The sequence below is a fragment of the Anas acuta genome, chromosome 3 (genome assembly GCF_963932015.1).
Source record: "Anas acuta chromosome 3, bAnaAcu1.1, whole genome shotgun sequence".
Classification (NCBI taxonomy): domain Eukaryota; kingdom Metazoa; phylum Chordata; class Aves; order Anseriformes; family Anatidae; genus Anas; species Anas acuta.
The window spans coordinates 24265268-24337356 of NC_088981.1; the positions used below are offsets into that span (position 1 = coordinate 24265268).

Genomic DNA, 72089 nt, shown 5'->3' on the forward strand with positions numbered 1-72089 from the left:
CTGCCTGCACAGTGGGGCACTGAGACTCATCAGATGGGCATGGGCTGCTGGGACCTGCCCTGGGGGGCTCTGCTGGGAGCTTCCATTGTCCCACTTTCATCTCATACCCAGCAGAGGCAACACACAGGCAGATTTCAGGGCAGAAGACCAGGTTTTGAGTGTGTTTTGCACCTGGCTCTCGGATTTGCAGCCCTGTTCCTGCTTGTCACTTCAGCTCAATTATTTTTATGTATTACTGCTCCTGATGAGGTTTCCCTGCTCGTATAAAAGAGATTGTTTCACATATTTTCTTAAAATAACTGCAGCTGAAGGTTTTAACAGGCCTTGCAGGCATCGAGAGGGGACAGATGGCTGTCAGTACATGCGAGCAGAACCTGTTTCCTTTGAAACCCAGTCTGCTAAAACAAAGATTGCCGACTACTTTCCTATCTCACAGTTCAGTCAGAAGGTTGGAATCTGAGAAAAGTAATATAAGTGAGGATAAAGGAAAACTTCCCCAAATCAGATTTTCAGCTGTCTTTGGCTATATCTGTTTAGTGGGTATAATGCAGGAAGGTAGGTTAAAAGGAGGAGGTCTTTGATAAGAAACAGTGTACTAGTGGTTAGAAAATTGAGCTCAGGAGAAATTTTTAAAAATGCCATGCAGAGTAATGTGAGTGCATTACAGCAATTTCAGGTGCTGTGAAACAGCACAGCTTTGCTCCAGTGTTTCTACTTCTCTGTTGCAATCTCAGCAGCCAGTTGAGCTGTTGGCTCTGTCCTTCCTTGCAGCTTGCTCTCAGTAACTGCACTGTACTGGGTCTGGGCTCTCAGTGTGCTCAGTGGGCTGCGTTGCCCTGGCCTGTGATAAGCAGGAGGAGTTATCTCTTACCTCTGTGCCCTAAAGCCCTGGTGGCATGCTGCTGAGCAGCAGAGAAGACGGTAATTCTGTTGTTTAGAAATGCTATCATCTCCTCTACAAATACTGTTAGGATCCTCTGTGAATAGAGGGAGATGCACAGAAATGGTAGATGTTGGGGAAATGGGGACGAATAGCAGCATATTCTTTCCTTTTATTTGCAATTAAAAGGAAAAAAAAAAAAAAAAAAAAAGTGGAGAGTTTCTGATAAGACTTCAGTGCTGGGGTGAGATAACTAGCTGCAGCAAAGTTCATGGCTTGATGGAGCACTTGCTGGGGAGTTGCAGAGTTGTCTGTCTCTGTCCCTGATAAGAGAGAGAGAAAATACGGGGTTGGGGGGGAAATCCAGACAGAACACTTCTCAAGAACAGACTAAAAGAAAGCACTATTATTGGAAAATACAGAATTACATAGTTAACCAGAGAGCAGCAGGACAAGCAAAATGATTGCTAAAAGGGAGATTACTCTGCTTGCCCTGGCATTGCTTGTAGACCACTGTGTTTAAAAACACCTACGGCCAGACTAGTGTCCTCCAGAAACCTGCCAGTCTCTTGTCTGAGCCTAGCTGTGCTTTTGGTCTTCAAAATGCCCTGGGACAGAGAACTTTAATCATAATTTATATGAACATACATCCCCTTCCATTCATTTTCAACCTAAAGTCTGGTAACATCATTTTTTTTCTTATTTTTGTGTTGTGATTATAGCAAAGCAGTCTTTCCTTCTTCCCTTTCCATCGCTGTTAAAGAAGTTGAGGCAGCTCCATAGCCCACCTCCACCTCTCATTTTCCAAAATGAAGTGCTTTATACAAGCCAAAACAACGCTGCAGAGGCTAGAACGTACAGTGTGTGTAACAACAAAAACACATCTCTTTCTGGTTTTTGCCAAGCTACGTGGCTATGGAGACAGCAGCTGAAAGGTGAAAGAGCCTCCTCCTGCTGCCAGTGCTGGGCTGGATGGTGGGGCCGCTCTGTGGCAGGAGACGGGGAGGGGCTGGCCATGCTGCACAGGGCTGTCCTGTCCCCTCTGGTGTCTGATGCAGAGGAACAGGGACCTGGAGAGATGCAGACTGGAAGCATACCAGGAGCAAGCAGCCCTGGGCTATGATGTGCCCTCAGTGGGAACCTTGGGAGTGCTGCTGGCAGCCAGTATGAGAAGATATGGAAGGATCGGCTGTCTCTGCAGATATGACTCACAAAAAAATATATGAAGGAGGAATAGGCATTACCCAAAGACCAACCGAAGTGCTGAAATCTGAGAAATGCTGCTAGCTTGTCAGATAAACGAAAGCAAAGCGAGGGTGCTTTTTATTAAGTTTGTTTATAACAAGAACCTTTGTTCAGATGAAATCAGTACTCCTACTTGCTGCCTTGTGATAGTATTTACGGCCACTTTGAAAGCATATATTTTCTGTCAGATGCTTGCAATCTAAATAGTGGCAGAACATTTTCACAACAGAGAATCATTAGATCTTAATGGAATTAATTTGTTTAAGGACCACGAGGGCTGGCAACTGTCGTTGCGATTGACAGCTGATTGTCATCTCTTTAGGAAAAATGCAGTTTATTCATCTTGGAGGAAGGGAGAAAATTACAGAATTGGATTTTCTTTGGGGGTAAATAAACAAAAAGCTCAACTGAAACTCTATGGCTGGCAGGAACATCAGAGGGGCCTGTCATGCCTTGGGTCACCTCTCCCCACCTCTGTGGCTCTTGGTGTGACAGGAAGCATCTCACTGAATTGATCATGAAGTTTGGACTCGTTACTGTGATTCAGGCCAGCCAGCTGGAACACATGTTGTGTTTAATGTATTGATGGGTTTATTTTTGCTAAAATAGTGATTATGCAGTTGTAACACCTTCTGCCACCCAAAGCTGATCAAAATGAGGTCAGAAGGCAAAAATATTCTTCCCTGCTGTAAGGAGATCAAGAAGCACCAAAAATGTCACTGTCTTTCATGGCACATAACTGAGGCCTACATAAGAAGCACCTGTAGGTGTTTTCTTCATCCAAGAAAGCAAATACAAGCCATTTCATATTATATCAATGTGATGAAGTAGAAGAGCACTAAAGGACACCCCTTTATTTTCAGGAAGGTGATTTTAAGAGGCTCAACGAGGCAGAGGTGAGGGCTGTTACGAGAAGTACCTCAGTCAGGTGAGAGGAGGCGGGACAAGGTCCTTCCCTCCGCTCAGCCCCCAGACACAGCAGTCAGCTGGGCTCACAGGTTTATACCATATCACACCACATCTGCAGGAGCCTGGCATTTTACAGAGAAGGAAAATGCAGTCTCACAAGGTGTCACCCACCTTGTGCTAAAGACAGCACATGGCTTTCAAAACTGCTGCTGTGTGGCTTGCCCAGGCTGATAAAGGTGAGCTCTCAAGGGCCCGGGCTTTATCAGCAGCTGAAGCTTATTGAATGCAGCAGGAATTACCAAATACAAGTATTAGCTGTGGGTTAAGTTTGAGGTCCCTGAAAAGGGCTCATGCTCTTCTCCTGGGCTTCCCACTAAGAGCACCCCAGTGTCATGCTGCCCAACTAACCTTCAGCTGCTGTAAAAGTAATTAGCTGTTGTTTTACTGTTACTCAATATAAATATGAATACTTTGAAGTAGGTTGTTGATTATCTTTGGGGGCACAATTTTTCTTTCTCATCAGTGTGAAATAATCTAGCAATGGCAGGGTCCAACTGAGGGGAAGGTGCTGCAAAGTAGTAATTAATTAGCCTAATTGAAACAAGCTTTGGCTTAATGGCCCATAGCTCTGGTGGTGGTGGGTAGGGTTGTGTTGGGTGGTTGCCACAGCTGATGGTAACTTGCTCAGCAGGTTCAGGGTATGTTGTGGTACGTTGCATTTGGCTTGAGAGCTAAGGTGTGTTTGCCAGGTTTGCGGTGATTGTGTCAGGCAGCCTGCTAGTCCTTAGGTCCCTGGATATTTGGAGTCTCTGTTTTTCTGTGCTTTGCTGAAGCCAGTGGGATTTCCTGAGCCACGAGAGTTTGTCTCCTGTTTATCTCAGTGGAAGTTATGGGGGCAGCTGGATAACTCCTCCACTGCTCTCCTAATGAGTTTTTTTGTGGCTTCTTTTCTGCATCTTTTTTTAAGGTACTCAAAGCTCAAATTCTGTCCTCTGGGTACAAAAACCCATAGGGGTGTGTTTATGTTTGTGTATACACACAAGCATGTATTTAATGTATATGTGTACCTGAAGCTACGTGTTCATATGTGTAAACACACCACATCCACAGCCTTTGTAATCACTCAAAGTTCTGAAAGGTTTACTGCCACAGCAATGCAATGAATGTCAAATATGGTATTTGCCTGTGAAGCATCAAACAACGGCCTGTTTTTTCTGAGCTGGACATCTCATCAAATGATAAGGTAAATTACTTTTCCCTTTTTCTAAGAATAAACTATTTTCTATGATAGAAAAAAATACTACTTACTGGTTTGGTGTTTTGTCTAATTAGAAATGCTACAAACTCAAATATTAAGATGATGAATTTCCTAGAGAGAGAACGGCAGGATGGGATGGAGGAAAAAAAGTGAAAGAAGCACTAGAAGTTGTTGGCTCTCTTATGAGCAGAGGTAGATAGTGTGCTTTAGCCAAAATGATTGGGCTTGGATCTCAGTGGGCTTTGGGCTGGTGCCTTGATCTGCACATGTTCCGTGCTGAACCACTCTGGTGGTTCAGCTGGTTGCTGCAGGCACGTAATTGTAGAGTCTGTGCATGAACACAATAGAAGAATACATCTTAAAGCTCATGTTTCTGTTCACTTTTCATAGTTCAGGTCTTCATGCAGGTGACAGACATACAAGTCTTGACAAAAGCCTTTAAATCGTATGTGCTTTCTGCGAGGTGGGACTGGCAGTCACTCAGCCCTTTTTGGGTCATGTCAATGTGTTTGTACGCTGCACAGCAGAACAAATCTCAGCCTGATTGCTTAGGTGTTATTGCAGTGCAAATATTGAATTATAATTACACTAACAAGCATAAAAATGCAGTAGATGCTCTTTCACTGGAAATTGGAGCTCAACAGAGCCTCAGCATGCACATCACGCAACTGCAATAGCAGCACCAATCTTCCTGCAGAGAGAGGAGGGAAAATGAATATTCAAAAATTGTTTTAGTTAAGCTGGTGCTGCTGTAGACTGTTCTTTCTCTTTAGTTTCTTCTTTGAAGTGTAAATTTTTTTTTAAAAAAAAAAAAAAAGGCAAAGAAATAGGGAGATGACAATCAATGTGTTTCTCCAGGGCAGGAGGAGCTTTATTTATTTATTTATTAATCTGTGTTCTCTTTAAGGATTTTTTTTGTGGGAAGATTAGTATTCTTTTGGGGGGAAGGGTGTACAGAAATGTGCATGTATCTGGAAGCATTGGAACTAAGATCAGAATAAGGCTTGCTAGCTATCAGGAAACATCTGGTCCTTCTCCTATCACCTCAGTGACTATTCAAAGTTATTTTTCTTCTGAGAAATGCCAGCCAGATGCCCAAACACTTCACCTTGTTGAGAGCCTTATTAAGTGTACTTACAGTCTTGAGTTTTAGCCCTTCCACTACACTATTTTCTCCTCCCATGTAGCTGACCCAAGCCAGGGGACAAACCTCTAATAAAAATGGTGGTTTCTTCTCAAAGCCATCATTCCCCTTGGGCCTCACCAGCAGCAGAGGGGAAGCCCAAAGCTGGGTTGGGAAGCACAAGGCTGGGCTCACTGTGGGCAGCAGCACATCAGAAATACGTATTTCACTCTTTCTGAACAAGATTCAGGCATTCCTTCTCTTCTGTTTCTGGCTGTGCTGTGTTTGTGTGATTCACCTGTCCTGCCACTTTGTTATCCAAAGATGAATAACCTTGCTCAGGCAGAGATACTGGCTATAAGCAGCCTCTCTCAGCTTGTGGGTTTCAAAATGACTTGTGGTCACTTCTAGGAAGGCATTTAAGAAAAAAAATCTTGTATGGTGGTTTTTGCTTCTTTCAAATACAAATGGGAATGCAAATGTTTGTTGTACTTAACATGGGAAGTGATTGATGTCTGAAATGCAAAGGGATGTTTGCTGAACTCTTTTACTTGTCTTTCATAATCCTGGGGTGCTTAACTAAGAAGAAATTCATTAGAAAATGTGTTCCTTTCTCTCTTCCTGTCTGATTAGTTTACCCTTATCAGTGAATGCTGTTTAAAACAGCATGACATCTGTTCTTACCTATAACCTTGTACTAAAGAGGATGAAGTCTATTCTGTCGTGATCCCAGAGATGCCAGGAGACATTCGTGATGTTATATAAAATATAACAGTTGTATTTATTTGTACTGAGCTAATCAATGTTAGAACTAATCCATCAACTTTCAGTAATGTATTAACCAAAGAGGCCCTGGTTTGTCGCGGTCTGTTTCCTCTTTTCAAAAGACAGAAAATGTCAATTTTCTTTTACAACACAAAGAAAATAAGGTTAAAATAGTGGTTAAAAAGCTCTGCTTTGTCATCATCTGGGCTATTATGGCTTGGAGTATTGAGATAGACCATGAAGATTCGTTAATCACTAATTATCTCTTGAGACTCTGTCTTGGAAAGAGATTATCTGTTTATGGGGGAAAATGGCCATTCTGAATGGGGCGGTGGGCTAGGGGTGGTGTTTATAAGAGTTGCAATTGGTTCTAAGCATTAAGAAACAAGCTACCTTCCTATCTAAGGTCTACCTGCTGTGAAATGCCTTAAAAACAATTATTTCAGAGTAGTTTCTAATCATGATAACATTGTTAATGGAAGACAAATACATAGGCTGTTGTGTGGTTCTCTGTAGAGGGGAGAGATGTGCAGCTTCAGGTGCTGTGGCCAGCACTACAGTGGTGGTCTTCAAAGTGCTGGAGATTTGAGGGAATATAATGAACTGTCTTAGCAACTCAGAGAAAAGGCTTCTTCAGATGAGACAGCCAAACATCATGGCAGGAGAATACAAACCCTACTGGGTTTAAATCTTTTCCCCAAATGTGAGTTTTTCAGGGAGGAGAAAGATGGGGAAATAGCTATTTTCTGGTGTGCATATAGATCATGAGTCTTGTTTGTCTAATGTGAACTGAACCATATTGAGTTGCTAGAATAGTCTTAAAGAGTCTTAGAAGTTGCTAAAGAGTCTTAAAACTAGGGCTTTGTGAAAGCTTTGTGACCTTGGCCAGGTTATGTGCTTCTGTTTCTCTAAAGCATGGCTCTGTAAAAAGGAGAGGATTAAGAAAGGCAAATAGACATTCTGATCACTATTTCCAAATGTCCCTTTCTTACAGCATCCTGAAGAAACAAAATGATAGCTGGAGTATTCATCTATCCACTGAGCATGCAGATGCAGCGAGCAGGGGCAAGGTGCTGAGGTGACTTGGCTTGGCTCTGCTGGCCTTGGCTGCAGTCATCCATCTGCTCAGCCACCAGGAGGCTTTGCCCCTGGCTATTCTTTTTTCCATCCTGCCACTCCTACCAGAGTTTCCTGAAACACAGCAAAAGCATTGTGAGTTTCTTCCTCCTCCCATTCCGATTTCACTTCTTCACCTTTTCTCCCTAGATGACAAGGCCCATTTAGACATGACCATGGCCTGTGCGTTGCAGATCAGAAATCAAAGAAAGAGCTATCTCCAATAGTTGTGGGCAAAAGCTAACACAGAGCAACTGATAAAATCAGAATTGTTGTTCCCTCATTAAAACTGTGATTAAGGATTTCAGTCCAAATCTCTTTGGGCAATTACACAGAAATTTGCTTCATTCAGCCTATTGCCCAGGACCTCCAGGCACACACCGGCAGCCAATTTGTAGTCTGTGCCAATTAGCACGTTGAAGTTTATCCCGTTAGAGATGCAGCCTGCCACCAAAGGAACACAATGCCTCTCCAACTCTATTTAACGGTGATACAAGAGGAACCCAGGGTAATGGTTGCCTGCCTCAGTGCTCATCTGCCATCCATCACTTGTCTTAAACTCATTTGAGGGATTGCTGTACCTTTTATCACTCACTCTCTGAGGCCAACAGTGATCTAAGCTTCTTAAATGTACTTTTTAGAAACAGGGCAGACAGCAGGAAATATTGTTGGGAAATGTGTGCAAAGACAATTACCTGCATCAAAGCAAAGAGGTGCAGGACTGAAATTTAAGCTAGGAGTGTGGGGGTTTGGTCGTTTTTCTGTGGGTTACAGGTTTCACAGCTACAGCCACTGTTTTCCTGCTCTCCTGCCTGTGGCTGCAAGGCTGCATGTGTTACACCTGGGGTTAAATCTGGGAGCAGTAGGGAGTATACTCATCTTGGCTACTGATGATTTGAGATCGGGTCTTATTTTGCTGCTCTGGGAAACTTGGTGCCTTTGTGCTACTGACGGTATCTTTCTGTTAGTGTTCGGTGCTCTGGGGCTCCCTGGCATAAGGAGGGATTGTTCTTCACGTGTAACAACCTAGAAGAAAAGAGCTGTAAATGCTGTTGTAGCACTGCAGAGCGCACTGACTATACCAAAATAGCTGGTAAAAAGCTGAGCTTAATGCCCAGTTATGGAAGGTATAACTGAGTGTTTCAAGCTATTATAAAGTTCCTGAAGGATTTCTAAACTCTCCAAAATATACAACTGTATTTAAAAACTTAACTAATATTCTGGGATTTGTGGCTTTTTTGTTCGTTTTAAACCAGCTATAGAATGGCTGCAGCTACTTTAGCAGGAGTTAGTCTCCTGTGAATTTCTACTGTCAGAAAAGAAAAGGAACCCCAAGTTTCTTGCCAGGACTTCACAATGCTTTTAGATTCACTTTCAGACTTCAGGAGCTATTTAAAAGCCTATGGGTTTTCTAGCAGCAGTTGCACAATGATGATAAATGAAGGTTCTTGTGACTGAGCTTTCTGCGAGCAATGACGAGAAGGATATAATTGTACCTTGGTTGGTAAGCCTGCAATCCTGTCCCAAAGTGACTTTCTTGGTACTTACCCATCTGCCTAGCATAAGACAGAAGGCAGAGGAGCTTCTCCAAGTCTGTGCCAGCTCAGCTGTGCGGAGAGTGATGACTTGCTGGGGGTTGAATCCTACTTCAGCCCAGTGCTCGCCCATACTTGCAAGGTCTGTCTGGTGCTTTAGCCACGAAACTAGGACTCAAGAAAAAACTCCATGAAGAAGTTTGTAATGTAAACTTGTTGAATGTCCCTAGATTTTTGGAGTATGTTGTGATTTCTAAAATTTCATACCAAAAAAATAAATTGCTAAAGGAGTCTCTTCAATAACATTGGAGAAAGTGTAACCTGTTTTTGTGAAAGTTTCCAAGATATTTCATTTTCCAGTCTGTCTGTGGAATGAAACCAAACTTTGAAGTCCCAGGCTTTCCTCAGGGAAAAGGAAGCTAATTTTTCAGTCAGCTCAATGGAGTATGATCCTCTTGGTGCCTTGGAACCAACTCCCACTTGTCACAGATGCAGGCATAAAAGCAGAACTGGGAGAGAGAAATTCATCATTTCATGGTCCTTTAATTCCTAAAGGTAATCTTTCCCCTCCAGCCATTTTCCAAAACTTACTAAAATTAAAGCTCTTTGTAAGTAGATCCTTAGATATTCAGTCTTCAGTCTGCTGATGTTTTCTCTCCATGCCCTGGCTGAAGCATAGGGCGGGAGGAGGTGACAGAGTGCAATGTACCAAACCAATTTTGGGTGCAGCTCTGGAGTCTGCTACTGTTTTGCTTGCTGGAAAGTTCTCACCAATTTGGTCATGAGCCAACAGCACAAACCTATTTGACCAATGTGCAAAGGGTCTTGAAAGCAGTGCTCTTAAATATATATATATTAAAAAAGATTCATTGTACTTCTAGTACCTATCGGATCAAGTAGTGTGCCATCATGACTTTCCTTTCTTAGCTTCTATTAAAGAGAATCCTCTGGCTAATACTTCAGCAGTAATGAGCAGAATGATGGTAGCCATAGAAACAGCTGCTTAAATATCTGTGTTTTGCACAAACTTCAGGGTATGGCTAATTAGACAAGTGATGGAAATCTGTTTCAACCCTATAAAAAAAAAAAAAAGACCCATACAGTTGAACCACTACCATTTTCTTAGCTGTGAGCAAGTTTTCTGTTCAAAAGTGGTGTAACTACATCTGCTGTTCAGATGGGCCTGTGGTACTGAAATTAGGAACTCTTATGGACAGTGCTTATCCTTGTTGGTAGAAGTCCTCTTGAACAAATCTGATTTGAGGAGAAGAAAGCAATTGAGGTGACCATAAGAATAGGTTCCTAGCACACATACCCCTTGTATCGTAGATAGGCTCTGTTAAGCGGGTCCTGAATTCAAGGCATCATGTTCAAGACTGCCTTTTCCAGTGAGGGTTCAGAGCTGTTGCTCTGCCAGCCGTAGAGTTGCTGGGTTTATATGTAAGCATTATAGCTTTAAGGCTTGGAGAACTGGCTGATCCTCACTGCACCCGTAAGTATGTGAGTGTCAGAAGCTGTTGCTTGGTGCGGATGGACGCAGTGACTGGCACATTTCGAGTGCTTTGCCTACAAGGTCTCTGGAATTTTGGGGCTCTTGCAAAGTTTGCCCAGCTGAAATTCTCTTGCATAGCACGGTACAGCTGTCAGGCTAACTACAAAGCAGTTTAAATCCAATTTCTCTATTCCAGCAAAAGGGAGAGATCAACAAACTGGAAAGAGCCCAGCAGAGGGTGGCTGAAGTGGCCAGGGGCCGCAGCATGTACAGTATAGGGAGATGCTGAGAGAAAGGGATGAGTTCAATCTGGAGAAGAGAATTAAAAGAAAGGGGCTAATTGCCACCTTCCATTGCACAAAGAGGAGATGCAGCAAGGCTTTTCTTGAGGGTGCAGAGAAAAAGGACAAAAAGCAGTTGTCACAGGTTGTGGTAGGGAGAATGTTGTTTGGCCATATAACCAGCAGAGTTTAAAGGAGTGGTGTATTTAAGGCCTGTCTTTCTACATGGCCTTTGTTATGGAGCTGTGCATGTGTTGAATAGAAATAAGTATTATTCAAATGACAATATTTTCTGGCTTGATCTGTACACTAGTTACCTCTAACGATGCCACAGAAGTTCTACTAACAGATAAGAAAACTTTTTTTCCTGTGTTTCATGAGGTGGCTGGTGTTATCCCAACTGTTGTTGCTGAATTTAAGTCTGAGTGAGATCTACCTCTCAGCGTAAATTGTACTAAAGTATTGGGTGTGTTGTGGTGTCTTTTTTTCCTGTATGAAAGTATTTCGTGAAATACAGCCCCATGAATCTGGGCTAGTAATTCTGGTTATTTCTTAAATTTATGAAGACATCTGGTAATAAAGCTGCATCATCTCTATCTCCTACCTGCATTGTCTTATTAATAGTTTCTATTATCAGGTTCTTGCAGATGTTTTCTCATAAACTGATTTGTTGAATTCCCACTTCACCTATAATACAAAAAGTGTGTGTTTGCCACATTTCTGGCTGGCATAATAATTCTTAACCAACCATGTGTGCTCTGCTGATCAGCCTCGGGAAATATGAGATGTTTGCTTTCTCCACCTTGGCAGAGACTTTGTACCATAAAAATAAGAAGTTCTAAAAATTCAACTAAAAAGAAATGGAGGTAATTTGCTTATCAGTTGCAGCTGTGTGATCAGACTACAGTCCTTGCAGCATTTACTTGGTTTTAGTGAAGGTCCCAGTCCTGGAAACAGAGCACAAGGGAGTGATAGCTTGCACAGCTGTGAATATCTCAGCAAAGGGAGTGGTGGCAAGTCTGGCTCTCAGCTCTTCTTCACGCCCTGGGACTGGGCAGAGCTCCACAGCTCTCAGCCTTCCTGCACCCCTCCAGCTCTAGAGATGCCACCTCAGGCCAGAAAGCTTGCTTTGCTACAGCATTGTGAGCTTCCCGCAGTATTTAGGGATGTGAGCCTACTTGTTTTTTAATGACTTTGTTTAGGCTCTCTGAAGGGATCTGTTGGATATTGTGCCCCATCCTTCTGCAAGCACTTTCGCACTTGCTTATTTCTCTAGTTGAGTGTTTCATTTCTCTGAAGGTCTTTGAACGATTCCTGCTTGCAAGAATGCTAGATTCCTCCCAAGGGCCACTATCCCAGCAGCTGGAAGGCGCTCTGAAATGCCTTCTTGCATTTCACCCTGAAAGGTGCCCTTTACCCTTATGTTCTGTACAGAGCGTAAGCTTCGGGGCTGAGGCGTTGGGTATCGAGCTTGGATAACATCACCAAGTACTGCAGGCTTAAGTTATTAAAGATCACTTTTTTCATTATTTTGCCTTGTCTGAATCTGTTTAGGATAAAGTCTTTCCTTCTATAGATATGAACACTACAAAGTGACCTTGAGATTACTGACCTCACGGCTCTACTGTTGGGTAAATACTAGAAAAATGGAAAGCATAACCTATGAACTTCAAAAAGCTAAAAATGGCTTTGTGGTGTCTTAAACTAAACTTTCCCTTGGAGTCAAGATGGAGGATGAGATTTGTGTATAATTGGTTTTATTTAAGGTTGATTTTTTTTTTAAATCCCCCAAGGGTGATTTTGGAAAAAATCATTTTCGTCTTTTATTTTGAATTTTTCCATATTTTCTTGAAGTGAGTGTGTTCTCAGTTATCCTGGTTTACTGGGAAGGGCTGAACTGTAGCCATGGCATCTATAAAATCTTAATATTGAATGGTTTTAATGACAAGCATAATTACTTTGACACTTAGACAATTCTGAATTGGGAGGAATAGATTTAAGCTTCCTCTTTCATGGGGAATAAGCACTCATTACAGAGCAAACTCCTTCAGGATCAACTCAGTCAAACCTAGACACGTCATGTGGGGACAGCTGTACTAAGAAATAACTTGGTCATTGATCCTGTCAGCTGCTGAGCAGTTCTGTGTAGCTACAGAGAAGGCAGGGACCGAGAGGGGAAGCCTTGATCCGCCTTCTCTGCTGCAGGTGCAGGGTCTTGCAGCTTGGTATGGATTCTACCTCTTCTGCAGGGCTGTGGATTGAAAAGAGCTGATACAATTTGGCCTGGAGATGTCTGCAAAATGAAAGTGCTTTGTTGGGGAGAGTACTTCACAGTCCATCTCTGCTGGTGAAAATGCTCAGGTGATCCCTCTCTTGTCACATCATTCTGAGGTAGCTAGCAGGCCTGAGCTGAGCCTGTGGAGAGGAGCCCTTCTCCTGAGCCCCCCACAGCCAAGCCTTGCTCCAAACACTGCCCACTGTGCATGTCTCAGGGTTACCATCCTCTTTGATTGCCTGGGATGGCTGATAATGTGGACTTCCAACTGGCAAAATCAGCTGGGTTACACTAAACTTAGGCTGAGATGCTTAATTGCCTCGGATGTTCCACTGCCTCATTAGGCATCTGATATCCATCACACAGCCACCCAGCTGCCACCTTCTTCTGTTGGGCACTGACAAAGCCACCTACCCTGTGGTTATTGGCAGGTTTAGCACAAGCACAGTCTCTGAAGTTCTCAGCTGGGGTTTTAAAATCATTTCCCCCAATTATCTTGTGATCACACTGGTGTTCTTGGAGGATATGAAAACTGAAGATGCAAAAGATGGTCAGCCTCTCTAGAGAGGCTTAGAGGAAGGCTTATTTCCAAACTTCCACGTGCAAGCAGCCACCCCATCTGGACGCACAATCTGAGACCCATATCCACTGAGAGCCAAAACTTAGTAGTGGTCTAGCTCTGTTGATGATGGACAAGAGAGAAATTCAGGTACCAAGCTTAAGTCTTTGAATCCTCATCCTTTCTTGTTTAAATCTGTTGAAAACAATGATATGGATATTTAAAGGAACATAACACAAATTTCTTGAGGTCTTAATACTCTGGTAACTTGTCTATTGATGCACAACTAACCAGAAAGGTAGCTTTTGAACTGCATTTCATCAGTCATACTGTAAAAACAAACAAACAAAAAAACTACCTATAGTTACTGTCATTCTTGAAAAATCAAAAAGGAAAAAAAAAGTTATTTATATTCCTTTTCTAACAGCTCAGAAGTGAGGACAGACTTTTGCAGCAAGGAATCTGAAGTGCACAAAGTTTGAGGGGGTTTGAAGATCTTAGTATTCCCTTTGCAGCTTGGCATGATTGCAAGATTTACACAGGACTGTAGGTCTTTGCTATACTTAATGAGTTTTGGAAAAGCAGACTGTAAGAACAGCTTGGAAAGGTTAGGCAGCTGACATTTCGGGAGGCAGCAAATAACACAAGTTGATAATGTCAAGGAGCTGGCACAAACAGTCTTTTGAGGGATACAGGTGGGTCCCAGACAAATGCTGCAGTAACTGGGAACTTCCATTTGAAAAATATGTTGTGGGTAGAAGTTTTATTTCCTGTTTGCCTGTAAAACTCTCCAGAAACATCAGACAGGAATGGTGATATCTTACATACGATGTTTTTCTCTTAGCCCTTCTCAGAGTTTGCAAAGCTCTTCATTGAGGACAGCCTTCTTCCCTTTCCTACTTCATTCTGCAGTTGTACCGTAGGATTCTGTGTCAGTATATAAATTTGGTCTGAAAAGGGATAGCTGAGAACTTGCATCTTTTGATGCAACTAGACATAAATATTTGGGGATAATTGTCAGTAAGTAGCGAATTCCTGTCTGCCCACTCATTGCATCTAAATGTATTTCCTAGAAGCTGCTGAGGCAGGGAGCAGGGCAGAGACTTAGTCAAACAAAATAAGCAGTGGGTGGATGGAAGGTGCGCATTTGTAAGAAGTGATCTTACCACGCAGGCTCAGTTATGTCCCTTCAGAAACAGGTATGAATGCTTTCTGAATGCCTACAGCAAGGTTGTGGCTGCACCTTCATGGAGCTGTAGGGACATTTGGACCTGCTGAGGGGTGCCTTTGGTTACAGAGCTCCAAAAATCTGCAGCTGCTGGCTTGTGATGGCAAACGTCCTGTGAGTTTCCATTGAAAAAGAACCCCCCCCTTATTTTCAGATGCCAGCAGTGATGACTTTCTCAGAGCTGCAGCTTTCCTAGCCTTTCTGACTAACACTCTTCTTTTGTCCTATGGTAGAATTTTTCCATCAAGTTTGATGGCTGTGACTCAGTAATTGGAGCCACCACTTTCGTAATTGACTTCCAGTGCAGCAGAGAATAAAGAACTTGTTTTTTAAGACGCATCTGTAGTTGTAATTGCAGAACTTAAATGGCTACTGTATTCAAATCAGTACAGCCAAATACACCTCTGTGCCAAAGACAACTTTCTGTGCTTGCACTTGTAAAATACTTTGTCAGTTAAGCTCGGTGTCGCACGTGGATTGTGTGCGTATGTGAATGTTAGAAATGTGGGCATGGCTCCTTTTTTTATTAAAAACATCTATGTATGAATTTATTTTTACTGTGCTTATAAGGACCATTCTTTCTGATAGGCACATACCTATGTAACTAGCACATAAATACCATTGTGTTGCTGTGATGTCAAAAGAATTAAGGAATTGCACCATTTCCTGGCCCTCTGTGAGGCACCATTCTGGATCTGCAGGAAGGAAAAAAAAATATCCTTCTTTTTGGTATGAGTTTCTAAAAAGTAGATGTAAATTCCTGCTGGTGACACAGCATTGCCCGAAGGTTAGTGTTGATATGATTGCTGCAATTATTTTGTTTGTCAGGCATTACAGACAAATGTGACCTTTAAAATATCAATTAAAAATGCAATAGGAAAACATAAAGCTCTCAAGCCCTGTTTTAACCAGATTTTATTACTTACCTTCTGAAGAGACTCTCATAAAGAACAGAAATCACTTGTATCTCATTTGGCTCCCATGGTGTGGCTCTACCTGGGGCAGGGGAAGAAAAATGAGCAGCAGAGCCCCAGAGGTACAGGACCAGGCATCAGGTAGGATGCAGCCGCATCTGGTGATCAGACAATTGCACATCACAAGAAGCAAGGAAGGATGCAAGTTATGTCCCTGACACTTACAGATCTGTGTATTTGTGTAGGATATTTGTGTTCCACAAACGTTTGTGAGGTCCATTGGGAAGCACTGCCTGATTCTTGGTGGAGTGATGTGTGAAACCCTAGCAAGATAACCTCTGCATCAAGAAGGCATGGACTAAGCAGGAAGATTCCAGATCTGAAGGAGTTTTTTGGTTTGTGCTAACGGACCTGTAAGTCATTAAAGAACATGCTGAAAGGGCCCTTTTCCATCCTCAGGTTTTGCCCTTTCTTGGTATTTCATCAGTTCATTCCCTCTAGGCATAAACTCACACCTTCAGTCAGTGCTTTGTGTAAAGCCTTATAGCACTGACTCTGTTAATGAACCTGTGGCACAAATCGGCCACAGCTAAACCGATATTGGTCTGTTAACACACTTGTTGGGCTAAATCCTTGTTTCAACCAGTGTGTGCAAGTGTCTGGGAGTATGTGAAATAAAACAGCCAAAGGACATGTGAAGTGGCTTTTTGGTAGGTGGTGTGTGTTGCACAGGCTGTGCTCCAGGCTCCGCTGGCTCCCATTGATGGCTGTTCTGCGATTTACCGTGTGTTCTGGGAGATGTCCTCACCCCAGATACTCTGCCCTGAGTCCAGCAACTGAGGAACTGAGTTTTCTGGAGTGCCCTCTGGTTCTGTGGCCTTGACTTTGCTGAGGGTCTAGGTTATGGGGTTTTTAATTGCAGAGGAGCTTTGTTAGATGATTTTAATCACAGGTGCTGGTCTAATTTAGATTTACTGGTGACCTGCAAAACTCCTTTTGTACTGGTATTGTGAAGTTTTAGGTATATAGTCAAAGTAAACCAAGGTATGTAGTTTAGGTGTGTATTAGTTAGTTCTCATTTGTCGCAGTTCACGCACGTTTTCCCCAGAGTGCAAAGAGTCTGCCAATGAATTGCTACTGCTTTTGGAGGGGAGGAAAGAAAAAACATCTTTCTCCTGCACATACGGCTAGATACTTTGCTGCTCTTGAAAACAATCTTTTTGTAATTTCCTAATTACAGGCACTGATAGCAAGCCATGGTGCTGAATCAGCTAGTACATCAATTGGAACGTGGAACAGTAATAAGTAAACAGATCGTCAAACAAAATGATCTAATTCGTGTGACAGGGCAGAGCGTTTTTTGTTGTTGTTTGCTTGTTTGTTTTTGCTCTTCTGAGTGCCGGGGGTATTCAGAAAGCATGTCTGCATCATCTTTATCTGCTCTGGGGTTTAAGACTGGTTGTTGTCTAGGCATGATGCTCTGCAATTTGTCAAAGCCCACTGCAGTAGCTTCTTTTAAAGGCCAGCTTGCTCGTGCAGTCTTTGTGTATCCAACTTCCCTCTATCTTTGTGCTGTGTCACTTTTTGCAGATTTACATGCTCTGATAGCTGAGTTGAGCAGCAGCTTGTTACAGAAGTTTTCTCCAGAGAGGTGGTGAGCAGGGTGGTAGCAACATAGAGTCTGGATGTCTGTGTGTCTATTATGGACTGATATGGTTAGAGCTGTTCAGTTTGTCATTCCTGAACAGTTCTGAACCAGCGTGGAGAAACTGCTCCTGTTACTCTTGATATCTGGATCTTATCAAGTGGTTACTGGAGTCTGTGGCATCCTGGCACAGTCTTTAACTCTCCTGGAAGCACAGGGCTGTGCTGGGGAAGACAGATGTGGCTGCACCTTCAAGGTCCTTAACATGCCCCTTTTCAAGGAGAACTGCTGTGTGGTGGTAGATTTGTGCTGGAAAACTACGGTGTTTATTGCAGATGTTTCTGAAACAATGCTGAGATCCCCTGTGGCCTGGGACCTGTCAGCTGCACAAAGGACATCAGTGGTGTGGGAGCTGACTGCCCTGGGACACGGTGGGGCAGGGATGCAGAGCCGACTGGGCTGCCCTGCTTGGCACAGGGAAGGTTTGGCAGGATGAACACAAGGGTCAGAGACCACTTTGGTTCCACAGAATCAGCAGTTCACAGAAGAAAACTAGTTCTTTCTAGTCAGCTTCAGTAAATACTACTTCTGCTCCATCAAGTAATGTTTTGAATCAGGACGAGGGAATGCTAGATGTGCTTGAGCACTTCTTTGTACTTGCTATTTGATGGTGGAGTATCTTTTTTAATATGGGGAAATGAACTAATAGCTATTTCTTTCAGTTTCCATGTATATGATCGTGATTTTTTTTCCATATGTGACTTTTGGAGTCCCCTGTGACAAAATTTTTGCAAGATATTTGTAAATTTAATACTTGCAAATAAAAAGATCTTAAGTAAACAAGGAATCAAAATTTTAAAAGGTCTATTGCTGGATTCAGCACGTGGAACTTGGGACACTTGGTATCCACCTTCTCAGAGCAACTCCTGCTAGTTTCCCTTGGAGATGACCGACAACTCCAATCCACCCTTGCTTGCCTTGCAGAAGAGGCATATAACGCAAATGTGAAACAAAATGTTTTGGTTCAATTAATTGCTTTGTCTCTTTCAGCATCAAGCTGAAAAAAACAACCTATTAATTCCACAGTCCTGGGATTTGGTAGCCTGCCAAACCCACACAATACAATTTAAGGCACCTCTCTGCATTTTAATCACTGAGGAGAGTCCTGAGAAGAGACGTAACCTCAGCTGAGAAGTGACACTGCACTTTTTCACGCTCGGAGAAGTCACGTCAGCCTCCAGAGTCAAGAGCAGTGCTGAAATGCTCCCGGCAGTGGCTCAGTGTCAGCAGCTGATGCAGGGCTGTATCGGGAGCTCCTCAGAGAACAGTGTCACAAGATGCTTGTTAAGCAGTGATTTCTGGCCGCTGACAGATGCCTCTGAATTCTGACCTTCAGCTCACGAATATCTGTCTCTCTTGGCTTAAATCGTTTGTGTCTTTTAAAGTATTGTGTCTACTGCCTTGGGATGGCAGTAGAATGGGACGAAAGGTCAGCGTTCATCTCTCTGTAGCATGGTTGATTGCAGCACAAAATTGGGTTCTCTGTCGATGTGGGTTCACAGGCAGAGTAAATAATGGTGGGTTTACTAATGCAAGGTGCTTGGAGAGGTCAGTGAGGGGCACAGCCGCTTCTCTTACCTTCCACTGATTGTACATTGAGAAAAATAGTATGCTTGTAGGGGGATGGACTGAAAGAGTCTGCTCTCCGCCTGTAATGCCCTCACTGTATGGATCCAGCGTATGCAGAGGGGGTTGTTCCATCCTGCTGACCTACCTTGTTCTTATTTAGTTCAGCAGCTCCTTCCTTCCTTCCCATTCAGCTTTGTCTCTTTCAGAAACCCCTCTTAACTGGATCCTTTCAGAACCTTCTCCAAGTCACTGTGGAGAATGTTGGATGTGAGGTAGAACATGCACAGAAGAGAAACGGCTGGCACGTGCCTCTCGTGACTTTTCCTAACCTTGGGAAGAGGTTTCTCTCTGGGAATATGCAGACTTGTCCAGCTCTGTCTTTGAGCAAGAGCAGAACAATGCCTGAGGTGCCCCTTCAAGGGTAAGAAGCCAAGATAGCAGGGACTGATTTATCCTTTATTCATTCCTGAAGATCAGCAATTACTGGTTCTGTGGCCTTTGAGAAATATGTGGCACCCCCATTGAATAAATAGCTGGGATTTAACTATCCAATGACTTTGTAACTTGTTCATCAGGTTAAATAATTTTGAATATTTGAACATAGGTCTATAAATATCACAATTAATAGAGGAATTAGAATGTGAAGAAGCTAAAATAATTAACCATTAAGCCTGGATAGAGTGTGTCGTGGATTTCGGTGCACAGCAACATTCTTCCTGGTGACTTGCAGTATGTCTCTGTAGTGGTTGTCACTCCAGGTTGCTAAGGAACTTGGGTTGTCTACAATTCTGCCCTTAACATGTGCTTTTATCCTCGCACTTCACACGGAGCGTTTTCCTTCTGTATTGATGCTGACCTTTTTCTTCCCCCTCATTAGCAGAGGCAACAACTATGCCGCGTTTAGCTGTCGTAAGTCTGATGCTTCAATGCTTGGAAAGTAAAATATAGCAAACCTTTAGCACTGCTGACACTCCATAATGTGGTCATTATGTGCTGTAATACAATGGAGGAAAGCTGTTTCAAAGGGAAGGGTGTTCTGCTTTTGTTATTAGCTGTTGCATGCTCTTAAAAGAAATAACATTCCAAGAACAGATAAAATGAGGTAATCAAAATGACTGAAATCACAGAAATCAGTGTCCAAGAGGTCTGTCAAAGGTCTGCTGCCCTGCTTTGAGATGCCATTAGCTTTACCTGCATCATCCCTGAAAGATGTCTGTTAAATTTACAGCAATAGTGATTTTTTAAAAAAAATAAATTACACTAAATGCCTTCCTTTCCACGGTGAACTTGGAGTATAATTTATTGATTGCTGTCTCTTGAAAAAATTCCTTTTTATGTTTGGAGACTCTTGTTCTGTTCCCCTCTTGCTTTTCCTCTGTACATTAAACAAATCCAGCTCTTTCATCCTGTCCTTGCAAATCATATTTCTAAACCTTTGATCATTTCTGTTGCTCCACTCCGAACTCTTCAGTTTCTCCCCACATTTCACCAAATGTGCTTTCCCCAGGACTGCTCTGTGAGCCCATCCAGTGCTGAATAGAGGGATACTCAGTTCCCTTATCTTATGATTTATTTTTTTTGACTCATGTACTTAAAATGAATCTGCCTTTTTCTTCTAACAACATGGATTTTGTTGATTCTTTCTCAGTTTGATCTGATATATTCCCCCATACCCATTCCTGCTATTATCGCAGCCTGGAGGAGCCTTCCATTTATGCACCATTCAACAGCTTTCCTTCCCTCTCTGGTGTGGTATTCTGCACTCTTTGAAATCTGTTCCAGTTTTTGACTTGAGATTGAGCTTGATAAATAGAAGCACTCTGAATTTCAATCCTGCCCTTAAGCAGGATTAAGCTTTGGGCTGCACTCTTCAGAAACGTATTTGCTAGTCCATCACTCAAGTCAGTAGCACACACTCTTTTTAATAGATCTGCTCTTGGCCTTTTTCCCGTTACAGTGACAAATGCAAAATCTTACAGCACCTTTTTGTGCATTTATTTGCTGTGACTTGATGGGAAGAGCAAGCACCATAACCACTGCCATGGGACCTTTCCTGTCCTCCAGAGTTCTTCGAACCTGTTCACAGAGTGTGTTAGCTGCCTTCAGAGTAACTCCTAGGTGAATGCCATCCAGCATCTCAGATAAACAGAGGAGGGAACAAAAGGCTAGCTGGAGAAAGGAGATACCAAACAGTGTGTAGGCATATGGGTGTATGATGCTATTTTGCTTTCCTCTGAAGACTGAAGCAACGAGGGTATGAAATAACCCATCCTTTTCTGCACGTAATTCCTCCCTTTCTCAGTCATGAAATGTTCTCAATTTTCTTGCAACTATCTTTTGCTCTCTAATAGTGTCAGCTCCTGTTGTCATTTATTCTTAGTGATTTGTTTCCATGTACCTATGTGAATATTTTACATCTGCTATTAGTTTTGTCCAATATTTTATATTTTGTTTAATTCTGCTTATTTTTTCTTTTAAAGAGTTCTTTGTGTAACCAGATGGGGCATGTGGTAAGACTTTCTTTCCTCTTTATTGGTAAAGTTGTATGCGCTTTCCTGAGGGTCAGTAAGCAAGAGCAGAACAACCGTCCTTGCTCTAGTTTCTGTGAAGTTTAGTAGTTTGACACTAACTTGCACTCAAGCAGCTTTTCCAGTCCAGCTCACCACAGATCTTTCCTATTAGTCACAGTCCAATCCAGCTGCCATTCAAGGAACCCGCAGGCATTCACAGCTTCTGATTTTTGGAAAGTACTTGGCACTATCTGGACTCTCAAACAACTTTCTTTAATTCATCCTTATTAGCCTTGGCAATAGCCCTTCACAGAAAACCTCTCCATAAGAAAAGATGCCAAAATTTCTTCTTTTCACTTCAGTAAATACAGCGATATTGCACTCCCTAACTTTTCTGAGTTAGTATAAACAAAACAGACAATGATAAAAACTGGAAGAAAGAGCATTTGGGACTGAAGTTGCTCAAAGAAAAGAACTTTTTCTGAGTTACCCCAAGGAAAAAACATCCATCCCTTGGACAACTGCAGCTAACTACCCTTTGGAATGTGCAGAGCAGACAGCAAAAGAAAATGCCAGGTTCTTTGAGAAGTAAGGTGTATTTCTTCTCCCTCAGCCATCATACAGGGATACTTCAAAGCCTTCAGAAACATACATGGGATCAAGGACTTCAGACCTTCCAAGCTTCACAAGGTAGAGCCGGCCATAGGGCATACAGAGGTCCTGCAGCACAGCTGAGAGCTGAATCTGCTGCTGCTCTTTAACTTTTTTGGTCTCACTTCTAGAAGCCTAGAAGCTTTGGCAGAGATTTTGTTCTGAATTGTTCCTGAATCTAATGTTTCCATGCCAGGAGCTGGACACCTTAAATGCTTGCTGGCAAGGCTGTCCCAGCTCTGAAGCACTGGACCCTACAGGATCCATAGCCTTTGAGGAGTGTTGGCACACCAGCTGCATGAGCAGAGGTCAGAGACACTTTTTTTAAGCTTTTGCTTTGCCATGAAAAATAGATCAAGCCACTTGAGCTGTCAAAATATATTTTGGAAATGTGTTCTCAGTGCTAATCCACCTCCTCCTGGAATTAGTTCCTGTTGCAGGAAGCACGGCCGAAAGCATGACAGATACCAGTAGAGTCAGATCATGCTTCATTTTATTGCCCGAATAGCCTAACTTTTATAGTGAACTTAATAGGGGTGGATAGTATTACACACAAGATTATTGGTCAAAGCACTCAGGAAAACAACCCCACCTGCAAGAAAACACCCCCCTTGTGATTAGTAGTCATGTAGACCTTGTCCTTGATACCAGCTGCTGGTAACAATATTTTTCTACATTCCTCAGTTGGGCGATGTGGGAACACTGTCATGGGAGCTTCTCACAGGCATCCTGGTATCTTGGTTTGCTCAGCTGCAGCAAGCCGTGGGATCTATGCTGTTTCAAGATTCCCTCAACAAGTTCCTCTACTCGCTGTAGAGCAGTTTGAGAAGACATGCTCCTAAGGTTTACAGTGTTTGATACTGCTTAAAAGGCTCATGGGAAACCTCTTTCCTCTCACACAGTGAGGGAAACCTGAACAAATATATCAAAGTAGGACAGTAACATCTATTTCAAGGAATGTGGCTGGAACAGATCTCAAATGTATAGCATCATAATCCTTTTAAATTTCTGTGTTTCTTGCTCAGCAGAAATCCTGACACATTGTGTGTCTTCAAGCTCAAGCCATGCTTTCTAAACTGTATGGGCAAGAGAGGGATTTACAAATAGAAATCCAAATCATGTTGAAGTCTGGTAATTTTCTTTAACTTTAAAAAGGGTTAGGATCTGTTATGCTGCTGACACTAGAGGTTCTCCTGAACATCAGCGAGTGCTGTGCTCTGAACGTGCCTGTGTCCACCTGAGATGTACAGCACCAGTGAGACACCCACTGAGAATTTCTGGAGTAGAAGGCAACCTCTGAGGTTGGAGGGGGGGCTCTTTTTCTCCGTGAGAGCAGAGGGGAAGAACTGTGGTTCTGCTGGGTGCTCAGTCTACTCCTGGGTATGGCATGGGTCCTTCTGTAGCACTGGGCTTCAGGGAGAGAAAGAGCCTGTCCAGTATCAACTGGCTATCAGCCATGGGATGGCCTTTTTTTTATTTATTTATATATAGATATATATCTGATATATTTTGAAGATATCTTTCAAGTTGTAATCATGGTAGGTTATAGCATTAAACTTACAGTCCTTCAGTGACTTAGGAACTTTTTTCCTGAACAATGCATGTAGTTGTTATGGATTTTAACTCTACGGAGTGCTTTTCTTTGTCTCCTTGTACTTTAAGCTTGCTTTTCCAAATGTCTTTGCAGCTTTCTCCAAATGTACCTTCAATAAATAAATAAACATCCAGTCTTGCTTTCTTGCCTCAAAAAGTAAAAGTTTGGATAAACCAATGAGAAACTGAAATCACAGCAGGATGGAAACAGATTTACTTTAAGCTGCTCTATCTGATGGAAGCTGAATGCTAAGTGAATCATCGTGACTCAGTAAATAGGATAATGGTCTCCCCCTCTGGGATTTCTGTTCCTGCCAGAGCAAATAGGAGCCCTACTAAGCCACAGTGAAGTGAAACCCAGCCTGCTCTTGCTTTGCAGCAGGGCTGCACCTGCACCTCTACACCTGCCGCAGGTAAAATACCATACAAGTTTGTTCTGGAGGGGTCAAACGCATACTATACATCTACCCCATGTGTAGAATTCATTCTGTTGTGTAGGGAAGGAGTCTGAAGTCCCTGCTCCCATAGCATCAGGAACATTGCATTTTATCTGTGTGTTGATCAGGATCCTACATTCTTCTTGCACAAACAAGTTTTAGTTAATCCTAGTGAAAGCTGCAGCCTGTTTTGTTACCACTTTTAGGTGTATTAAAGCATGTAGAATCACAGACTCAGAAGAGGGGTGACAGAGGAGTTGGTGAGATGCAGTTAACAGTTCAAGAGACGTGGAGAGGCAGTGAGCCCTCGTGCAGTGGGGAGAAACCAAAAAGCTATTTCAGACAGCCAGAACTGCAGAAAGCTCATACCACTCACCACTACAGAGAAAAGAGCAGGACGTTGTTCCCTAGGAGCAGAGGTGACAAGTCTGCGTGGTCTGATAGTACTGCTAGAGCTCCCTTCATTTGCCTTAGAAGGACAAGGCCACTACAGAAGCAGTCTGTTTTGTTTTGTGTTGTGTCAAGCACTCTCTTGCTCTGTTTGTTGTAGGAAGATGCATCTCCATTTACCCAGGGAAAGGAGAGCTATGGCAGTCCTTATGTCTGACAAGTGTCCCCTGGGGAGTTAAATACATTGGATAAAGCTCCACTTGTCAGGGACTAACAAGAGAAGCCTACCATCAAGTATACTCGAAACCCACCCCGGTTGTTTTTCTGATGGCTGTTTGGCAAAGCCCTGCTTGCTGGTCTCTGCCCTCTGGATGTCACTGTTGCGCTCATTTAGATTCCTCTTCTAAGGCCTGCTCTTCTGGCCCTATGTATGCTCGTACAAAAGCTTGCAAGAAGTTAGTTTCCCTTCTTCATTAGCCTCGTGGGCCCTCTTGGCTGGAAAATGGGAGAAAGTTTCTGTACAGACCATATTGTGCAAGATATTTTAAAGGGCAATTGCCCTCTGAGGATCTTCTAAAACATACCAACGCCAAGCACAGAACCATCTGCTCGAGTCAGAGCATCCTTGGGTTGTCGGAGCAAGTGAATGCTGCCCCAAGGCTTCCTGCTCTGGGTCTTCACTGTGCAGCTCCTCCCAGCAAAGAGGTGATACAGTGAGATAGAGCGATGGTTATGATGTCTCTGAGTGCTTTTAATACTTTTTTTTTTCTTCCTTTTATGGAAGTGTGTAAGTTGCACAGGGGTAGGATTGTGTTTTCAGCACTGCATCTGTGGGTAGGATAAATCCCACCTTGGTGCAAGTCTCTAAAGACTGAGTAGGGAAAGACACCACAATCTTGCTCCTTAGAGAGAGTTAAGCTCACTGCAGCAGAGCCCTTCATGTTTTGCTTTCGTGCTAAAGAAACCAGGCCTAAATGACAGGTATGACAGAGCAGATGGGGAGCCCAATTAAAGATCAGACAAAGCAGAAGAGGGTGCTGGTTGGCACTTGTACTGGGGCAGTGGTGAAAAAACACGGGGAGATTTGGCGTCTAGGAAACTGTGAGCAGTAGGGGAGCATAAGATACATTTCAAATATGTGATTCAAAGGCAAGGTCTGTCAGGGAAGGTAACTCATTTCATTCCTTTTGTCTTTCTCTCTTCACAATACACTTAAACAAGAGAAGAACTTTCCTTGACCACATTTTCTGCACTGAAGGAGGCGGCTGTACTTGGTTTATTTTTTTCTACTTTAGATTTTCTATTTTATACACACTTTCTTTTTTAATGGATCTGAGTTGGAAGACTCCTCTTTTGTGCCCCTTCCTGAATGTTACGGGGCTTGTGCTCACAGCAAGAGGCATCCAGCCCTGTGTGTGGCCTTTGAATGTACAAAGGGGCCAGCCATTTTGTGGTGGGGCAGGAAAGCAGGATAGTGAAAAGTCTGGGGAAAGTAGAAAGTTATCCCAGGACATGTATTATTCACCACTTCTTTTCTGCTGTTACTTTCAAGCGTATGGAGTACCATAATGCAAAAGAAACCGAGGAGCAGGTGCCCTAAAGTTCATTTTATAGGAAAGGTGGCTCTTCTGGGCAGCTGCTTTGGGTAGCAGCCCACAGGAGACATCATCCTGCATCTTACAACTGAGAGGAGAGATGTAGAAGACCTGTACTAAGCTCCTTAGGCTCCTGCCAGGGCAGACGTGCGTGGTCTGATGGCTTGACAGGAGTTGGAAAGGGCAGTTTTCATGATGCTATCAGCAGGAGGAATCAGTAACTGTTCTGTGCAGGGCTCCCCCCCCAGCCTTGTCCTGGCAGCTCATGGCAACTGCATGTGGATTGTTTCGCAGGGGGAAGAACTGAGCAGGCTCAGCCAAGCTCAGACACACAGGTTGATCCCATAGCTGCAAAGGTTCGCTACCAGGTTGTGCACAACGTGAAGTCTTTCTTTAAAGAACTTTTGAGAACCTGGTGGAAGTACTCTGTGAAACGTGCTTCTCAGCTGACCAGCTCAGAGCTGCTGCCTGCCCATGGGAACGGTCTCGGCAGAAGCAGTGTGGGTGTAATGTTGTCTGTCTGGGGAGATTCTGCTGGTCCCTCCCAGTGTGCTCTTTCCACTTGGCTCTCAAAATACATTACTGGAATTCAAGGCACCGTATGAATATGAAAAAATATATAGTTGAGAAAATCTGACACATAATAAACCAAGGTTACATTAGGACCATTGTAATTTAGAATAGACACCTATAAATAAAGCCATTGTGTTCTTGTGTTGAACCGTGTGCAGAGACGATTACCTTTGTAAACAGTCTGTGTGAGCTGTGTTTGTTCTGTACTGATTGTATAACACCTGTGATTATCTCAGGATTATGGTATTTTTGATTTTTGCATGAAGTGACTTTTCCTGTGATCTCTAGTGTTGCCTGGAGATTCTTTTTGCTTCATAGGGCTTCAGACTCATGTGTTCTTCAGAGCTCTTACCTCCAGTTTCTCCTGCTCTGCCTCATTTTTCTAAATGTATTTTAAACGTTTTCCATCTTCCTAATCTCTGCTGTTATACTCAAAGGAAGAATCAGCCAAATAGTTCTTCCCACCAGCTGATGATGCAATCAACAGATGTGTAAGAACATTTTTAAGCCATGTTTTCTCCTGCAAGGTCCTTTTACATTGGTGCCAACAGGTCTTTTTTCCAGTTGTTGTTGGCATCCTGCTGTTCCCCTGACTTTGCTCTCTCACTTGACTCAATGTCAGTGTGACACGTACTTACTCTTGCCCATTCAGGGGGATGTGCAAACAGATTATTTAAAGGCTTAAAGTAAGACAGGTGACAGTACAAGAGCGTGCTATAAAAGCATAGTTCTGGAAGGCCATGACCCAGCCTACTCATTGTTTTATGCAACTTGAACTTAATAGAAAGTATTTTTTTTAGCAGCAGGGGCACTGTTTGGGTGTTTGCAGGATCCTCAAGCCAAGTGTTATGTGGTGGACCAAGGCAGCAGAGAGGTTAGCCCTTACCCGTATGAACTTGTAGTGTCCTGTGTCGCCCCCAGGCTGGAAGTCCTTACCAGTGTGGGCAGAGATATAGCTAACCAAGTGAGCGTAAACCGAGGTAGGCCTGGGAGGTTTGGTGGTCGTATGGATGGGGCTGAACGCCACCACAACGTAGGTATAAACGTGAGTAGAAGCAGGGAGTGGGATCTTCCATTTCATTTGGCTGCAGCTTCACAGAGCAGTAACAGTAGATTATACACATAATGGTTCTGCAATGATTTTGCAGAATCCAAATGGGTTCTCATTAGTTTTTTTAGGCCCGGATCTTGACTTTTCTTTGTCTGGCTTCTAACATAGGTACTTTCTAAATGAATTAGAAATGCTTTAAAGGTCAAGGAAACTCTTTTTTCCAAGTGGCTAGCTGTTGTGCTGATACAACTATTAATTAAATTCTGTAATATTCTGGTCATTAGTTGCAATGATCAATGATTTCCTTAGAGACAGTTGTTCTATTAAAAATACATCAGTAATAAATGACCTTCTCTGAGAATGTACCTAGTAGCTCTGAGGAGTACCGTTTTAATAACAGATGTGGATTGTTACAGTTCAAGCTAGAATAAGGATTTTATTATCATGGAAACACCACGACTGGTGATGGGCTGCTGCTGTCTTTAAGTCAACCAGTGTTTGAGAGTGTCTCTCGAGCTCTGTGCTCTACTTGAGGACCACTGAGCAAATCCTCCCATGACAAGGACTGATTGCCATTTTCCAACCCTATTAATGCCCTGCCTGGAGTCTGAGTGTAATCCAAGCAAGAAATGCAGGTCTCAGAGTCAAGTAGCCAATGTGCAAGCTGGGTGAGTGAAACAATCTGTCCTATCCCCAGAAAGCAGTACTCCTCATTGGATGTGGTATGATACTGGGGTTTTGACTAGCATGAAATGACACCATCTGCAGCAGCATTCAACACCTTATTTCCCTCCTCTCTGGGTAGTAACTTATCCTTGAGAGACTGCCCACCAAGAAAAAAAGGGAGTTATGTAGCTTGATGATACATATGTTTTGGAAGTGTTGACAGCTTTACCCTTCATCAGTTTTGCTCTGGTAGGAGACCAGCTGTGCAAAATTCTCCAAACTCTTACTAGCTGCAATGAAGGTATGTAAATTTTGTGAGTACTGTACCCTGTGTACAGTACGTGACTAGCCAACACAGTGATCTCTTTGGAAGACAGGTCAGCACCTTGTTTGTAGAGCCCTGGGGATTTTTTAACTAGAAAATTTTCCAAATATTTGGTGGTTGCTTAAAAATGCCCCAGCAGAGAGGGAAGTGAAAAAGTAGGAATAAATGAACCTCCAGTCAGTGCAGTTATTTTCAAAATAACTCTCTCTCCTAGCAGCATAGGGTTATCTTCATTATTTCACTCCTATGACTTCAAGACAATAAAACATGGACTTTCTTCAAGTATTTCCTGCATGTGAGAAATATCAAACAAAAGATATAAATATATTGATTTTCTGGTACATATATGGAGATGAGGACAGTGAAGAGGGTAATTGTGCTTTGAGATATGTAACGTTTTTTAAAACCCAAATTTAGCAGGAGATAAGCAGGAGATCATATTTGCTATGGTTAATCAGCTCTTGAAGCTAAAACTTAATGAATAGCACACAGAAAGCTAGTGGTCAAGGACAGTGTTTTGGAAAGCACAGCTTCATACCTGTAGCAAAGCAGGAAGCAACACTCCACAGTTGTCCTATGACAGCTAGAAAATGGCTATGTGACAAGGTTACAGGCTTAAGAGTGCAGAGGAGGTCTTGTACATAACATACACAATATTACAATCATTACATTTCATTGGTTTCCCTGGGCACACTAAATATTTTACACCATTTCGTTCATACCTATAGGAAATGCCTTGAAACTATTTTTTTCCCAAGAAATCTGTAGTGAGACTGCCACATACTTCAGGATGGTGACTTTTCTAGAGTCAGAACAGGCAGAAAGATACCATCTTGAACCGTTTGTGCCTTTGCCCATTCAATTCATGATCTAGTTATTTGGAAAAGTGAATCATGTTCTATAAGATTCCAATCTAATTTTCTAACTAATAGTTGATTGGTCCTAGCTGGGTGAATATGGAAAAGAAATGCAGATTTATTTATTTATTTAGGCAGAGCACTTACCTTTGTTGCATTACAATGCCCACAAATGGTAGGAAAAGAGAATTGACCATTAAAACCCTGAGTTATCTTATTTGCTGTGAAAAAAAAAAAAAAAAAGAAAAAAAAAAAAGGGAAGAGTTTTAAATAAAATAAATTCAGGGAGCAAGGGACAAGAGCTCTTACATAAATGCTAGGCTATTTTGTATTATCACCACTAAAATGCAATCAGTAATAAAAAGCTGAACTAGAAAGTGATCTCCAGTACAGCTGTTGCAATGTAAAATCTTGTTAATTTACCCCAACAGTTATCGGAGGAGCAAATGGTTGGTTAAACCTGAATAAAGCAAATCTTCACAGATGAGAGTTTGTTTATTTATTGCCAACTCCTTCATAATTAATGGAGTTTCATTTATTTGGGCCAGTGACTCAGCCACCCAGGAGAGTGAGAGCTGTCATTCCTGCTGTGTTCTCTGTCTCTGGAAAGCACAAAGTGGAAAGGAGACAACTCACGCTGGCTAATGCTGAGGCTGGTCCAGCTCTGCAGATGTGAAGGTTAAGCTGAATATCTGTGAGCAGAGAAGCCTCTGTGAGAAGGAAGGAAAATCTATTTAAAAGCTGAAATGGAAAAACCCAGCAGCAATCAATCAGAATAGGTAAGCAGAAACAGACTTTTTGACTGGGTCTAAATGAGGAAAAAGGAGGGGTACTTCCCTTACCCAATTAAACCTCAGGACATACTTGTTCAGAAAATAAGCACCGTTGCACGGGGCTTTGTAAAGTCACACCTCTCATAATGAGATAATGATTCATCTGTCATGGGGAGAGGAGAAGGATGTTACATGAAATCCATTGCCTGGCAATTAATGCAAAACAGCTGATACTTTTGTAAAGGCTTATCTGGACATTCATTCTAAATGTTCCAAGCTACACATATTAATCACGGAATAATTTAGCCTGAAAGGGACATCTGGAGGTCATCTGGTCCAACTGGCTGCTCAAAGCAGGGCTTTGCCATGAGAGCAAGTTGCTCAGGGTTTTGTCCAGTCCAATTCTGATAAGCTATGAGAATGGAGATTCCCACCACCCCTAAAATAAGGCATCTTAGTGAAGGCAAGGCTCAGGAAAAACAAACAAACAACAGGGAAAAGAGAAATTCATGCGCTAAGATAAGGTCAGGACCAACTTATGATTGATGTGCTAAAGAGCAAGAGGGAATGGAAAGCTCTTTCTCCATCCCAAAGCAGCATGGTAGTCTTGGACCAGTAGGAGGTACATGACATGCATAGAAATAGGTGTCAGGCAACACATAGAAGGTAGCTAGCAAGAAAAGAGGAACATTCTTTTCTGTGGGTTCGCTCTGGATGTAACAGATGAGCACGGGAGGAGCACGTTGAACATCAGGGAGAAGTTTTCTAATGGTACAGATAGTGAAACTGGAGTTCTGCCTCAGAGTGGGCTCTCCATCACTGGAAACTTCGAGTAAAATGCTAATCTGGCAGGAGCGTCTTATGCACGGGTAATCCGACTGTGCAGTAAGGTGATCATCAAAGTGATTTCCCCTTTCAACTCCATTTTCCCTGGTTCTGTGATGGAAGAACAAGAACATTGATTCTCTTATGGTCTGCTTGAGAGCCATGACTACAGGCTTAGGGGAGACCTGACCAAGCAGCAAGCTTTTCCAGCACTGTAGTTGTGAATGGATAAACTGAGGACCTGTAAAGCAAGTCCTACAGGCTTCATCTCCATGTCAATTTGGCTATTTCAAGAGTGGAAAAAGCTCCGTTTATATATTTAGCAATGGTTGACGTACCAAAAAAAGTATGTTTTGAAATGAATTTCCCAAGAAGGAAGATCTAATCAATGACAAAAAATAATTTTGGAGGGATAGAAATTTCTGACCATTACCGCAGCCTTGCTTTGAAGACCCTTCTGTCTTTCGTTTTATTTACAGGACTAATATTCTTTGGTGAACAATGAAAAATCCTGGTTCTGGGTAGTAATGACTAAGCAAAAGGACTGAGTAAAAGGACAGGTAAAGCAACATGGATTCATTTTTTATTCATTATTATTTAATGTTTGTTTCTTTTTATTTAAATCCTACCTTTCATGGCTAGTTGTAGTCTTTTTTTTTTTTTTTTTTTTTTTTTTTTTGTCTCTGTGAATATAAGCAAAGATGCTATCTGCACTTGTAGTGAGCAAGCACCCACATCTCAAAATAACCCTGGCAGTAATTATTGCCTTTGGTAGTCTCAAGAGAGAGTCCAAGGGCTGAATGGGCACGTAGATTGAATTACCTGCTGCAGTTTCCATACGGATGCATCTGATGGATGAAGCCGCAGTGTCTTGTTACCAGAGGATCGCCCATATAGAATTCAGCAGATACAGGATTAAGAGAGCTCAGAACTGTGCACTGGGTTCATTTGAGATCTACCATGTGCTCATGTACTTAGCAATTCTTTTCCTTAAACTTACATTGCAAATAAAACAAACCTACTGCAGTTGTAGCGTTATGGAAGTGTCAGCAATGACTCCAGAGAAAAGGAGAAGTGCACATTGTAGTCCAAAGTCTTAATCCTGTAATTAACGAAGCAGGTTCTTGAAAACTGTGACATTCACCACAGGTACAAAAGCTCATGTGAGTATATTTATTGTCTGAATCAGGATTAAAGAGCACTTTGATAAATGTGAAATTGAGTATGTATGAAAAGCAAATTTGTACCCTGTGCTCAAGAAAAAGATGGCATATTTAGTAGAGACAAATCTATACCAACACTTGCATATTGTTCAGCAATTTTCTGTCCTACATCCTCATTTATAAACAAAATGATTAACACAGGTCAGAGAATTCACATAACATCAGAGCTCAGGCTTTTATAAATTACTGTGTTTCTAGGAAATAATAAGTGACTTAAGGAGAGCACTATTCTGAGCTGAAGTTGCAAGAAAATGAACAATAAACCAAGCATTTACTTTGTAATTAGAAAGCAACGTAAGTTGTGTGTTCTGTTTCACTGGAGTTCAAATGTGTTTCAGTGATATTTGTAAGGATTAGCGGGGTTTAATGTGTACATCAAGGAATGAAAATATTAATCTTGAAGTAAAAATTATGTCGCTAGAGGCAGGGTTGTCTTCATGATTTTTTATATTGGATGGATTTGCACTAAAATTCAATGTAGTGATGTACGTAACAGGAAGAAGGTACAGCGAGGGTGTGTCGGAACTGCACAAACTGCTTGCTGAAGAGTTGTGGGTTGATTTTTTATTTGTTCAGTTTTGTGTGTGTTTTGTTGTTGTTGGTTGGTTGGTTTTGATTGATGTGCTTACAATGACAAGGTACCAGAGTATACCAGGCTGGATTCTGCAGGATAACGCTTCTGTCTCTGCCATACCTTTCATCCAGGAACATCATCTGTGGGAAGTGTTATAAAGATACAGTACATGCTGTATTTCTAGTGTTTGAAAAATAAGAGGCGGGGAACAGCTAGCTGTAAGAACATTTATTATATTTACAACTAGTGACAAGAGAGGGTGTTTTATTATGGAAGTGGAATGTACGGTGGCAAGAAAGAACACATCAAATGTGTTATGTTGGTTTTTCTCATCTTTGCCATTTCTCTTTGCCCCTCAAGTTACAAACTTTCTCAGGATTAGAGGGCTTCTTGTTTTGTTAGGTTTGACAAATCTCACTCATTTATGGAACGAGGAGATTTTATTGGGAAAGTTGAGTAGATGTGTTTCTTTGGGGAGAAATCTTGAATAAAGCCATTCTTTATAATGAAATGCACATTCAAACCAAAATCCTAGGCTCATGTTGTTGCCCCAGCAGCAAATAAGCACAAAGGGGTTTTGTGCTCCAGTTACAGTCCTACTGAGTCTCCGATCTTAAATACAAAGGATGGCTAGAACAAAATTTTTGTGCTCTTCTCTTTCTGCCTGATTTTGGCTCCTAGAAATGCTTTACTGTTGTTGTTGTGCTGGGGCATGGTGGCAGCTCAGCCTGTTTGTACTCCATCTATAAGCAGAAAGACAGAAAAGGTGACTCCTTCCCAAAGAGCAGAAACATAAATACAGAGAAAAAGCAGCAAGTGGATGCAGTCAGATGGGAGGCTACAGAAAGACAATATTGGCTACAGTGACTGTCAGCAATTCCCAGTAGGCCTGCATCTTAATTGCTGTTAAATTTCTTAATTGTTGCAGCTAAACTAGAATGATAGCAAAGGAAGGATGTTAAGGTGACAATCAATTGGCTTTGCCTATGTTTTGAATTTGTTCCCTTCAAGTGTGTGTGGGCGCACAAGGAGCTGTAGAATGTTTCAAGGGGGTGAAGATGTTATGGGTTGACTTCCAGTGGAAATCAGTATTTTTGTCGGTGCTTATCAACAAGTCTATATGTAACTGGGATAGAAATGGTGTTACCTTGTACCTTCTTCTTGCAGTCTCCTGGCTCCTTCCTTCCAGTACCTCTGCTCCTGTGCCTGGGAATAATTTTGGATCCAACTGTAGCATACTTCATCAGTTTTGAGCATCCTGTTAGTCTGGATTGTTCTAACAAGTAAATCATAGTGCTAGATATGGTTGGAGATTACTACAGTTTTATTCTGAGAGTTAAATAAACTTGTTTTAAGCAACTAACCTCAAGGTCTTTCTTTGTAAATTCACGTGGATCTGCAAATTCTTTTCCACTGGCATTTCTAGAGAAGGTGGAAGGTTTCTACCACAAGTCAACCAAGAGTTTTTTCAACCATTTTAGCAACTTTATTCCTAACTTTACTGCTAAGTTTCCTAAGGGGATTTGAGTGGTTTATTTATTTTGAATGAGTCCTATTTTTCTAGCATCCCTCTGTCGTGGTTTAACCCGGCCGGCAGCTAAACACCACGCAGCCGTTCGCTCACCCTCCCCCCTCCCTCTCTGGGACGGGGGAGAGAAATGGAAAGTGAAGCCCGTGAGTTGAGATAAAGACAGTTTAATAAGACAGGAAAATAATAATAACAAAATAATAATAAAATAATAACAATAATAATACAATGGTGATAATAGGAAAGTAATAATAGTATGTACAAACAAGTGATGCACAATGCAATTGCTCACCACTCGCTGACCGATGCCCAGCCTAACCCCGAGCAGTCCGGCCCCCTCCCCCCGGCTAGCCACCCCTATATATTGTTTAGCATGACGTCAGATGGTATGGAATACCCCTTTGGCTAGTTTGGGTCACCTGTCCTGGGTCTGTCCCCTCCCAGCTCTTACTGCACCCCCAGCCTGCCCGCTGGCAGGACAGAGCAAAAGGCTGAGATGTCCTTGGCTTAGTATAAGCACTGCTCTGCAACAATTAAAGCATCGGGGTGTTATCAGCACTCTTCTCATCCCAAGCCAAAACACAACATTCCACCAGCTACTAGGAAGAAAATTAATTCTGTGCTAACTGAAACCAGGACATCTATCCACCCCTTATTCCATACCATTTATGTCATGCTCAGGTTACACTTTTTTCCATACATTCTAATTAGTCACCTATAGTAATCATGGTAGTGATAACATACAGTATAATATACTATTTAACATGGTACAATTCAGTTCATGGGCTATTCTCACCCAGTATTAAATCTCCTTGAGGTACACACCGGACCTCTCCGTTCTTTTGCATCACCCACCAAGTGTATCCAGGTCCCTGAGCGAAAACAATTCCACGAATAGGTTTGCCTTTTCCTGAGGCAGGAGTAGCCCAGACTGTTTTACCCAGCATATTTTTTACATGCACTACAGGAACTTTATCCCCATCTACAGTACGTAACAGGTTTGATTGGGCAGGTCCAGCTCGGTTGGTAGATCCCCTAGTATTGACTAACCAGGTGGCCTTTGCCAAATGCGTATCCCAGTTTTTGAACGTCCCAGCGCCCATTGCTTTCAAGGTAGTCTTTAACAGGCCATTGTATCGTTCAACTTTCCCGGAGGCTGGTGCATGATAGGGGATGTGATACACCCATTCAATACCATGTTCTTTGGCCCAAGTGTCTATAAGGTTGTTTCGGAAGTGAGTCCCATTGTCTGATTCTATTCTTTCTGGGGTGCCATGTCGCCATAGGACTTGCTTTTCAAGGCCCAGGATGGTGTTCCGGGCGGTGGCATGAGGCACAGGATATGTTTCCAGCCATCCGGTGGTTGCTTCCACCATTGTAAGTACGTGGCGCTTGCCATTGCGAGTTTGAGGGAGTGTGATGTAATCAATCTGCCAGGCCTCTCCATATTTATATTTCAGCCATCGTCCTCCATACCAAAGAGGCTTTGACCGTTTGGCTTGCTTGATTGCAGCACATGTTTCACAGTCATGAATAACCTGTGCTATAGCGTCCATGGTCAGGTCCACCCCTCGATCACGAGCCCATCTGTATGTTGCATCTCTACCTTGATGGCCTGAAGTGTCATGGGCCCATCGGGCTATAAATAATTCACCTTTATGCTGCCAATCTAGGTCCACCTGAGCTACTTCAATCTTAGCAGCCTGATCCACCTGCTGGTTGTTTTGATGTTCTTCAGTAGCCCGATTCTTGGGCACATGAGCATCTACGTGGCGTACTTTCACAGCCAGGTTCTCTACCCGAGCAGCAATATCTTGCCACAATGCAGCAGCCCAGATGGGTTTGCCCCTACGCTGCCAGTTGTTTTGCTTCCATTGCTGTAACCATCCCCACAGGGCATTTGCTACCATCCATGAATCGGTGTAGAGATAGAGAACTGGCCATTTTTCTCGTTCAGCAATGTCTAAAGCCAGCTGAATGGCTTTCACTTCTGCAAACTGACTCGATTCACCTTCTCCCTCAGCAGCTTCTGCAACTCGTCGCGTAGGACTCCATACAGCAGCCTTCCATCTCCGATGCTTCCCCACAATACGACAGGACCCATCAGTGAACAGGGCATATTTCTTTTCATTCTCTGGCAACTGGTTGTACAGTGGGGCTTCTTCAGCACGACCCACCTCCTCCTCTGATGATATCCCAAAGTATTTGCCTTCTGGCCAGTCCATGATCACTTCCAATATTCCTGGGCGACTGGGGTTTCCTATTCGAGCCCGCTGAGTAATCAGTGCAACCCACTTGCTCCATGTAGCATCAGTTGCATGATGCGTAGAGGGGACCCTTCCCTTGAACATCCAGCCTAGTACCGGCAATCGGGGTGCTAGGAGGAGCTGCGCTTCAGTACCGACCACCTCCGAAGCAGATCGAACTCCTTCATATGCTGCCAATATCTCCTTTTCAGTTGGAGTATAGCGGGCCTCAGATCCTCTGTATCCCCGACTCCAAAACCCCAGGGGCCGACCTCGAGTTTCCCCAGGTTCTTTCTGCCAGAGGCTCCAGGTGGGGCCGTTCTCCCCGGCTGCAGTGTAGAGCACATTCTTTACATCTGGTCCTGTTCGAACTGGCCCAAGGGCTACTGCATGGACTATTTCCTGCTTGATTTGTTCAAAGGCTTGTCGTTGTTCAGGGCCCCATTCAAACTCATTCTTCTTACGGGTTACTTGGTAGAGCGGGTTTACAATCAGACTGTAATTTGGGATGTGCATTCTCCAAAACCCCACAACACCTAGGAAAGTCTGTGTTTCTTTTTTGTTAGTTGGTGGAGACATAGCTGTTATTTTGTTGATCACATCCATTGGGATTTGACGACGTCCATCTTGCCATTTTATTCCTAAAAACTGGATCTCTCGTGCAGGTCCTTTGACTTTATTCTGTTTTATGGCAAAACCGGCTTTCAGAAGGATTTGGACTATTTTCTTCCCTTTCTCGAAAACTTCCTCTGCTGTGTCACCCCACACAATAATGTCATCGATGTACTGCAGGTGTTCAGGAGCTTCCCCCTGCTCTAGCGCAGACTGGATCAGCCCATGGCAAATGGTAGGGCTGTGTTTCCACCCCTGGGGCAGCCTATTCCAAGTATATTGGACTCCCCTCCAAGTGAAGGCAAATTGTGGCCTGCACTCTGCTGCTAGAGGGATGGAGAAAAATGCATTAGCGATATCAATTGTGGCGTACCACTTGGCTGCCCTCGATTCAAGTTCATACTGAAGTTCCAGCATGTCCGGCACTGCAGCACTCAGTGGTGGCGTGACTTCGTTCAGGCCACGATAGTCCACTGTTAGTCTCCACTCGCCATTAGACTTTCGCACTGGCCATATGGGGCTATTGAAAGGTGAATGGGTCTTGCTGATCACTCCTTGGCTCTCCAATTGACGAATTAGCTTATGGATGGGAATCAGGGAGTCTCGGTTAGTGCGATATTGCCGCCGGTGCACAGTTGTGGTAGCAATTGGCACTTGCTGTTCTTCGACCCTCAGCAACCCCACAACAGAGGGGTCCTCTGAGAGACCAGGCAAGGTAGATAATTGTTTAATGCCCTCTGTCTCTAAGGCAGCTATACCAAAAGCCCACCGGAACCCTTTTGGGTCCTTGCAATATCCTCTTCTAAGATAGTCTATGCCAAGGATACATGGAGCATCCGGGCCAGTCACAATGCGGTGCTTTTCCCACTCATTCCCAGTCAGACTTACTTCAGCCTCCAATACAGTCAACTGCTGAGATCCTCCTGTCACTCCACAAATATAGATGGGCTCTGGTCCTTTATAGCTCGATGGCATTATAGTACATTGTGCACCGGTGTCTACTAAAGCCTTATACTTCTGTGCGCGTGATGTGCCAGGCCATCGAATCCACACAGTCCAATAAACTCGATTGTCCCTTTCCTCCCCCTGGCTGGAGGCAGGGCCCCCCTAATCCTGGTCAGAATCTTCTTCGTTTCTGTGTTTGAAGGATTGTCTGCTGGAAGTTGGAGCAGCAAACTTTTCGGAGAATCCTTTTTTCCTGATTGTTTTCTTTTGCAACTCACGTACCCGTGCCTCTAGGGTCGCGGTAGATTTTCCATCCCATTTCCTCATGTCCTCTCCATGGTCTCGTAAGTAAAACCACAGGGTGGCACGGGGTGAGTACCCACTATATCGTCTTCCTTGTGTGGGTGAACGCCTACCCCTGATAGCTGAGACACTGCTTTGTACAGGTGCAGAGGAGAATAATCTCTCTTCAAGTTGGTGAAACTTTTCAGAAAGTTTCTCCCAGGTGTTCTCTTTCGGTCGTTGGACACTGGTTGGTTCAGGTTGGGGGGAAGATAGATTCTCTTTAAGTTGGTGGACCTCTTCAGACAGTTTCTCCACAGCTGAGACGCAGGCCTGTAAGGAAGAGGAGAGACTTTCTTCGTACTGCCGGAGTTGTTTAGCCGCTTCATCCACTGTGGGTTCCTCATCCTCTTTCCAGGCCATTACTGCCAATGAGCTGGCATATGATGATGGTGCACTCCGTACAAACTTCCGCCACATGGGTCGTGTACACTTGACTGCATCTGGATCTTTGGATGTTTGTGTCTGGTCTGGATCCTCATAAATCACTTCCCGTACGGCTAATTCCCTCAGGTACTGGATTCCCTTCTCCATAGTGGTCCACTTGCCTGGTACACATAAAATATCTTCCTTGAAGGGATACCTTTCCCTCACAGCTGAGAGGAGACGCCTCCAGAGGCTGGTGGGTCGTGCTCCATCTGCAATTGCTTTGTCAATGCCGGCGTCTCGAGCAAGGGATCCCAACCGTCTGGCTTCCCTGCCGTCTAATTCCACACAATTGGCTCCAGAGTCCCAGCACCGGAGCAGCCAGGTGACAAGCTGCTCACCTATACAGCGACCAAAATCTTTTCGCACATCTCGTAGCTCGCGCTCGTTTAGGCTTCGGGTAGTTACTGTTGCTCTTTCGGCATCCTCATCTTCCTCCTCCTGAATCCTTGATGGCCCAGCGTCGTCATCATCTTCGTCATCTCTATACTTAGTTTTGGCAGAAGCCTTACCTGGATTGGCAGAAGACTCTCTGCGTTCTAAACGACTTGAATTTCTGTACCATATTTTCACCTTCTCTACAGGGGCAGCTTGCACTGCTACTGCTCGTTTCTCTGACTTTGTTACAGGGTCTGCCACAGGGCTTGGAATGCCCTCTGCAGGGGCAGCTTGCACTGCTACAGCTCGTTTCTCTGACCCCGTTACAGGGATTGGAATACCCTCTGCAGGGTCAACTTGCACTGCTACAGCTCGTTTCTCTGACCCCGTTACAGGGGTTGGAATACCCTCTGCAGGGTCAACTTGCACTGCTACAGCTCGTTTCTCTGACACGGCCACAGGAGCTGCTGCAGGAGCTGGAGCAGTTGCAGGAACCGGAGCTGTAGCGGCTACAGGAGCTGGAGCTGGAGCTGGAGCAGTTGCAGGAGCTGGGACTGGAGCAGCAGTAGGAGCTGGAGCTGGAGCGGCTTCAGGAGCTGGAGCTGGAGCAGCTTCAGGAGCTGGAGCTGGAGCAGTTGCAGGATCTGGGACTGGAGTAGCGGCCGGAGCTGGAACTGGAGCGGCTGCAGGAACTGGGACTGGAGCGGCTGCAGGAACTGGGACTGGAGCGGCTGCAGGAACTGGGACTGGAGCGGCTGCAGGAGCTGGAACTGGAGCGGCTGCAGGAACTGGGACTGGAGCGGCTGCAGGAGCTGGAACTGGAGCGGCTGCAGGAGCTGGAACTGGAGCAGCTGCAGGAGCTGGGACTGGAGCGGCTGCAGGAGCTGGGACTGGAGCAGCTGCAGGAGCTGGGACTGGAGCGGCTGCAGGAGCTGGGACTGGAGCAGCTGCAGGAGCTGGGACTGGAGTGGCTGCAGGAACCGGATCTGGAGTGGCTGCAGGAACCGGATCTGGAGCAGCTGCCGAGTCCACCGTAGGGGTCACAGTGGCCGTTGGATCTGTCACAGGGCTTGGAGTGGCCGCAGGGTCTGTCACTAAGTTGATAGCAGTATCAATGGCAGCTCGATAGGCATGAGCCAGGCCCCAGCACGTTACAATGATTTGTGTTACTTTAGAACTGCCAGAATCATGACACCTTTTTTTCAAGCATTCTGCCAGTTTTTGAGGATTTTGCCATTGTTCAGGGGTGAATTTCCAACACACTGGGGGTGCCAACTGCTCTAGATGCCTGCCCATATCCACCCATACTCCCTGCCACCCACAACTATCCTGCCTCCGGGCAGATCTCCGGATGAGCTTCATAAGTAGTTGTTTAACTATAAGCAGAATCTGAAGTGCATTCATGAGGCAGAACAACAAGACTATGGTATTCTGAGTATTCCAGAAATATTCAATATCTTGGAGAGCTATTGTGACAAGCTCAGGGGATAAGAGGGTGGTGAAGGAGGAAGGCAGAGTGACCCAGGAGGATACAGGGGTGGTGAAGGAGAAAGGGAGAGTAAGCAAGTAAGGAAAAATATCCTCCCCTTTCCCCTCCACAGATTGACTCCATAATGGAAAAAAACAATAGGTATAATTGCTAATAGTTTCCAAGATACAGTTTCCAAAGTACAGAGTCGACGATGTTACTGAATACAAATAACAAGTTAGAGTCATGATCACATATTTCATCGTCTCATAAGCCATTGCTACAACACACAGCACCATAATGATCTGAAACCAGGGCCCGGAGAGGATAAACAACACGACAGAGAGCAAATACGGAAAATAATGTACTATAATACTCAATTTGGAAAACAGGCGCAGCAGAGTTGAGATTAAAGCAATCAGCATTATGACAAGTGACTATTAAGCAGGTCTAATCCTTACACCAATTTTAGTTTAACACACTCTGATCAGATCTGCCGTTATCTCAACCTTTCGGGCCCCACGTTGGGCGCCAAAAAGACTGTCGTGGTTTAACCCGGCCGGCAGCTAAACACCACGCAGCCGTTCGCTCACCCTCCCCCCTCCCTCTCTGGGACGGGGGAGAGAAATGGAAAGTGAAGCCCGTGAGTTGAGATAAAGACAGTTTAATAAGACAGGAAAATAATAATAACAAAATAATAATAAAATAATAACAATAATAATACAATGGTGATAATAGGAAAGTAATAATAGTATGTACAAACAAGTGATGCACAATGCAATTGCTCACCACTCGCTGACCGATGCCCAGCCTAACCCCGAGCAGTCCGGCCCCCTCCCCCCGGCTAGCCACCCCTATATATTGTTTAGCATGACGTCAGATGGTATGGAATACCCCTTTGGCTAGTTTGGGTCACCTGTCCTGGGTCTGTCCCCTCCCAGCTCTTACTGCACCCCCAGCCTGCCCGCTGGCAGGACAGAGCAAAAGGCTGAGATGTCCTTGGCTTAGTATAAGCACTGCTCTGCAACAATTAAAGCATCGGGGTGTTATCAGCACTCTTCTCATCCCAAGCCAAAACACAACATTCCACCAGCTACTAGGAAGAAAATTAATTCTGTGCTAACTGAAACCAGGACACCCTCATACCTCCAGCAACCTTCAGAATTTCTTATCTACCTTTGCAGTTTCCTCTCTGCTGGTGACAGTAATCTTATTATAATCTATTCCAGCCTGGAGAGAATTCTAATGAAATCACTTCAACGTGGCTCAGCACTCTTGTTAGAAAGGCAGGGTGACTCACATGCTGAAGATTTTAAGCAGTGTTTGAAGAAGGAGAGAACTGGATAATGCGGAGAATTGTCAAGGTTATAGTGACAACTACGATGACTTTGAATCTGCAGAGAACGAGTCAAACTGCTGTGGGCTGCTGACTATTTTGCTGGGCAATGTGAGATAGGATCCCTGCCTTTGCTGAATATCTTTCATCCAAGAATTTCAAAATGTTCCATGGGTACTCAGCCACAGGGAACAGAAGGAAATGCACAGAACTAAGAGGAAAGCTTTCAGAGAAGACTTCCATAATCAGCTGAAATCAAGGACCATGATACAGTAGCATTGAAAATTAATGTGTCATGTCTGCAGCAAATTTGTTTGCATTTCTTGACCTTACACTGCTGACTAATTTGTCTTAATGTGTTAAATGCACTCTGAATGAGGTACGAAATGCACTGAAGAATATGTTTTAGCACTTAAAAGGAATGGAAAAAATCCTGTTAAGGTGATTTGGACTAAGTCCCAGGGTGACATGCATAATGCTGGCAGAAAGTCCACTATGCTGAATTATGTTTCCTGCATACACAGGCATGCTGATATTTTTTGTAAACCTAGTGTGTAACCAAATCAGCAAGACATTACCTAGAGAAAGATCCTACTTGCTTGCTTCACAGTATTACTATATTTTCATAATTGAAATCCCATCTACTAAACTATATTAATAAATTGAATCATGCTTAGCAGGATTCCTAAGGGGGGAAACATTTAGATAATATTCACCAGACACTTATTTATTTAGCTAAGTGTCTCCATTTTATTGGCTTATATCCACGTGTCTTCTAATGTTCAGAGTATTAGTAATTTCTTTTGCTTTTTAAATTTGATTAGCTCATACCATTTAAAATTTCTATAATCAAATAAAATACCTGTAGTTCAAAACTCTGAGGCTACAAAAATGCTTATTACTTTCACAAGGTTCTTTGATGCTGAGTGAGAAGCATTTCTCCTAACCAATTAAGAAACTCAATCTCCTCTTATTTAACATAAATCTCTATTTACATATCCATAGAGACCTTCTACAGAGAAAGTCCTTTAAGCAGAGGAAACCACACTCCTCCCTCCCTCCCTGACCCAGCAAGGACAGTGCAATACACAAAGAAAAAAGAAGATCTTCAACAGACATACCACCAAGCAGATTCCTACTAAGCTAATGAAAATTGATCCATGAAATGTTGGAGAAAAATAAGCCTATTTATCTTCAGTAACACACCTAGCTTAGCCTTCTTTTCTCATTTCCTGGTCACATTACTGCTTTGAAGGTGTTGATTTCATCCCAATACCTTCTGGTCTTATCCTTATACTCTCAATCACAATCCTTGTACTGTCATTTGGGTAACTTTAAAATCACCAATGTGATTGTACTCCCAAATCATTCAGTGACGTTGGATTATCATCATGCTCCAAGTCATTTTACATGATTGCAGAAATAACAAGATTTCATAAATAAAGGTGTGGATACTGAAAGATAATTTTGGTTGCCACGCTACTGTAAATGAGAGGCAAACCTTCGTTTGTTCTAAAGGGGAAAATCAACTTGGATGGCCATGAAAACAGGCACAACCTTGGGGTTTCAGGATGCTTGTGATAGCTAATCCATACTCTGAGAACTTTTCAAATTATGAATAATAAAATGTAGGCATTTTTTTCCTCCAGCACTCTTTTTCCTCTGCTTAATTCTGTGTGGCATAAGCTTTATGTTTAAAAAGCCTCTTAATCTTATTGCCTAGTGGGAATCTGCTGATAACTTCAGGAGTGACTGAGACACATTTCTTGCTCCGAGTTGCCATCAAGTATTGTTAAATCAGAGAGTCCTTCAAGCCAGATCTTTTGTTCTCACTGTGTCTGCTTTCACCCTAGGGCAAGCAAGTTACCTAATCCATGGAATTATTAGAGACTTCTGGCATGCTTCTCATTTTCTCTTCATTTACATTTGTTTCTGTCTGCCAAGGTCATGTCTAGTTTTAGTCATTATTCATCTGCAAGAAAGTCTCACTTTTTTCCTAATGTGATCTCATACATGTGAAATGAAGACTGCATCATCACCATAAAAGAGTGGAACAGATTCAGGTGAAGATATCAGCATCAGTCTTATAGGACTGAATTCAGGCTGGCTTAGGTCTAGAACTACTGTTTATTTTAGTGCTACAAAACATTTATTTTTTTCCCCCTAAAATAAAGCCCCTAAAAATGGGACTATTTTTAGTATAGTTTAAGTACAGGTGATCCTACTTCAGAGCACTAGATTTCCATTTAGTCCTGTTTTCCATAGTAGTGTATATACTGCTGCAGAACAGTTGGTCTTCCACTTCAGTCTTTTGCCAGTGACACGTTGACAAGAGGGAATCTGCTTCCAGATCCCATTCTTACTAGTGACCGAATCCTGTACTCTCTGGATGTATAGTTTGAGGTCTCTGCACCCAGGGTGCAGCTACCCTTAAAATACAAATTGTGTCAGAGTATGGGATGGCTATTCCCAGTGTCAGAAAGTATGAAGAGCTACCTACCATTTGCAAATAATTCAGTCTAAACCAGACATTGGCATGGAAAATATTAACAGGAAGCTAGATGATGGGAAACAGGCAATCCGTCCTGATGCCTACTTGCATCTGTAGTAAATGGAAGAATATTATGGAGTTATAATATGGAGATATAATGGTAGAATCACGTTTTCAGGATGGAGAAAGGGCTCCAAAATGCTGTTGGTAACTCAGTGAGAGACCTTGCCATACTTGCAGTTATGCTGTACATTCAATTATCCATGCAAATAACTGTATTTTTCCTCTTAAATATGGATTGTGGTGTGGTTAAGATTTACTATCCTGTACAAAGCTGGGACTTTATAGAACCTGGCAGTAATTTACATTTCAGTTGACTTACCAGAGGACCTTACACTCTGTCAAGGAAAGTCCCTCCTGCTGGTGACCAGGACTTAAAATTCAGTAACTAACTTTGCTGTATTTTCTTTCTTTCTTTCTTTATTTTTTTAACAAGGATTTAATCTCATTATAAAGTCACTGGTTAAATTCCCTGGTCAGACTCAAACAAATCTTGCAGTTCAGATCACAGAAGCAGTCAGCCTTCCCTGTTTTATCATGTGGAAGGGAGACATTTTGATAGTTCTTACAACTTGTTCTGTTCTGTTAGTGCTGTTATAAAACTTCTAAGGCAAAGTGCTCCACCATGTCACTGCATATTGTGAGAGCTGTGCTTTTGGAAATGTTTTCAGTCTTCTACGCAACCATTCTTCAAAGCATACTGCAGATAAGTTGTTCCTCTTAGCTTTTGTTAGACCTTGTCTTGTACCTCTTCAAAAACTTAGGAATGTATTCTTGTTGTTGTTCATTTGGAGGTTTCCATTGCTCTGTCTTGTTTATTTAATAAAACCTTTCTCATTCTTTGCCCTAAGTTTAGTTTATTTTAGTTAGTCCTGTTGGTAGTTGTCCTTTGTGAAATGGGAATCAACCTCTTTATTTTTACTATTACCTTGAAACTTAAATTGTTTGACAGTATTTAAAAAATGAAATATCTATTATTTTGACCGTTTAGATTTTGTTTCCATGGCTATCATCATTTGTCATTTTTATTACTTTCCTTTAGGTTGTGGGAAGGCTTCCATCCAGTATCTCAATCTGGTTTTGAACTATCTTTTCCCTTCAGTGATGCACTTTTTGAAGCTAATGGCACTGCACAGGAATGTTTGAGATTTAATGTAGCTCAGCCAAGTTTCCTCCTTTTCTTTCTCCATTAATGTTTTAAATGTAGTAATTTTAATTTAACTCCATGCCAAGATTCTGGTGGGGGGAGGAAGGGAATATGTGTACTTTCTGCACTAACCTGTTCCTTTAAGTCTGGTAAATGTAACATATCTAAGCCTCAAATAGAAAAAGTGGCATCATCATGAATCAGAGTTTTAGTGACCAATCATCCAAGTTCTTTAATGAAGAAAGTGTAAAATTTCTACTTTTTTTTTTCTTTTTTCCCTAAGTGGTAACTCCAGCCCTGTCTGCATCATGAATATTCCAATTAACATGCATAATGTGTTTTCCCACCTGTTGTATTAGATGTAATATTCCAGCCATCCTAACATACCAGCTGCTTAGTGTGATTTTTTTTTGCCATATTGTTCAGATCATCTACTGTAATCTTTCTTTGAATGAGTCTCTTGTGGGAGAGTGTAATTGCAGCAATTTCATAGCCTTTCAAGCCTACAGTTCATAACAAAGTTAGGTGTAGAATTATGTATTATTTTACATTGACTGGTAATTGTTCTAAATTCAGGCTAATGTTCTTTGAAACAAGAAGGCGTACAAATAACACATTTTCTCTAGCTCTCTGAAATACCTGAATTATTTTTATATTTCATCGTGTTTCATTATTTCTGTATAAAAAAGTAGGAGTAAAGGAGGTTGTTGAGGTCCTAGTTGCTGTAGTCTCTGCCATACAGAACATGACAGATCTACTTTTGTCTTAATCTCATATGAAAAATGGGAGGAAATGTTATAAAGCACTACAAATGGTAGAAAAGATTGGAATATAATACATAACATCGTCTGAGAGAAAGACTGATCGTATCTTTGAATATCACCGGTAATAATCCTCCATTAAATTCTGTTTCTTAGACCGTACAGTACATTTGCAGAGTTTTTTCTAAAAATTCAAGTGCACACGAATAACATTTTCTATTATTTCTTCCTCCATACTTGTGCTATATAATCATTTACCCAACAACCAAACATTATCAATCATTTCAAAGCCCTACCAACCCTTCTGCAATAGCTTTCAAAGAATGAAGAAGTCACAAGCACAGCCTTCTTCAAGTGCACTTTAGCTCACATGTGGTGGGCTCCTGTGAAGCTGCCCTCTTAAATGTAAATGTGATGTTGCTATGCCAGCAAACAGACTTACTTTAGGCTGTGTAAGCACCACTGTGCTTCATGCCTTGCCCACATGTGCCGGAAGTCTCTGTGTGTTTATCTAAAGTTGTAAATAAAAGTTATTGCAGAAATGGCAAATGCTCACAAAAAGAAAGCCTATTATAAAACATGAACACTGAGAATTGAAGTTACAATTCAAAACACACCTGTGACCAGTAAAAAGTTTTTGCACATGGAAAGTTCTCTTCTTCTTCATTTACTACCCTTCCTTTCATGCCTCCCTGCTTTTCAGGGCCTTGAAATGCTTTCTACTTAGCAACAAAAAAGTGGTATTAGCTGAAGTAAATGCCAACCAATTTCAAAGAATGACCAGAAGCCGCTGTGTTGTGCTGCCCCCCATCCCTGGGGCTATGTAAGCTGGCAAATTGGTAAGGACCTCTGGGAAGAGGTGGGTGAGCTGTCGGGAGCTCCTCTGTCAGTGTGACATGCTGCTGCTCACAAGAGTTGAGATGTGGGGCAGTCAGCCATCCTACCTCACTTCAGCACCAACTGTGAGCAGAGACATCTTTTTGACCTGTGCAAGGGTTCATGACTCCTGCTACTCTGTCTTCAGCAGGAACCTCTCACAAAATAAAGGACTTCTTCCTGAGTGAGGCAGCAACTCCAGGCCTCTGGTTCCTACTGAGTTCACTAACACTATAGCTCGTCTCCTGTTTAGATCAGAATCATGCCCAGAGCCATTCCTGTATAAGAAAATGACCCTGTAAGAAGAAAAAAGAGCCTTTTTTATTTGTTTGAGATCCAATCTGTGTTGAAAGCACTCAACTGATTTCTTATTTTTTAGACAATTTCGTTAACTGTGAAAAAAAGACTTAATATTGGATGACTCATTAGAGGACTTAGAGCTACATCCAGAGCTTGTTCAGCCTTCACTCTCAAATGTCTTTCAGTGCAAGGTACATCAATCATTTTAATCCTGCAGCTGCCTGTACTCTTCAGGATTTATTTTTCTGATTATCTTTGCTTTTCAAAATTATTTAGATGGGAATAAAGTTAAAAACAGAGTGAACAGCAGGAGTCACCTCCTGTACTTTAGGCATTCTCTCTGATGCAAAAAACTTTCACCTACAAGATTATTTCTGGCAAAAGATCTGTTTGTTATGACCCTGATGTGCTAAAGGAACAAACTCCTTTCTGTATTGTGTTCCCTGCATCATTTTGGAATTTTTCTGTATACTGTGTACTGTACCATGCACCTTGGATTCCCTCAGAGAAGGGAGACCTTTTTGAGATCTTCAGAAGTTTCATTTCTGTTTGAAAATATACAAGGATTTACATTTTAAAATTAAAATATGAGATATTTGTAGAGCTTTGAGTGAAATCTTAGGGGAATGCTTTCCTTTGATGCTGAGATTCAGAGTCCATTGCCATGTGGTTCCACAAACACATCAATTCGTAAAAGCTGATTTCTGATTTCTAAAGTGTCTGAACTCCCAAGTGTATGTATGTGTATCCTAAAAACAGCATTTCAGATGAGTAAATGCAACAATTTCAGAGACAAGCAACTTCAAGACAAGAGAAGAAAAGTACCAGAGTAAAGAATAGGGATGTTTAAAATTAAATGGACACAAATAATGTGCTGGTGAGAGTTGAACACGTGGTGCAAGGTGCTGCTTGGAACCCAAGACAGGATGGGAAGGATCCAGCCTGCTCTCCTCGTCACCGTGTCTCTGCTCCATACCTGCATCCGGACAGGAAAGAGGAATACGGGATGCCACCATGGGATGCACAGGGCTGGGGAGAGGGGCAGGTGTGTAACAGGAATTGGTATTGCTAGGTCTGTTCTTTGGGGAGCCTCCTCGGTGTCATCATCGGAACATCCCCGTGATTCAGATGCCTACAGTCACCACTAAACTTTTTGTGTGCCAAGAAACCTGAACAAAGGCTTCAGGGATAGGACACAAGGCGCAATTTCTACTCTCCTATTTTGGAGTAAGGAAGACAACAACAACAACAAAAAAGTATCTCTCCAGTCAGTTTGTTCTTGCCCTAGATTTCCATTCCCCAACAGGTACATGGACATAACGGGAAAAGATGCGCCATCAATATGCTGATCGAAATTTTTCCATTAAAGCACAATTTCATTAGAAACATATTGGTTCATTGAGCCGCCCAGCCTTTATTCAACGTCTCTCAGGCTCATGATGACTCATGACCGGGAAAGTTTACATTTGCACTTCAAAAGGAGGAGGGAGAAGCAGATCCATCATACAGGGCAACCCTCAACCCACGCCGGGGCGCTAGGACATCGCTGTGCTGACTTTGCAGCAGTTCTTCAGAAGTACAAGCAGGCAAGTGCCAGACAACAAAGGATTTTATTATGGGTTAATGGGTAGAAAGGAACAGGCACACATAAAAAGAAAAGGGAAAAGCAAAAAGGACAAGTGACCAAGAGAAGCTCTAATTTCTCCTTCTTCCCTGTTAGTTTTCCCACCTCTTGTGCTGCATGTGGTAGTGATGACCCATGTTTGTGTCCTGATGACGTGGGGCCAATGTGATGCATGCTTCTGTGACTAGAAATGTAACACACACACAGGAAAAAAAAAAAAAGAAAAAGGTCACCTAAATGCAAACATGACTTTAAAAGGGCAGTGTCCCACTGCCTGCTTCTAACGTAGTGGAGATATAAGGAGACTTGCTCTCTTGCTGCTTTCTCTTTACAGATGCCCTCCTTCACACAGGAAAATCCTCTATTTCAGCTCTTAGCTGGCTCCCAGCCAGGGTAAATGTGGGTTATATGGCAGTGGCTGCAAAGGTCAGCAGCTGTCTTTAATTAATGAACACAGTAATTCAGTAAATCCCCATCAAAGCTACATGTGAGATCTCTTGACTTTATGTCGTTTGATTGTATTTAATATTCTGTTAATTTGCCAGATGCTTTCTTCAGAGTTTTAAAAGTGCTTCTGCTGCAGTAAAAATCAAGAGTGCTCCTGGATCTGATTGCCTGTATCAGTGCTGTCTTGTGGAAAACTCTCCCCTCACTCACTGACACTGAATATATATATTAAAAAGCTTCCAAATGAAAATGCCTGAGAGAAAGCCCAGGCAAATTGATGCACTAAGACCTAGGAGTGAATAAGCAATAAGGGACAATATTCAGGTTTGGGGAGTTGGAGAGATGAGTGAGATCTTAGTAAAGAAAAGGAAGGTCAGGGAAAGAGAGAGAAGAGGGTTCTGTTGGGAAATTGTAGCTTTCTCTTTCCTTATCCTTGACCGGTATCATTGAAGTCCACAAGATTTCTGTGTAACTTGCTCAGTGCCTGAGCCAAGGGCTGGTTTGACCAATATCTAATTCTTAGTGTCTCCCAGATACCCTGCAGCCTTTTAATCTTATCTCCCATTAGTTTTTCATATCTATTGAGACACCAGCTTCTCCTGTACAATTGCAATGGCATTGAAGCAGGAACTCTTTGGACTGCTGTGGAAATCCACAAAATCCATCAAAAAGTCTTACTTGAACATAAAAAGAACCAATTTATGTTCAGTGAGATCTGACATTGGACTTCAATAATACTGTAATTGAGTCTGCATCACCAACTTCTGTCCTTTATTTTCTCTTTCTATTCCTTCATTTTTTTCTATTTTTGTTTTATTTCTTCATTCCTGTACTTCATCCTTCCCTCAAGTACATTTTCTTTTTGATTGATTTCTCAATCTTTTCTTTTTTTCTGTTCCTCACTTTTCAATACGTAAGAAGCTTTCCTTTTGCCATTTTCCTTATGCCTTACACTCTTTTCACTTTCCTTTTTTCCTTTTCTTCTTACTTTTGTCCTTTCTCCCTTCCTTCCACCCTTGTGGAGCTCAGCTGTGCCCATCACTGACTGTAGGGCACACCCACCAGTGGCCTTTCAGCCTTGCAGGGAGAGGACCTGTCCCTGAGCTCCCCCCAGCTCAGCCCAGGGGCACAAAACCCTCACGTTGCCATCTCTCCCCATCGCTTCTCCTTGGGGAAAGCTGAGGCAAGGCTGGGCTAGGTGCCCACCAAGGTCCCTTTGAGCTGAGCAGCACTCAGTTTGGAGAAGCCCACCTTGCCTTGCCCTTGGACACAGCAACATAGAGCATGGCAGCAACTGAACACAGGCAAAATTGCAACTAGGGCACATGGATGACCAGAGCTTGTGTTGATACCTCTAGTGAATTGATGTGAGTAAAAAAGGATGCTGTGGGATGCTGCATCTGCTCATGGGTACAATTGTGTCTTTGGGGAAAGGATCTGTACTGGGAGGGCTGATTTAAAACTTTTCTTCTCCTGCGGTCAAGATCAAATGTCTTGTAACAGGGAACATTTCTTGCCTAAGGGGTTTGACTCTGTCCTGCTAATAACAATATTCCCTGGATAGTTTTTAACATATTTTTTTCTTGTTCATTTAGAATTGTTATTTGAAACTTTCCTTTAAATGCATTTAGACATTTCCCTGGATGATCAATTATCTCAATTCATGTAACATTCTCATGCGTAAGCATTCCCTATGATGGCAATAAATGAAATTCAGTAATAAACTCTCATAAATTTATTAAGGTCCCACAGCCACAGATCACCATTGTCAGTTTATATAAAGCTTCCCTGGTTACTTAGAAGCTATATTATGTGCTATTACATTTATAATCCCACTTAATATTAGTCCACTTAACAACCTCTCAAACATTTGGAACTGAATTTACAGTCTCCTGTCAATGCCTCTCTTACGTTTATTGCAACATTTCCTCTCTAAATGTTTCTGTGGTCTGAGAAAGGATTATTCTCATCAGTGCCATAAGCTTCACTCAGCAGCTCACTTTTTTCTCCCTTCGATGTCAAGTCTGTCCTTTCCATGAGATCATTCCCTCCTGTTTCTCCCCATCAGCTCTCCCTGACTAACCTGCCCACACTAAGACAGGTCAGGCATGTTGGCAGAGCAGGCTGTGAGTTACCAGAGTGAAATATTTGGGTATTTCTCACCTGCTGTTGCTGCGTAAGTGACGCTTGGAACAGATTTGCTATTAGAAAAGTCTCTGGAGCGTACAAACCACGGTGAACTGGAACTACTGGTTTGTGCTGTCACCCTCTGATGTAGATCTGAGTGCTTCTGAGCTCGCCCGGTGAGGCGTGACACAGGTTCTACTCTTTTGTCACGTTTTCTGCAGCCAGCTTATGGAGGAAATGCCTGACTAATTTCCCCATGTCTGAACAGTTTCCTGTGGGCTGAGCAAGAACAAAGCTTTTCATAAATCAGGAACATTTATGATTTTTCTCAGTGATGGAGTACATCAGTATTATATTGTAGCTAAAGTAATGGGAGCAACCCAATGGTAGCACAGCATCATGCTTTCGGAAGGACTTTCACAGAAAATCCTAACAAACCTCGTGTTTGCCAAGATGCTGCATGCAGCCCGAGGATCTGCTTGATGAGACAAATGGGCGGAGGTAACTCAGCAGATCTGCTGATCCTATCTGTGTTCTTCTGCTCATCCTGCCCCCAGCTTTCCCCCCGTAGCACCAGGCTGGGCTGCAGGGAGCAGGTTTCTCCCTATCCATGAACCTCACTGCTGGGCCAGCCCCAGGGCTGGATGGGGCTCGGCCTCTCTGGTGCTGCTGCTGCCTGAGGCCTGACTTACCCCATAGCACAGCCAGTGCTGGCTTGGTTTTGAAATGAAGCTTTACTGAGGAATGCTCCAGCTTTTGTGGAAACACAGCAATACTTTGTACATCATGCACAGGTTGGAAAACAAGTCCTGCCCTGCAGGCTGCTGGGAACACAGCAGTACTGTGTGATCAATACGCACTTGAGCTTTCTGCAGCTCCGCTTAACAAGCTGAAAGCCTCAAAAATCACCAGTATCAAGCCTTCTCCACAAACACTGTTAAAACCTAAACATGGCTTTCTGTTCCTTTAGCTGTGTAGAGTTTTAATTAGTGCTTTGCAGTGGGGGGGATTTTTTCTCCTCACTTGATGCCCCAGGCTCCAAGACACTTTTCTCATATTCCTTGACAAAATGGCAGTTCAACAGGACAAAAGAGAAGGGAACGAGTCTCTTTCTCAGCAGAAGGAAAACAGCCTGATGATTAATCTCTGCTACTGGTGTGGTTGCTCAGGTGCAGACACAGACGGGCCTTCTGGGCCCTGGTATGAGGGCACACAGCAGATGCCTGCTGCACTTCATGCTGGTTATGCTCCTCTGCCCCCAGCTGTGTGCAGCTGCCCTGCTGCTGGGGAGTAGGCAAATGGGAACCGAATGCATGTGTGTCTGTGTTGCTTCCTTGCAAAATCTGGCTGTTTGGCTACAAATGACAGTAAAGGCGTGCTCGTGTGGGAGTTGAAGCTTCGCACTGAATGACACAGGAGGTTTGGCAGGGTTGCATGGGCAAAACTCTCTGGCAGAGAAGCCAAACACACAGCTGAGGTTGGGATCACACCAAATCTCTGTAATGTCCTCCAGAGAGAAGTCCTGCAGCCCTGCCTGCTGTGCTTGCTCCCATGGGCACGTTTCTGTTCCCAAGAACAAGGGGGCAAGCTGGGTTGGAGCTTTTACCGGGAAGCAAATGGCAGGTGGTGAGCAGTGTCAAAACAGCCTGACTCCCTGATCAGGTGTTTTTCTTGGGTTAATCTGGATCGCCACCCGGAGGGTTGTACCACCTGCAGCCTATCTGTTGATCTAGAATTACACTGGATCAAAAGGTGAAACTTTTCTATACAGATAAGTTGTAGCAGTAGAAATTTTGCGACTTGCTGAGCATGCTTTCCTCACATATATTCAAATGAGGTAGATGATTATAAAACTGTATTCTCTTTGTTTTGTCTTTGCGGATGCTACAGAAAGGATTAGTTTATGTTTTGCACTTTTTTTTTTTTTTCTTTCTGCCTTTTGAATTATTATGCTGAGGCTTTGAACAGCTGAGTTGCCTGGAAATTCATATTTCCCCAGAAGAACCATTTGGCCTGTGTGCTGATGGCAAAGAATGCAAGTTGGCACATTTACAAAAGAGAAAGCTGATTTTACAGCAGCAACTGTGCCTTTCATTCAACCTGGAACAGCAGACAGGAAACCAAGGGACTGTTCAAGAAGCAATTCCAAGCAAATTACGATCTGAAATCAGCTTTGAAAAAACTGTGATAGAAAGCAACTATATTGTTTCTCTGAGATTTTCTGCTGCCCTGTCTTTTTCCTATTTTTTGAAGAGAATACTAGAATGAAATAAACCTTCATTCAGGAAGAAAGTATACTGATTCAGTTTAATGTCTTTAGCTTTTTCTCCTCTAATTTGTAAGCACCTAAGAGGACACTTCCTGTCATTTTGGTGATGTGTCCCATGTTTGGGGCTCTTGCTGTTTCAGTTCCTCAGTGATTTCCATGTCTTAGAAGAATTTTTAATCTTTTTTTCTTAAAATATTACGCCCGAAATAGGCATTTGCTTTTTCTAGATAGATTCTTTTGTTCCTTTAATGAAACAAATTTTACTTTAATGCAAGATCATCATCATCTTGATTCTCTCTCAACTCTATTTGTACTGAATGGAGCGCTGTGTCCTGTGGGTATGCTTCTTATAAGGGACAAAGTCACAGGCAACAGAAGGTACAGAGCAGCAGTGCTAGTTAGACAGTCCCTGTTTCCTCCCACTTGATAATATTTAATAAGAAGGCAAATGTGTTTTATGTGCTGAATGCTCTGCTTTTGTGTATGTACGTATGCCTTTTCCAGTTTGCAATATGCCAAAATTTGGAGGAGCAGAATGCTCTACAGGAGCTTGAAAAGTAATGACTATGCGGTAACTGCAGTGCACCCAGTGTCAGGGTGGTATTATTTTCCACCAAGAGATCAATTCTGTAGTTGCTCTGTACAGTCTTTTATTATAATAAAAGTCCTGAGGAGGCTGAGTGGGGATGTGCTTCTCCAGGGAGAAGCAGGGAGAGGGACTGGCCTCGCTGTGCAGATTTAGACTAGGCCCCAGTGGTCTATCCAGGGGCCATGGACTGGCCACTCTGCTACCCAGCTCAGGTGGTTGGATGGACCTATCTGGTTGCTCCTCAGCATCTTGGGGAGTTCAGCATCTCTCACAGCTCTTCTGTTACTGTATTTCTTCTGTTACTAATGCAAAAAATCATCCCATGGCAGCATAGTGAAAAGCATAATCAAAATAAAAAAGCCACTATACTGGGTCAGCCCACAGGCCCATCCAGCATCCTGCCTCCAGCTGTGTCCAGCAAAGGTCCTTACGGAAAGAGCCTCAGAATTAGGGTAAACACAAATTGGTATCTTCCCAGGCACGGATTTTCTAGGGGCTTCCTGCACCAGGGGTTGCATCCAGACAGTCACGTTCCCTCACCACTGGTGGACATTCACATCTACATGCATTGTCAGATCTCTTTTTAATTCATTTATAAGTTTGGCCTCCGCAACTTCCATGGGCAGCTAGTGTCATGGTTTAATTAGATGTTCTGAAAAAAAGGTATTTATTTTTCTTTTATTTAAACCTGTTGCCTGATAACTGAGATGCCTTCTAATTCTCATAGTGGGTGAAAGATTGAGTAATTGTTCTCAGTTTACTCCAGTTATCATTATAAACCTCTATTATCTCCCCTCTCAGCTGTCTCTTCTTTTCAGCTTAAGAATCCAAGGCTAATTAAGTCTCTCCTCATTTCAGTAAGGCTGAAATCCAGCTCAAAATAGTTGCCATGTGAAATCATAGAACACCTGTCCAAATCATACCTACAAACCTTTGGAGGTTATTGTACTACTATTAAAACCAATGGGCATCTTTGTAAGACCTGTTATGTATGCAAAAGGCATACACAGGCTACTCAGAGTAGAAAGATAAAACAGAAAAAATGCATGAGATTTTCGTATAACGTCACTTTTGATCAGCTACCACATGAAACTATACATTCTGGTAAAGACTGGGTGGATCTGCATATCCAAGAAACTCACAACTGGTACAGAAATGCCTGAGATGATGCCAAATAAAATACACTTCAATTCTAATTTCTGCAGAAGGGGAAAAATTAGGAATGAAACACCTTTAATTGGCAGAGTTCCACAACAGGAATTCTTTGGTGGTCTGCTACTTCCTGACATGGTTAAATCCATCTGCCTAAGAATGGATTGGGTCATCAAACATCAAGAGTTAAGCTGCTTTGAAAGGCGTTTATAAGTACCTGAATATAATTTAAAGCTGTAGAGATTATATAAAATCATATTAATGAATGAGCCCCAGATAGCAGATTGAATGGTTTAGACATGCTTCATTTGAGCTAGATGGATATCAGATTCAGACCTGGCTTCAGTTAAACCACAAGGAATTCTGTTAGGTTCTTTCATTATACTCTTCTCCATGTTGGGGGATGGTTGGACCAGATGATTTTGCAGGTCTTTTCCAACCTTAATGATTCTATGGTTCTGTGTCATAGTATGTATTCATTGTGAGCTAATCTTTTAAAGTTTGCATGCATTACAATATGCAAAAAACGTTCATGTCCATTAAAATATGCATGCTTTTAAGTTTCTGAGCTTCTTCTCTGAAGGCACTTTCCCAGCTGAGAGCAGCCATCTCCCACCTCCCATGCACACAATCTGAGTTTCCACCGCCTGGGTGGCTGGAGCCACTTTTGGGGAGCCAGCTTGGGTTGCTCTGGGGACTCACAGAGCATTAGCTCTTTGGTCTCCCAGACTCTTGGCCTGCTCCAAGGCAGGCTGTTTCCTTCCAGCCTGTAGAAACTCTAGAAATAGTGGGGGACAGTTTGGAACTGGAGGAAAAGCAGATTCTGAAACATCTAATCTTCTGTGAAATAAACTGTCTTTCTTTACGCAGCTGTAATTATGAGGCAGATTTCAACTGAGCATTTTATGATGTGCAGAGATTTAATATCCTTTATAAACCAGGGATTTAAGTACTGTGATGATTCGCAGAGCTTCAGAAGACTTTTAGACTTAGAACATGAGTGTTGTCAGGGCTGCTTAACTGGGGCTGGGGGAAAGATCTGGAATGCCCATTTGGTATCTTAAAAAGAAAGGAAATGCAAGCTGAACACTCAGCTACGTAAAGAAAAAGAACAGCAAAAGATAGCCAAAATAAGCAAAAGTTGAAGCTGTGCCATCTATAAACCCTAGGGACTAATGAACCATTCAGATCTTGCAGCTTTATAGAGAAGTGGAAAAGAGTGATGTAAAAATGCAGACAGGCGCCCGAAGAGTGATGCTCTGCTGGCTTTGTCCTTGCTCCTCATGGGCCTCCTTGTGCACAGGGAGAATCCAGCAGCATGGAGCATCTGTGCCTCCAGCCTGACTTTGTTCCCAGAGGGGCTTAGTCCTGGCCACCTGGAGCACGCAGGCATCTTTCAGGAAGTTTTACCACTCTGAAGGTGACACTTGGTGGTCTTAACATTGTCTCTTCTGGTTTTAAAACAAACTAAATCAAACCAGGTCATACTTCCTTGCTTTATTTCCCCTTCATTTTCTTGAACATATCAAGTGCAGCTTCATCCAACCAAGTGTGAATTATCTCCTAGTTAGTCAGCAGTGCTTAGGAAAAAATTTTCTACAGCCAGCATCTTTTAAACTGCTTAGAAATTTCCACATGATGAAGGTTGTTTGTCCAGTGACTGCCACCTGCTTCCCCCTTATCCTTCTAAACTAATAAAACTAATACAAGCCATAGCTATTAAAGATCTAGAAAGGACTATACAAAGTTCCTTGAATATATTAACAGATATCTTGCTACTTGGCCATGAAAAAGTAATTACCAGGCTACTGAAACTAAGAGAAAACTTGCTAGTAAAGCAAAAACAATCATCCAAATGTTCATCCAGCAATAAAATTTAATTCAAACTTTGGAATAGAGTCCCACGTCACTGTTTTCTTCTGTGCTTTTCTAAATGCAAATTAATGTGCTATCTTAAAGTAATTGTAATACCCTTCCTGTTCTGGAATGAGGACATATTTCAAAGCACATATTTTAGGAAATCTAAATCTTGATGTATCTTTGGTGGTGTTTTTTTGGTCACTTTAACATTCAGACAGCTGGTGCAGGACACTGGTTCTCCAGGAGGCTAATCTCTTGAGTAAACTACAGCTGAACACAAAAGCTACCTCTTGCAGGTAGAAGACAGGAAAAATCCGGAGGTTTCTGAAGTATTGGGCCATAAATGAATGGTACATAAACAGACAGAAATGCATGGGTCTTGAGCTTTCATCTTATTGTTCCTTATGTGTGCACAATGGATTTGCAGTGCAGCTCAGGACAAACCAGTTTTACAACCACTGGGCATGGGTGTGATCACCCAGGCTGGGTGGTAACAGAAACATACTGACGTGGCAGCAGTTTTTTAACTCCTGCCTTCCTTTCTGCTCACCTGGGTATGAAGGAGCAAGCTGGGATACATCAGTGGCCTGCCCCAAGCCCCATGGAAACCCCTTCCACCTTGTACTTGTGATGTTAGGTTATGGAGCTGGTACCCTGCTCCCTCTGTCCCTTTTTGCAGTGTTTTTCACATCTGGCGTGTTGCAGAGAACAGCTACTGAGCAAAGCAGTAAGGGAGGAAAGCACCAAAGCCAATACGTGGAAGTAGGAGTGCCATCTGCCAGGTGTGCAGCCTTAATATCCAGCAGGTTGCGCTTGCGCTGCTGTTAGCCAGTGCTAAGTTTATGTTCCTACATGCAGCGGGGTGAATGCAGGCTGGTTTTATTTTAGGTATCTGTTCAAAGACATTGATTTTCCTGCAGCAGTGTGCCCTCTGTAGGCCTGGTCCTCTGACAAGGATCAGATTAGAAGCCAGTGGGGCTGTGTCAGTACACCAGCAGGCATCCCGTGCTGGCAGGATCGTTTTCAGCAGCTGCTCGTGATGCAGCAGGGCAGCTCTCAGAAACACCTACCCAGGGACCAGGCCCCGCGAAAACTGTTTCTGATATAACCTGAAGCAAGCAACAGGATTTATTTCGGTCAGTCTGCGGCTCCTGTAATTACAGATGGTTCTGTAATTTTTGAAATGAGGTATCCTCTTTATCAAACAAACATTTTAGCCACAACATTCACCAAGTATACACAAAGGTGTAAACGTGGTGATGTGGAACAGCAGGTGCTGCAAGGTACAGCTTTTGTGTAGGGGACATTTTGAGTGTTAATGAGCATGAACCTCAAAGCACTGAGAGGCAGGTTTTCCTTGCTGTACTCGCTGCAGTTAGCAGAAGGAGAAAAATAACAGTTACATCTATTGATTCGTTGATCTGGTAATTTATAGATTTTTGGAGTTATCCCTGAAGAGAAAGAGAAAAGAAAGTCATGTACTGCATACTGGAGATGGAACATGGAGAGAGTAGATTCAGCAGACATTATCCTGTATCTCTTTCTCATTTCTAATAGCTACACATGTCACAGTAATTTAAAATTCAAGCTATAATGAATTGCATTTACAGTATCTCACCTCTAACTCAATTACCCACTAATTAGACCTTCAGTTAAAATATGATCAAAATCTTGGGAACCTGTATGAATTAAAAATAAAAACAAACCACTTTTCACTTTCTATTTGCATTATTTAAAACAAGTGTCACATGATAATTCAGTCATTGGATAGAGACAGCTGTATCTTAATATCAAATGCCAAAAGCCCCTGTGATTTATCCACGGATGTGACAGAGAAAGCTGGGAATCCAGCCTCACATCCTTTTTGAAGGCTCTGTGTAAACTTCCCCGGTTTGGTCCATGTCACAGTTCCTATGCACCGGCAGTTCTCTACAGAGCTCATGGCCCAGCTCTTACAGCAAGGGCTTTTCTGGCTCGTACAGATCCCATCAACAAGTGGGTCCGTCCTTCTGTCCTCTGTTCAGCTGCTGATGTCCTGTCACTTAAGCGAACCAAGGAGTCCTTTTGAAGGAGGCTAGTCCATCAGTTTTTCAAGGAACTTCCCTAAGAAAATAGCTTTGCTCACATAAGCCTGCTGCTTATGCTCAGAATATATAAGCTAAGAAGAACATTTCTCTGCAGCAAGCTCTGGCTAAGAATTTACTTTCTTCCTTTGTAGATCCCCCTAGATCTATTCCATTTCCTCCTGCTCATTGTGCAATTAAGAACTGAAACAGGAATGCAGTAGTTCAACCCAGTAGCGAGGCCTCTGTGGACGGGCACTTCATTTCTCTCATATCTGGTGTAATGGCAAATCCCCACATCCATTCCCACCGCGCATTGACGTATTGGACCGCTGAGAAAGTCATTACCCTTCTTAGGGAATAACTGCATGGTGGGCAGTTGACAAAGGACTGAAAAGATAAAGAAGCTGTTACTTTTGAAACAAGAAAAAAAGAAATGGGAAAGCAATTTTTGGAAGCTACATCAGTTTTCTCAAGGACAGCTGTAAACGGCAGCTATTGCACACAAACAGAAGCCAGAAATGATGACAAGAAAGCAACAAATAAACAAGTCAACAACAATGCCAACAAAAAAGTATTCTGCTGCCCAGAAAATACTTTATTTCTCATTAGCATAATTATTGCTTAGAGTTTCAACTCCAAATGCCACAAACAAAAAGTTATGTCACGATTAAATATTTTGCCTTTTTTGGCAAGAAGACAAGCCTAGAGAGAGCAGAGCACAAACGCCATCCTTCTCACATTGGATAAAGTTATCTCCCTCATTTGAGGAATTATCCTCTTCACTGACAGGCTTATGAAGCTCCAAACCTGATGGAAACCAACACAATCCCCCTGAAGTAGGGGCAGTTATGCCAAGTTACAGTAGCAGAGGCTGTCAGATTTTAAGCCACCCAATGCTGAAAATGGAACCAAGGATTTTCATTCATACTACCCTTTTCACTCTTGGGGGAAGGTTGGGAGAGGTAGACCTAAAATTTGGTCACTGAAAAGTCCTTAGACTTTGTTTTTTATGAATATTGTTTCATCCACTTCTTTCCATGAACCTTTTGGCATATGGATGCTCAATCTAGGGACCACAGTAGACTCAGAAGAGAATTCTGGTGTCAGCTTGGAAGGAAGTAAAAGAGAGAGCAGTTAGGACTCCCTCAAGCCAGAGAAAAGTGCATTTCCCAGTCTTCCCTTTCCTCCTCTGGGCACTGCTTTCAAGTGTGCATAAATAGTATTGCCTAACCTGCCAAATATAACCTCAGATTTAGGTAGTGAAAAATCGATATGAGGATAGTAATTTTTACCTAGCCTGATCCATTTATTTTAAATAGGAGCATATCTATTGGTGTTTTGAGAATCAGACTTGGACTGTCTCAGGTCTTCTACTGAACAGCTTATTTTCATCTAAACGCTGTATGTTTTGCTCTTAAGGTATGGACCAAAAGGTATGGTCCGTATCTTTTCCAACATAAATTTAAGGGAAATCTGCTGGTAGCTTTCCTGGGAGAATAGCCCTGAAGCTGAGCGGGTCATGTAAAATGGATCCACCACTTGAGTAGCCCCATCAATTAAAAAACAAGGTACGCTGGAGGAAAGCCCTCCGGCAGCAACTCACGACCTGATAGACCTTTCTGAGTCAAGTCTCCCCATGTTTTATTGCAAGGGGCTGCTGGGGCATTACCTTTGAAAATCAATGCTTGTGCATAGCAAATGCTTTCATTTTCAAGAGCTATGCACAATGGTAGACAGTGAATTGCTGCAATGCTGTTGTGGCTTTTTTGAGTCTGTTGATAGCTGCTAGCTATAATTAGCAGAGCCCTTTATGCAACTGTCATGTCCCTGGGAGAAATCAGTGCTGCAGCATTGTTTTACTTTCCTCTCCTTACCTAGGCTTCTGTAAATTGAAATGCAAATGCAGCCAAGAACTTCAGGCTTTGAACCATATTTTATAGAGCTTCAGTCATGTATTACAATGTTTCAGTTGTAGTACAAGATGGTGGGGAATAAAGATGTATGCTCATATGATTGCCAGGGGACACTTAAGGATTGGAAATCTTTAACAGGTTAGACAGATGTTTGTCAGGTATGACACCATATCATTTATCCAATTGGTTGGACTAGCAACCCTCTGGAGGTCCCTTTTCCCCATATTTTGCAATGATTCTGTCCATGTGGGATGAACATGTTCCCTATAAATACTTTGGTAAACCTGAGGACAAACAAAGCTTAACTGAGCTCCTGCATGGATTCCCTTGCATCAAATAAAGGGGATGGTGCTCATAACCCTTTCAGAAAAAAAAAAAAAAAAAAAAAAAGGAAAAAAAAAAGGGAAAAAAAAAAAAGCAGTTACAGGAAATATTCTTCCTTTACATACATGTAGTTTTCCATTGTAAATTTATAGGACCAGAATGCCTTTGAGGTCTGAAAAGATTTTATAGAAATTGTCTGTTTAGTGCAATAGTTATTAGACAGGAACCGACACACCTATGTGCAAGAAGGCAAACAGAGAGAGATTGTGAGCCTTGTTACACCATGAAATCAGGCTGAAACACAGAGCTGATGCAGCAACCTTATCTGACAGTTTAACAAATGACCACTCTGAGGGGAAAACAGGAAGACATATATAAAGCTTTAACTATACTGGCTATGGAGTGGATATTTTAGTGCACTGAAGCCACGTTTTTATGATATTCAGGCAATACAAAGCCATCAAAAGCCCTTCGTGATATTTATTTTGTGCTGCTGGATTACAACAAAGGAACTTGACTGTACCAGTGTATCTGATTCCTTTAGAGTAAGCATCACTGATAAAACAGTGGTCCTCTACAACAAGGACTGTAACATGCACTAAGTAATTATTAAGCAGGATTAAAATAAGGAATGGCTTAGAAGCATGAATTTTATGTGGAATTTCATTTTGCTATGCTCCAACACCACCTACACATGAAGGCAGGATGAACACTTGCAGGTAATAAATTTGTGCATGAGTTCAGTGCTGATTATTTCTACTTATAGACAGTAGAAGTCTTTGGGTCGTATTTGACCTTTTGTATATTAATATTAGAGAGCACCCACTCTAAAATCTCCTGTCAGAAAATCACAGGAGACTGTACAAAGGAAGGCTAGTTACCTGTGATATTTTCACAGGTCTATCAGTAGTGAAAAGTAAATGGGACAAGTTGAGTGGGGAAGTCCTCTGACTCTTCGTATTATTACAGGGATTGTAATATTACAGGGTGTGCAATACATGAAGGATCAAGCGAGAGCTGGAGTCTGGTATGTCAGGTTAGGAATGGAGGGAAGAGAGGGTTTACGGGGATATGATAGGACTATATTCCTAGCAGTTTGTGTGTGTGTTTGTTTAGACACACATATTCTACCACTGAGAGAGCATACTGCCAGCTGTCATCCTTGAATTTAATTCCTCATCCTTCTTATTCTACATGGTCATATTAGCCATAAGAAATGAGAATGGGACAGACAGATTGCTGTGATGTGAACTATGCAAAAACTGCTGCTGATTTTGATGGCCTACACAACAGTTCTGGGCTGTGGCTTGGACAGGGAATAATTTGGGAGCATATGTAAGGCTGGTAGAAATGATCATTTTTTCCACTGCGTGACTCATTTTAGCTAATTGGGTTTTGCCCATACTTTTACACCATACATGCTTCCAGGGGAACTATGAAGTATTAGGAAAAAAACTGTTTCACTTTTTAACATGTTTTTTAAACAGCAGTTTGTCAGAAGGACTTTTTCTAAAGGGTAACTCTGGACGTACTGAATCTGATGTCTTTGTTTGAATCAGAATGTCACCACCACTCTTTCTAAGGTCAAAAGCATAATTCAATGTGGTAATTAGATATATTCGTTGTACTTGTTCCTATTGTTTTGAACTGTATTTTATTCTTCATTAGGTGTTTAAATATGAGTTGGCATGACAAAAGGAGACTTTACCACTGTAGGTAGACAGTTTAATCCTAGAATATCACAAGCTGGAAGGAACTCATAAGGATCCAATTCCTGGCTCCACACAGGACCACCCAAAAATCAGACCTTGTGTCTGAAAGCATTGTCCAAACGCATCTTCAACTCCAGCAGGCTCAGTGCCCTGACCACCTGCCTGCAGAGCCTGTCCCAGTGCCCGAGCACCCTCTGGGTGCAGACCCTTTCCCTAACCCCCAGCCTGACCCTCCCCTGTCCCAGCTCCATGCCGTTCCCTCGGGTCCTGTCGCTGTCCCCAGAGAGCAGAGCTCAGCACCTGCCCCTCCGCTCCCCTCGTGAGGGAGCTGCAGGCCGCCATGAGGCCTCCCCTCAGCCTGCTCTGCTCGGGGCTGAGCAAACCAAGGGGCCTCAGCCACTCTGCATGCATCTTGCCCTCTAGGCCCTTCACCATCTTTGTAGCCTTTCTTTGGACACTCGCTAATATTTTTATGTCCTTCTTATAGTGTTGTGCCCAAAACTGCACACAGTGTTCAAGGTGAGGCCACACCAGCACAGAGCAGAGCAGGACAATCCCTTCCCTCGACCAGCTGGCAATGCTCTGCCTTGGTGCACCCTAGGATATTGCTAGCCCTTTTGGCTGCTAGGACAGATTTCTGATTCCAAGTTCATTTGGTAATCTTTTTCACAAACAGCCTTTTTTTTTTCTTCTTTTTTTTTCTAGAAATACTATTTTCCTGTTGTTTCAGATTGCTCTTGTGCTTCTGAGCCAGCTCAGAAGCTTAAGATCATCTTATTTATCACTGTAACATAAATCGTGTTGATTTTGATCTCAGTTTTTCTCTAAACTGTGATTTCTATCGTAAGTGTTCCCATATTTTCATGGGGAACTAGTACTATTTGGTATCTTCTGTAAGGGGGGATTTCTGTTACGGTACATGTTTTGAACATTTCTTTGCAGCTTTCATGCTTTAAATTAGAGGGTTTTTAGATTTGCATTCCTTGGAAAATAATCCTACTCAGGAAAAAAATATCTCTTTAGGCATATTGTTGGAAAAGGCAAGAAATATCCCCGCTATTTGGGGATTTCATTAGAGCCTAAAATTAGTCATGAAGAGGGTGTAGATTTTCCTTTGAAAAAAAAAAAAAAATATGTCTGGAGAATATACATTATTGGTTCCTGTAGTCATTGTCTTTGATTTTAAGCTCTTATTTCAAAAGTCTGCTTTTCTAAATTGTCTATAGAAATTTTCGACTCATCTGAGTGCATTGCTATGCTTATAGTCCCCACTTTGTCATGCTGAGGAATCTTGACAAAAGGTTGTTATCTACTAAATGAGTTGGCTGCTGCTCACCACAGGGTCACTGAGCGTCATCGTACATTTCGGTTATCCTGACCTACTTCATTTTCTTCTTCTCTTTAACAATTGCTGGATGTTTAAAATCTAAATATCTCCTCCAGGAGCCCTCATTCATGGGAGGAGAGTATCAAAAGGCCTTTTAAGGGCTCTCATAAATCTCTACAGTGGTGTGGGCAGGGGAGCTCACACTGCAAAGTGTGCTGCTGCAGTGGAGTTTACTGGCCAGGTGAAAAGATGTGGAGGAAGGCCACTGGTTCTTCCATAGCAGGAACAATTTGACATGTTCTTCTCTTGCTGTGCTAAAAAACAAGAGCACCTAACCTACCTCTAAGTAATGGCATCAGGACTGGTGTCCTAGAATGAGATGATACTGCCTTTTTATCTGGAAAGGGATCTTTCCCTCACTGCCAGTCTGTGCTGGCTGGTGGGAAGGGTGTGAGGGTTGGAAGTCACCTTCTTGGAAGCTGTCAGGACAGTGTTTAAATGTTTGGATCATTGCACTTTGTTGCAGACAATCATTAAAGAGTGGATCTGATCCCTGAAAAACTGGAAGAGGTCTTGCATTAGGGAACAGTATTCTCATTGGGACAGCAATTGATACATTTCACATCCAATGGAGGAAGAAATTATGCTTCTTTTCATGCATCTTCTGCTGACACAAGAGGGAAAGCCAGTAAGGTCCCAGGAATCACAGTGCGGCCAGGCCAGAGGAGCTAATGGGACACTGTACTGATCTGTCTAAAGAAGTACAAGGTAGTGGACCAAAACTGAACAAAAAATTCCAGCTTGTCTTTCTGCTGTGGTCCTTGCTTTTCAGAACTGGTGCAACTCTTGATTTGTTGGTGTGCATAAATACAGTTTCATGCAAGTTTGTCCCCAGAGTTTCTGAACGAGATATAGATCACCAATGGGTGTTCACAGTAGAAGCAGATAGAAATATTTCAGTCAGCTACTTTTCATTGGCCTTCAGTAGGTCTTCCCTTGTAACTAAATGCCAAAATGATGGTTGTACCCCTTTGCCCTTTTCTGGGATGTCTATGTGGATGGGTGGACACAGCATGCTGTTGCTGGGAATGGCAGCATACAGAAAGCTCCACCCCAGCTATGCTGGTTAGGAAGGGAAGGGCAGAGGAAAATGAGAAAATGCTTTTTTTTTCTTTTTTTTTTCTTTTTTTTTTCTTTTTTTTTTTTTTTAATGTTTGTTTTTAATTAGCAGTCTACTGGAAAAACTGTATGCAAAATAATTTTTCCCCTGTTTTCTTAAACTCCCTGGTGCCACCCAATGATAATATGTGGTCTACTAATGCTAGATACAAGTCCACAGTATCCAGAGTAGGCTGCATTTTAATATTTCATACATGGTCTGCTTGTCGAAGCTATTTTCTCTTTTCACACCAATACACCAGGGATTTTTTTATGTGACTACTGGAACGCTCCCTCCAGACTACCTTGTGTACAGTCACTCAGTGTTGTTTTCAGAACCCAGGCAGTGAATGCAAATGATCAGGGATGCATAAATCTTCAAAGGAGAGGGAAAAAGGCAAAGCTGGTATGTAACGGAAGGATGAACCACTGGTCTCTGGATATCTTACTGTCTTCTCCTCCCACTTGCTTTTTTAAGTGACATATTCCATTTCAGGATCTTTTTGAGGTAAACTGACTCCACAGTTCTTTAATGTTTCCTGTTAAAAAAAAAAAAAAAATCGTGCCAGGGACCTTTTATGATTAAAGGTTTAAGGCACAAGGATTGAAATCAAGGGGGAATCACTTTTGATTTCCTAGCCCTTAGATGCATGAAAGCTGTGTTCTTAGCCCTAGAATCAGGCTAACCATATCTGTGCTGATATGTGTTATGTTTGGTTCACCCAACTGCTGAAGAAAAGAGGCTTTGGTACCTTTGAAGCTTACCCTTTTGAGCTTAGTGCTGGCACAAGTATCTGAAGTGGCAGCTTTGCCCTTTGAAGATGCCTCATTTCTGCCTCAGAGTTTCCTTATTTTTTTCCTTGGAAGTTGATGAAGTTAAGGGAATACAGAGCCACTGTGAACTCAGTATCAGGAAGGCTCTAACATGCAGGTAATAACAGTGCTGCAATAACCTGAGTGGAGCAGTAACATCATCAGCAGCATATTTTCATCATATTTTGATAGAAAACACATTTTTTCCCCTAGCCTCTCCATGTAGTGTTGCAGCGTGAAACAAAGGGGGACTTTCACATCACCTGCACCGAGGTACTAGTTCAGATGTCCAGGTGAATGGGTTGGCTCCCGTAAGAGACTCCCTCTATCTTCATTTGCACTGTCATCTTCTGGAGTTGACTCCCTCACCATGACTTCTGAGAGCTGAGACTTGTAACTTAGCACTGCCATGAGCTGCATGAAGTTAGATGTTGCAAATACCCTACAGAACCCCATCAAATCTATTCACAGATCCCACCATTACCCTAGCTCCTTTGAGATACGTGTTTCTGGAGCCATTTCATCATATATTTGACATTTCCAATTACTCTTTCAGTGTTCTTAATCAGCAATTAATTTTAAAGCATCATTCTGAATTCCTGATTATTCAAACTTTATTTTCTTTACATCTGTCTATAGCATATTAAATAAAATAAAAAAAAAAAAAAAAAAAAGCTTCTCCCAGCCATTTTGAGTCATCATTAATTTCATCCATTTCTCATTTGTAATTGCTCTGTTATCTTCTAGCTCCATTCCCATCTAACATATTAGAAAAAAAAAATAAAATAAAATCCAACCTTCTGGTTTCTCCAAGGCCCTTTGGCTAATAGTAACTCATTCTGGGGCTTTAATTGCATTTTTAATTAAGGCTGTCTCAACCCCATTGGCTCAGAGCCTTTCATCATGCACAGTATTTTTTAGCATGCAGTGCAGTGCAAGCTAGTCGACAGGGACAGCCTGTGCACAGAAGCTGCAGGGACAGAGTGGAGCACATAACATGTTCTGCTTTATGAACCTGGGCAGGGAATAAGGAGGTGTTAGTTAATTTCCTAACTGTCTCTCTCACATATGGGTTCATTTAGTCACCTCAGTGATGTGTCAGTTCTCTGCCTCTCTCATCAGCTAGTTGTGTGATTTACCAAAAATACTCAGCCTCCTTGTGGCTTGGTTTAATCACCCCTCCATCAATCAGAGGGCCCTTTACAGCATTTCCTCAAATAGGCACTAAGCAGTGTTCCCCTGCTCCAGCACAGGCAGTACTTGCATTTGCAGGATGCCAGGATGGCTTCCTTCTCCCCTGTGCATGCCACAGAGCCCATAGCAGCTGTCTGCCGTGACCTAAGCCTCCCCCTTGCAAACACCTGTGCACATCCTCCAGTTGCAAGCACACATCTGCACATCCTCTGGTGGCCCAGGAGGAGGGTAAGTGCCCTCACCTGGGAACAGAGAAAACCTGAGCTTGGCAGTTGTACCATCTTAAGCAGAGCAGCCATACATCATTAATGCCTAGCTTTTAAAGTCTAAAGGACACCTATTATAGGGGGGTTAGTGATTCACTATTACTTCACTGTCTATGACTCATCTTGCTGACCCCGTGTTAACATCAAGTCCAGATTTGTATTAATAGGGGTTACATTTAAAGGGTTGTAAGTGGCACACCTGGCACTGCAGTCACTAAAAATGGCATGATTTCATTTCCAAGTGCACTGAGATTTTAGCTTTCATAACCCAGCCACATTCTGATTTGAGTATTTTCTTTTTGCATCTCAGAATGGTTTCTGTCATTTTCACTGGCAACCACAGTTTGTTTCACTTGTTTCACTTCCTACCCTAAACCCTGTTGGGCTGCTCATATAATGTAGACAGTGCTGTATAGAGTGGAGCTGTTCCTGCATTTGTATATTCCAAAATTATTCTGAGAAGAAAAGTCAGTGTACAGTGTTCGAGTATACAAATCGTTCTCTTCTGAGAGTTACTGGTGTTTATAAAAATGCTCTGAGTTTCTCTGATGAATTGTGAACTGTAAAAACAGTCACCGCTTTTAATCGCAAATAAACCTGATGTCTTGTAATTACTCTGGCTCCGGATTCTAGAGATTTCATAACGCATTAAGAAAGCATAACCAGCTATGTGACTGCAGGGTAATTAGTTCAGGAAAAGCAAGATGGACTTCTTGTAAAACAACCTAATGTACTTCATTAATTTTGGCGTTTTCAGGAAAACATTTGGGAAGAAATTCATTACATAAGTTTCTCACCAGCAGCCAGGAGCTTGTGGCAACCACTGAGACCGCTGATTCAAACACAGTGTTTAGGGCCCTGGCATCAGGTCAGCCTGTCCTGTAGTGAAGCCACTGGCCAGGCTCTGGGGAATAAATCGTCACAAGGACAGATGAGCCCACAGGTTCCCCCTGGCTCTTGCCCCACGGTGACAATCCTGATGATAAGAAGCAGAGCAGCTACAAACAGTAGCTGGAAATCTAGGAATAATTCATAAATAGCTTTCAACAAATCATTAGCATTTCAAAGTTAGTTTACAGTGAAAACCTATCTGCTCTGGTATGGCATCCTGCATGGTTTGTTCCTGTGAATCTAGCTCTCAGATGTTTACCCAGCAAAAGCGTCAGGAATTAGAAGATCCCAAATGCCACCTTGTCGGTGGCTGTTGTTGTCCTCCAAAGCCATTCATATTTACAGGCAGTCCCCTGAGTAAAGGGAAATTTTGTTCCAAGCAAGAAATAACCACAGGCTAATGTTCTATAAATAACTGTAATACCTGTTCTTTCTCTTTTCCTCAATTGCATGGCGGGTCAGATAGAAATCCCTCCAGGTAACAGAACACCAGGAGGAATTACAAAATGTAAGCGAGGCTTATCCATTCATCACAGCTAGTTTTCCTCAGATTGAGCAGACAGCAGGCATTTCATCATACCTTACGTGATCAAGCTTTGTAGTAACTTACTCCCTATGTGCACTTACAAAATCAAGTTAACTCAAGCTATTGTGAAGCTCTAAAGTACAACCCTTCAGCTTTCCTTACCAAACAAAATAGAAAAAAGAAAAAAAAAAAAAAGTAGGTGTTCTGGGGAAGCAGGAGGAATGTATAATCATAGGCAAGCTGCCCTCTTAACAGAAACTAAGTATAGCTGTATGCTGAACCATAAATAAGGTTCAGTGACTATAAAGCACCAGATGTTCGTAGCATTTTGGCTCGCCAGACTTGGTGCCGCAGAGCAGAAATATATGAGTAGAGCTGGTTTCATAGGGGGGACGTAACATCTCCTAATGGTGCGCTTGCAGGTCTCACCAGCTCAGGTACAAAGCTCTCTAAAAGTCATTGCACTGCTTCTACACCCAGACTTAATACCTACATACCTACTTTTCAGCAAGAATCACATTTTTTTTTCTTGCAATATTGTTCACAATGGCAAATCCAGATAACACACAAAGAGCTTTAGTTCTACAAAAAATAAAAATAAAAATAAAAATAAAAATAAAAATAAAAATAAAAATAAAAATGGCCTCCATAGACTCAGGAAATATTTGACATGGCCAGGTTTAATGATTTCTCGGAACTTCATGAAGCCACTTTTGGAAGTCTTTCATTCATAGTTGTTTGAAGGTTACCATTTGTAATTAATTAATTTCATTAGTTTCTTTATCAACTCTTGACTTCCACAATATTCTTACTTACTGATGTGTGTATATTAACATTTTTTTTATCTATCTCCTTTCTCCTGGTAGTGAATATTTTACTTTATAACTGTTTTATTATTTTCTTACATTACTTTTTCTTTTCCCTTGAAGGAACTTTTTCAAAGAACTGTTCAATATAATATGTTTATTCAAAAATGAAAACTCTCGTAGGCTTTTGAAGTGTCCTGTGGAGTTTAAAGGAGAATTGCGCCTTCTGTAGAATGCTACAGGAAGTCTCAAGAGTATTGCAAAAGGATATTCATAACTGCTCATAGGTTTCAATAGTAATTCTCAGTAGGACCTCTCCAATGTGTCTGTAATTATTTTATAACTTTAATAAGGCCTTTTGGGACAATTCTGGTTCATTCCATTTGTTGAGTGCTCCACATTTAAGGTCCAAAGCCTAGATTGCTATATGTCCAAGACCCTTCCTTTATTAAGGTGCCTTAGCATGAGCATATAGGTAAAAATGGAAATCAGGTACTTTGTATTTGTGTCTGCATTCTTTTCCTCTGTGGGACTGGACTTTCAAAGTCAATGGATGAAACCACTTCCTTGGTTTTGGTGGGTGTGGAGTCAGACTGGATCCAGAAGGAGAGGCTCCTTTTCAATTTTTACACCTTTGAATGATCTTTGTAAACCTCTATTGGCTGCTTCCTGTCTTTTGCATTTTCTTTGCTCATCTGTTTTTAAATTACAGACAGACACACTATTATAGTTCAATTTGTTCTTCAGTATTGATTTTTCAGGCTGACATATGATTTGTTCCCATGGCTGTTTGCAATGACAGATCTTTGGAGCCAGGAGTTCTTGATAAAAGAAAATGTGTTGTTTCATCCAGACACATTGTCTGGAAGCCAGGAGGGCCAGGCAGGCCAGGCCACCGGAGATGCTCACCCTGGAGATGATGGCTCTGCTTACACGACAGTTTAATGAATAGAATTCAAGTCCATTGTGTATGTCTTAATTAGATTTGGAATACCTGAACTCACCATTGTGTGGCACAAAATGTGCTAAAATGGGAGTTGCTGCCTTACCTACCTAACATCACAAATGACAGCTAGCTTGCTTGCTTCCTTCCTTTCTTTCTCTCTCTTTCTCTTTCCTTCCTTCCTTCCTTCCTTCCTTCCTTCCTTCCTTCCTTCCTTCCTTCCTTCCTTCCTTCCTTCCTTCCTTCCTTCCTTCCTTCCTTCCCTCCCT

The 72089-nt window shown here is 42.5% G+C and overlaps 1 long non-coding RNA gene across 1 annotated transcript; it reads left to right on the top strand.

Moving 5' to 3' along the window:
• The first annotated feature begins 3312 nt into the window (after positions 1–3312).
• On the top strand, positions 3313–43053 carry LOC137853625 (uncharacterized). Its single transcript, XR_011094601.1, has 4 exons — positions 3313–4277; positions 30051–30281; positions 31580–31660; positions 42072–43053. It is a non-coding gene; the product is annotated as an uncharacterized lncRNA (long non-coding RNA).
• The last annotated feature ends 29036 nt before the right edge of the window (positions 43054–72089 follow it).